Source organism: Lathyrus oleraceus, chromosome 3 (assembly GCF_024323335.1).
Source record: "Lathyrus oleraceus cultivar Zhongwan6 chromosome 3, CAAS_Psat_ZW6_1.0, whole genome shotgun sequence".
Classification (NCBI taxonomy): domain Eukaryota; kingdom Viridiplantae; phylum Streptophyta; class Magnoliopsida; order Fabales; family Fabaceae; genus Lathyrus; species Lathyrus oleraceus.
Window position 1 is genome coordinate 106,522,632 of NC_066581.1, and position 72,089 is coordinate 106,594,720.

Here is a 72,089-nt window from a genome sequence, read left to right on the forward strand (position 1 = left end):
TCATAAATTTCAGAATTCAAGTCACCTCTTCCATTGCAATTTGAAGTCTCATACACATTCATTTTCAAACAAGTGTTTTGATCTTTGAACTTTCATTCCGAATTTTTCTGCATAGTTCACATATAGCAGTCCAGAAAATTCATCTCATATTCATACACACTTGAGCATTAATAATCGTTATAAATTGCATGTTTGGAAGAGAAGATCAGTCATAGTGATTGATACATTGTCATATACTTTCTTTTATCAATATTTTCCAGAATTGATTGTAAACACCTTACTATCCAGGATTCTTGGAAGCAAGAGCGTTGAGTTTGAGAGGATTGCTCTTGGTGAATCACAAGAGGTTGTTCTTGGTGATTGTGTTTGTCTTGTACAAGTCATAACAGATAGTGAAATCTCTTTCATGTTCAAAGGGGACTGGAGTACTTTCGATTTCTGAGAGGAACCATGATATCTCTTTATGTTCTTTATCTTTTCCGCATTTACCGCATTCTCACTTAGTAATCTCCAAGAAAAGATTATTAAAACAAGACAAAACCGGAAAAAAATTTATAGTACCTAATTCACCCCCCCTCTTAGGTGCACACCCAACTTACATTTGGCATCAAAGCGGGTTATTGGTAACTTGCTCCTCAGATCCAGAAGATGGTCTCCGCAAGCGCAAACCCGGTTTTCAAAGACGGCGGTAGTAGCAACAAACCACCTCTATTCTCTGGAGAATATTTTGACTTCTGGAAAATCCGCATGAAAACACATTTAGAAGCACACGGAAATGGTATATGGGAAACCGTTGAAAATGGTCCGCATAATCCTATTAGTGTGGTCAGTGGTGTTGCACTCTGAAGGTTAAAAGTTTATATGATGAAGACGATAAGAAAAGAATACTTAATGAAAAGAAAGTTATCAATATTCTTCAAAATGCATTAAGTATGGATAAGTTCTTTTGTATATCTCAATGTAAATCGGCAAGAGAAATATGGGACATTTTGGTGAAGACTCACGAAGGAACCGTTGAAGTTTAAAGATCCAGATTAAACACATTGAGTCAAGAATATGAAATGTTCAGAATGCAGCCGCGAGAATCCATTGTTGCATTGCAGAAAAGATTTGTTCACTTGACGAATCATTTAATTTCTCTCAGGAAGACCTTTATAAATGATGATCTCAACCTTAAAGTGCTAAGATCCTTGACTAGAGAATGGCAACCAAAAGTAACGGCCATATCGGAGAAGAAAAGTCTTTCTACAATGACGTCCGCATCATTATTCGGAAAACTCCAAGAACATGAACTCGGACTTGGAAGACTTGAAAAGCATGAAATTCAAGAGAAGAAATCTAAAGGAATTGCTTTGAAGGTATATTCAAAGGAAGATAAAGATAATGGCGCACCGAAGGAAGATGAAAATTTCATGCTCCTTGTGAAAAGGCTTGGTAAGTTCTTTGGTAAAGATGACAAATCCTTTTATGCAAAAAGAAATAAACATTTTAGGAAAAGGGAGGCTTCCACATCTACGTAAGATGTCACATGTTATGAATATGGAAAGCAAGGTCATATAAAGCTGGATTGTCCGAAACTCTCCAAGAAAGGTGGCTTTAAAGGAAATAAGGACTTCAAGAATAAAAAGGCGTATGTTACATGGGAAGATAATGAGATAAGTTCTTCATCCGGATCGGAAAGCGACGAATGTGCAAATTTATCATTAATGGCTTCGCACCATTCCGACGATGAAGAATATGAGGTTAATAGCGATTTTTCTCTTTTTGATATTAATGCACAAGGTGTTATAAATGAATTTCTTAAAGAATGCAAAATTCTGTATCAAACAATATCATCTCAAAAGAAAATAACTTCATCTCTAGAATAAAAAGTCGTGACAATTGAAAAAGATGTCGATGATGAAAAACAAAAGATAGTGAAAAACATAATTTTGTATGTAAAAATTATAAATAACTTTCTTTCCAAATTATCCAATTAAAAATGGTTCTTGAAAGGTATGAGAAAGGAAAAATTGGGTTGGAAGGTGTCCTTAGCCAACAGAGATATTCCAATGACCAAAATGGACTTGGTTATTCAAAGTTTTCCAAACCAAGTTCTAGTAAAACTATCTTTGTTAAAGCTAATGACCAACCAACTAAAGAGAAAGTGAACAAGCCAAAAGATGTCCATTCCTATCCTAAAAGAAAAAGATTTTCTAAAAAGAAATCTTATGTTCCTATATATAGAAGCAATTTTGAACCTACTTGTTTTTATTACAGAATAATTGGCCATACACCTAATGCATGCTATGTTAGAAATTTTAGCGTAGCAAGTGGGCATTACGTGTGGGTAAAGAAAGACACTAATTATGAAGGACCCAAATCAATTTGGGTACCTAACAAAACGTAATTTTGTTTTGTAGGTATGCTTGAAAACCACATTAAACCTTTGGTATCTTGATAGTGGTTGTTCCAAGCATATTATGGGAGACATTAACAAATTTTCAAATCTAGCATTGAAGGATAAAGGTTATGTCACATATGGTGACAACAACAAAGGGAGAATTCTTGGTATAGGAAAAGTTAGAGCACCACCTTTCACATCCATTGAAGATGTCCTTTATGTCGAAGTACTAAAGCACAACCTTTTAAGTATTAGCTAACTTTGTGACAAGGACTTCAAAATCAAGTTCAACAAGGATGAATGCTTGATTGAAAATGAAGTCTCTCGTGAGGTAAAACTCAAAGGTACGAGAATTAATAATATATTTATGATTTCCCTTGATGATGTATCTTTGAAGGTAAAATGTCTTATGGCAAACAATAATGAGTCATGGCTTTGGCATAAAAGATTCGCATATATTCATATGGAACATTTGAATAAACTTATAAAACATGATCTTGTTATTGGATTGCCTAAGATAAAATTCGTCAAAGATAGACTATGTGATGCATGTCAAAAGGGAAAACAAACCAAATCAACTTCACATCAAAGAATGTGGTGTCCACTACAAGGCCACTACAATTGTTGCATATGGACTTATCTGGTCCATCAAGAATAAGAAGCTTTGGAGGTAATGTATATACTTTAGTTATTGTTGATGATTTATCTAGATACACTTGGACTTTATTCTTAGTGCAGAAAAGTGACGCATTCAAGGCATTCAAGAAATATGCAAAGCAAATTCAAAATGAGAAATCTCTAATATTGCCTCCATAAAAAGCGAACATGGTGGAGAATTCCAAAATGCCTCCTTTGAAGAATTTTGCGAAGAACATGGAATATTTCGTAATTTCTAGGAACCAAGGACTCCTAAACAAAATGGAGTGGTGGAGAGAAAGAATTGGTCACTTGTGGAACTTGCAAAAACAATGCTTAGCGACTCAAATCTTCCAAAGTATTTTTGGGCGGATGCGATAAGCACGACATGCTATGTAAGTAATAGAATTATTATTAGACATATATTGAAAAATACCCCTTATGAACTCTTAAAAGGAAGGAAACTAAACATATCTCACTTTCATATATTTGGATGCAAATGCTTTGTCCTCAACAATAGCAAAGATAATCTAGGTAAGTTCGACGAGAAGTCCGACGAAGGTATATTTCTTGGATATTATCTTACTAGTAAAGCTTATAGAATATATAATAAAAGAACTTTAACAATTGAAGAATCTATGCATGTTACCTTTGATGAAACTAACCCCTCAAAGGAGGATATTATTTTGTGTGATGATAATGATGATAATGTAGATGCTCCTCATGAAGATACTTTCAACAACATCAATGATAATCAAATGGGACATCATGAAGAACCAATTCAACAAGAGTCAAATGCTAATGATCTACCTAAAGAATGGAGAACTCATAGAGATCATCCAATTGATAAAGTCATTGGTGATATTAGTTAAGGCGTTGCAACAAGATTAAATCTCAAAGATGCATGCTTGAATATGGCGTTTGTTTCACAAATTGAACCTTCCAAAGTTGATGAAGCTTTAGGTGACGACCAATGGATGATTGTTATGCAAGAAGAGTTAAACCAATTCGAAAGGAATCAAGTTTGGGAACTTGTCCCTAGGCCAGGTGATAAACAAATCATAGGTACCAGATGAGTGTTTAAGAACAAGCTTGACGAGAATGGTATAATTGTTCGAAACAAAGCAAGATTGGTGGCCCAAGGATACAATCAAGAGGAAGGCATTGGTTTTGAAGAAACATTCACTCCGGTTGCAAGGTTAGAAGCTATCCTTTTATTACTTGCTTATGCATGTTCATTAAATTTTTCAATTATTCCAAATGGATGTCAAGAGCACATTCTTGAATGGCTACATCAATGAAGAAGTCTATGTAAAACAACCCTCGTTTTGAAGACTTCAAGAATCCTTCACATATCTTCAAGTTGAGGAAAGCTCTTTATGGCCTAAAGCAAGCACCAAGAGCATGGTATGATCGTCTCAACAAATTTCTTTGTGAAAAGGTATTTGAAAAAGGTAAAGTTAACAAGACCTTGTTTATTAAGAAAATAAAGGTAACACTTAATTGGTTCAAGTCTACGTTGACGACATCATATTCGGCTCAATAAACAATGAAATGTGTGAAGAATTTTCATCAATGATGCAAGTACAATTCAAAATGTCCATGATGGGTAAGATGAACTATTTTCTAAGACTCCAAATTAAGAAACTAAGGATGGCATCTTCCTTAATCAGTCCAAGTACTACAAAGAATTATTGAAGAGATTCAATATGGATAACTACAAGGCTATGTCTACTCCAATGGGATCCGAAACTTATGTTGATCAAGATGAATCAGGTGTCTCAATTGATATCACAAAGTATCGAGGTATGATTGGCTCATTGTTATATTTAAAGGCAAGTCGTCCTGACATAATGTTCAGTGTTTGTCTATGTGCTCGCTTTCAAGCAAATCCAAAGGAATCACATCTTATCATCGTTAAAAGGATCATGAAGTATCTCAAAGGGACAACAAATGTTGGACTATGGTATCCTAAAGGTAGTATTTACAATTTAGTTGGTCATTCTGACATTGATTATGTAGGAAGTAAAACTGATAGAAAGAGCACTAGTGGTACATGTCACATTCTTGGAAATGCATTGGTATCATGGGCTTGCAAGAAACAAGCATGTGTTGCTCTCAGCATAGCCGAAGTGGAATACATAGAATTAGGTAGATGTTGTGCTCAAATACTTTGGCTTAAGAAACAACTTCGTGACTATGGACTCGATCTTGGTGCATTCCTCTATGTTGCGATAACACAAGTGCGATAAATATTATAAAGAATCCAGTCATGCACTCAAGAACCAAACATATTAACATTCGACATCATTTTCTTTGTGATCACGTAATTCAAGGAGATGTCGAAGTCACATTTGTGGATACTCATAATCAAATCGCCGACATTTTCACAAACCGTTGGCATGAGAACCGTTCTAAAAAATTCAAAGAGAATTGGGAATCTTGGATGAAAAAGACGTATGATTACCGGTACACGTATCTATATGCTTAATTTTATCTTATGCTATTATTTGTAATACTATGAGAATATATGAAATTTTATGATCATATGATGCTTAAACTTGCTATCTATGTGTTGTATGCCCTTACATGTGTTTTTGTGTGTTTAACTTCATGTGCCATAACTTCTGTTTTTTGTTTTTGGAAAAAAATTTAAGCGGAAATCGATTACCCTAATACAAGAAATGGATTTCCTGAAATAATTTTTAATTCTTTTCGCTTATGGAATTACTGTTTGTCAAGCAGAAATCGATTCCCCATCCTAGAGAAATTGATTTCCTGCATGATTTTTCTCTTTATTTATATTCGTTCAACTTCCTTTTATTTTTTTAAAAATTGCTTAAAATTTATTTTACACTTTAGTCAATATTCTTCTATCTCTCTCATCTTCAATCCTTCCACCTACCTTCCTTGGAAATCCTCTTTTCCTTTATTACCCACTCATATTCCTTCACTTACCAACACAATCCTCTTAAAAAAACCATTATCTCTACTTTTAATACTCTCTCATCTAAAACCTAAACAGCTTATTCAGAATCACTTTTCCATAAGCTCTCCCAAAAGCACTACGAAAATCCATACAAACCTCAACCTGCCCTTAGCTCCATCCATGGCTCCTCCAAAAGCTTCCAAAGGAAAAGGAAAGATTAGTGAAGGTTCAAATGCTCCGGACTCCGACTCAGAGCAATTTCAACCATCCTTGAAGCAGAGAAGGATGATATTAAGTTTCAGACAATGTAATGTACTCCTTCCGAAGTATGGTAATATTGACACTTTTCCCTCTTTTAGCTTTCAATTTCCTGCAATACTACAATATCAAGAGGTTGTTGATTTCATATCGGACTTGGGGTTGTTTTATCAAGATTTGGTTAGGGAATTTTATGCTCACTTTACTATTCTTATGGGTTGTGCTTTTAGTACTACTGTTAGAGGTACTGAGATTGTTATGTCCTTGGAAGATGTTGGTGCTTGTCTTGGTGTACCCTCTGAAGTCGAAAGGATTTCGCATGGATTTACTCCCGACACTGAGGGTTGGGAAAATTTCAACAACTTATGGTTTTACTTCAGTTTGAGCAGGATCTCTGAACAAGAATTCTGTGCTCGTCATGCTCGCTCAAATTCAACAAAATTGTTTTTATCAAGCAAGAATCTGTCAGTAAGTGACCGCATGCTTCACTATTTCCTTGCTTATGTGCTTGTTCCCAAAGGAAACAATTATGCAAAAATTGGAAATACGAAAATGCAACTCATGTTCGCTATTAAGAGAAATATGAAGATTAATTGGGCTTATATGATACTTCGACATATGGAATATTCAAGAAGTTTGACAAGTGGTTTTCCGTATGCAAGAGCAATTACAAAAATTTTAATATCTTGTGGGATTGAGTTGTGTCGGGAACCCTAAAAAAATGGGAAGGACAAGTATGATATCTAGCAATACTTGTTTGAAAAATATGGGAATTTTCAAGGATGTTGATGGTCTCTACAAACACACAGACGCGGAAAATGTCTATGCACTGCCTCCCGCTCCCGTAGATGGATACACACTTGAGCTCATTTATAACAAGCTTCATGAGATGGACATTCTTCATTCTTCAGAGCTTCGAGCCATGCATTCCGATATAAATTTCCTCAAACAAAAACATCACCATCATCATGAGGATGTCGAAGAGGAAGAGGAAGACGGGGATGAAGAAAATGACGAGATGGAAGATAGTGACTAGAGCTTTCTTTGTTTCTTTGTGTTTCTTAGTATTTTGTCTCTAAATGTTATAAATTTCCATTGTTGCTTTGTCTCCTTGTATGGTTTCATTTTATGTTGTAGTCTTCCTTGTTGAACAATGTTTGTCTTAAGCATATTTCCTTTGTTGGTTAATATTTTGCTATGTCCATGCCTATTTTCTTATCTTTTATAACCTTTTCCCATCCTTTTTGTTAATGACAAAGGGGGAGAAGATACTATGATTTCTTTGTATGCTTTTCTCTAATAATGTTTGCAGCAAGCTTTAAAAATTATAACTCTCATGGATGCATGGATCAAGGGGGAGTTATCTTTGTTAGGGGGAGCATTGGGCATAAAACTTAAATTGTTTGTCATCATCAAAAAGGAGGAGAATGTGAAGTCAAGACATTCCATCCAATATGTTTTGATAAAGACAAAGTGCAATTCAAATAATCATGTCAAAAGTATGGAAAAAGATTCAAGTGCATTTAATCAAATCAAGTTTCAAACAATGTGTGAAAGTTATCATCAAAGGATTGAAGACTCTTTGAAGACTAGCATCGATCTTAAGTTTTTAAGGTACAGGCATGCAATATATCTTGATAACTTAGTGCTCAAAATTAATCCAAACATACATTTCATGCATGGTTCGATGTCTCACTTGCCCTTGCTGTTTCACTAATTTTTCTAAGCATTTTTTATAAAAACAACTTAGGAAATCGACTACCCCATTTCTGGAAATCGATTTCCATTTGGAAAAAATCATTTTTTAGTTTAGGAAATTGATTCCCCATTTCCAGGAAATCAATTTCCACTTGCCAGAATTGTTTTTTTAACTCAGGAAATCGATTACCCCCTTTTGGGAAATCGATTTCCAACACGAAATTTTGAATTTTTTAATGAAACAATGCCCTGATTCAGACATGTCTTTTGGGCTAAACACTTCCAAAGTTCATCCATTAACCATTGCATCTTTTCATTAAATTACACTCTTTCATAGAGGTGTCTATGTGATATATATATATATATATATATATATATATATATATATATATATATATATAATATATATATATATATATATATATATATATATATATATATATATATATATATATATATATATATATATATATATATATATATATATATTCATAAATTTCAGAATTCAAGTCACCTCTTCCATTGCAATTTGAAATCTCATACACATTCATTTTCAAACAAGTGTTTTGATCTTTGAACTTTCATTCAGAATTTTTCTTCATTGTTCACATATAGCAGTCCAGAAAATTCATCTCATATTCATAAACACTTGAGCACTAATAATCATTATAAATTACGTGTTTGGAAGAGAAGATTAGTCATAGTGATTGATACATTGTCATATACTTTCTTTTATCAATATTTTCCAGAATTGATTGTAAACACCTTACTGTCCAGGATTGTTGGAAGCAAGAGAGTTGAGTTTGAGAGGATTGTTATCATATCAACTTGGTGAATTACAAGAGGTTGCTCTTGATGATTGTGTTTGTCTTGTACAAGTCATAACGGATAGTGAAATCTCTTTCATGTTGAAATGGGACTAGAGTACTCTCGATCTGTGAGGGGAACCAAGATATCTTTCTGTGTTCTTTATCTTTTCCGCATTTACCGCATTCTCACTTAGTAATCTCCAAGAAAAGATTATTAAAACAAGAGAAAATCGGAAAAAGTTTTATAGTACCTAATTTACCCCCTCTTAGGTGCACACTCAACTTACACCACATTCATCTTCCCATCTGCTACCTGCTCTCGAAGATAATGGAACATCCCTCTAAGGGGCCATTAAGGAATTCACATTTTAAATCCATCTGATACATCTTCCAGATGTTCATGTTTGCTAGACCAACAACCAACCTGATTGTTTCGAACCTAGCAACAGGTGCAAAAACTTCATCGAAGTTGATTCCTTCTTTCTGAAGAAATCCTTTCGCCACAAGTCTCGCCTTGTGTTGAATCACTTCTTCTCTGGGATTCAACTTCACCTTGTATACCCACTTCACATCAATTGCTTTCTTGTCTTGGGTCAATTCGACAAGTGACTAAGTGTTGTTGACTTCGATTGACTTCAGCTCTTCATCCATTGCTTTCATCCACTTCGAATCTTTCAATGCCTCAACTGCATTAACAGGTTCGACATCTGCGTAGAAAATATAATATACCAGCTCACCTTCTTCATTAACCATATCATTTGATGTAATCACACATTCTTGCAACCTTGCCGACATGTGTCTTGTTCTTTGAGGTCTGCTTGGGCCTGCTTCACCTATGACTTCTTCCTATCGAACTTCTCTTTCGAGTTCACTAGCTGGTTCATCATAAAATATTCTCACTAAATCTTTCTTGACATTATCAGTCCAATCCCACTCCTTAAGCTCATTTATGATCACGTCCCTGCTTATCACCACTTGCTTATTCACTGGGTCGAACAACTTGTATCCTCCAGTCGAATGATATCCTATCAGGATCATCTGACTCAAATTGTCATCAAGTTTTCTTCTCAACTGATCTGGCACATGTCTATGTGCTATAGATCCAAACACCCTCAGATGACTCAAGCTAGGCTTGACACCAGACCAACATTCTTCTGGCGTGATTCCTTCTAGCTTCTTCTTGGATATCTTTTCAGGATATATGTCACAGTCGACACAACTTCTCCCCATAATTCTTTGGGTAGATGCTTTCCTTTCAACATACTTCTAACCATATTCATAATGGTTCTATGTTCCTTTCTGCGACTCCATTCTGTTGTGGAGTGTAAGGTGGAACCACCTCATGCATAATCCCTTCTTTCATATATAATGCATCGAAGTCTTTCGACACATATTCTCCACCACCATTAGTCCTCAAAATCTTGATCTTTCAAACACTCTATCTTTCGATAGATTTAAACTTGGCAAATACCTCAATCACTTGACTTTTCTTCTTGATCAGGTAAGACCATAGTTTTCGTCTGAAATCATCTATGAATGTAACAAAGTATTTGTTACCTCCAATCGAATTCACCTGGAGAAGACCACATACACCTGAGTATATGACTTCAAGAATTGCCTTCGACCTACTTCCTGCATTCTTACTGAAGATGTTCTTATGTTGCTTCGCCTGCACGCATTCTTCACACACTTCCTTTGGAATGTCGATTTTTGGTAATCCTGAAACCATATTTCTTCTCTTCAGATCTCTGATGTCTTTGAAATTGAGATGACCAAGTCTATAATGCCATATTCATTCATCTCTGCTGGCTAATGTTGCAAGGCACTTATGCTCCATCATATTTAGTTCAATCTTGAAGGTTCTATTCTGAGACATTGGAGCCTTCAAGGTCAACCTTCCATTTGAGTCGAGAACTATCATCATCTTGTCTTCGATCGACACTCTGTAGTTCTTTTCGACTAACTGCCCTATGCTGAGCAAATTACTCTTCATGTCTGGTATGTACAACACATTTGAAATTACTGACCTCTTGCCATCTTTCCTCATAATCAGAACATCACCAACACCTTCAACTGCTAAAGTGTTGTCATTTGCAAATTTCACCATGTTCTTCATTGAGAGCTTTATGTTGACAAACCAATCTTTCCCTTCAGAGATGTGTGATGAGCATCCCGAGTCCAAGTACCACTGGTCCTTGAATCTCTCTTCATCTCTTGTTGTAACAATCAACAACGTCTCTTCTTCTTCTTCTTCATGTTTTGTCATCTTTGCATAAGTTTCTTGATTCTTCTGCTTTTCTGGACAATCACTAGAATAATGACCATACTTCTGACAACTGTAGCATTGAATGTGACTCTTGTCTGGCTTTTGATCACCACCTCTTCCTCTACCTACAACATCACCTCTTTGGTTGCCTTGGTTCCAGGGTTTTCTCTTATTCAACCAGTTTCCTTCTTGCTGATTTTGACCAGTCGAATTGTTGTAGCCTCCTCTGCCTTTGTTGTCATTCCAACATCCTTTTCCTTTTCTTTCTTTTGTTGATTGAGCCTGCAAAGCCATATCACTCTTCAACTTTCCTGCAACTCTTTTAGGCATTCTTTGTTCATCAGATTCAAGCATCCCTTGAAGCTCTTCCTTTGTCATTTTTGACAAATCTTTCGACTCTTCTATGGATACTGTAATACCCCAAAATTTACCCTTCATTTTTCTTGGAAGCATGGGGTTGTGTCTTACATTTCATTAGCATCATACTAGGTCATACTCACTGCATACTGCATTAGTGACTTGGAAATCAAGGTTTGATCGACCATTCCTTAACCAGAGGGAGCCCACAAAAAGCAAGACTGAGAATTGAACTTCATTCTCCAAGTATACAAGTCTCAAGGGTCTCAAGGTGGTCCAGGTATCTCATTGTGGTCTACAGTTCATTAGTGGAGGATTCAGAGCTCTCAGAGTAAGCATCTGGATTTAATCAGAAATTGGGTTTCGTGGCTACCTGCAACAGGAAATGTTTAGTTAGAAGTGAAGGATCTAATCCATGTCATGATTGGAGAGGCATCTTGGTCTAGGAAGACTCACATTTCTCTCAGAAAGATCCATTGGCAATCAGTTCCTGATCACTTTGCCCTAAAACTAGGGTTTGGTATAAAATCGGTTTATTTCTGATTCCTTGGGTGAAACTATTTTCCATGGCCCTCCATATGTCCACAAGGGTCTACATACAAAAAATCAGCTCTTTATTTGAGCCAGAGGTGCTTCAATTGATCAATGGAATCGGGAATCAGACAGTTTGGGAAAAGTCAACTGTGGGGCCAGAAAAGTCAACTCCTGACATTTTGAAAGTGGAATCTCAAAATTCATGCCTAAGGGAGCCTACATGTGAAATTTGATTAAGGTTGGATCATGGATTCATCATTTAATCAGGAGTTGGAAAAGTTACTAAATTTGGAAATAGTTGACTTTCCATTTAAGGCAAGTTTTCATGGTTTTTGCACCCACTTTAAGCCCATTTTCCATCAAGATGCAAGCTCAATTTGAAACTTTCTCCAACATGGAAGTTGTTCCTCTTGTTCCAAGCTTTCTAGGGATATAAAGTTTGCTCCATTTGGATTAAAATTGAGAAAGTTATGGGCCAGTTTTCTTGCACTTCAAGGCATCTTTTGAAAATACTTTATCCATGACAATTGTACCTTTCCATGTCCTCTTTCAAACCTTTTTGGAATCATCCCATTTGGATCATTGGTTTGGGAGATGCACTCATCTAAAGTTGGCATCATGGACTGAATTTTTAGGCAGCATTTAGGCCAAACTGGCCCAGCCATTTTGCAGTTATGGAACCTGAACTTTAAGGCCATTTTTCACCTTCTTCCATTCACCATTTCAACTTGTGTTCAACATGAAAAATGTTAAGCTCCATGCCCTCTTCCTACTGTTTGCATTGCCTTGTCATTTAGTCATGTATTTATCAAGATACATAGTCCTAAAGTCACCCTCTTGAACTTATTTTCAATCCATGCCCTGCTGCAGCCAGACTATAAAATCGACCAGCTACATGCTTTTCCTCATTTGGTCATGCACTTTTATATCCACTCACTTAAGTTTTTCCATGATTAGAGTTTCCTTTCACACCTCACTTTTTGCACTTTTTGCACATGACTCAAAACCAAGCATTGCAAGCCCATTTTGAACACTTTAATCCAGCATATATAAGAGCTTCTAAACCCTAATCTGAAATGGGAGAGGCTGCTACTATTTTCGAGCAAGGGCAAGGCTGGTTTTTATTTTCATTTTTCCATTTCTCAAGTTTGCAGCACCATTGAAACAACACCTTCTTTCTTCCATTCCTCCAACACCAAGAGGCAGTGGACCTTGCATCCACTGGGTACCTTTACTTCTCCATTTTCATGACCATATATCCATGCTTATCCTTATGCTTACTTTGTTCATTACTTCTTTTTCATGCCATTACCATGCCATACCATGCTTGTTTCATGTAGTTTCCTATGTTAACAATATGTTATGCATGCTTATGAACCCTTCAACATGAGACATTGCCATTAAGCTTGAGTTTGTGTTGTGAAATTTTTGTTGTATCCGTGTTCATGAGGGTCCCTTGTTGTTCACTTTTCTTCATGCTAAGGCCATTATTTTCATCGAAACAAAGCACCATGATGTTCTACTCATTGCATACTTGAACTTTACTTTTTATATCATCCCATTTGGTGAACCATAGCATGAGAAATCTTGGCTGGAATATGGAAGAAGTTACATGCGTTTTTCACGCGTTTTAGTGCATGGCCCTAGGGTTTTTATGCTACATGAATAATACAATGCCGTGTCTCTCCCACAACCGCTGGATCACACGCGTTGCTTCTAATCTCGACCGTCCGTCCCTTTTTTGTCCGTTTATGACTTACTCCAGCGTGACCGGTTGATGGCGTGTGACATAACTTATTAAAATGTACATTTATTTTTTGTGTCACGCTGGGATAAACCATCCTGGACCGGGCCTTTCTACCATCTGCTATCCGCCCCCCACACTCAAGGCCCACCAATAATCCATTCATTTTATTTTCTTTTCTTAATTATTATTTTTATTTTCTGTTTTGTTTTTTAATTAATAAAAATATTTTATTTATTCATAAAAATACCAAAAATTGTTTTTTTACATTTCTTAATGTTTCATTTAATTTATTTTAATTTTAATTTTCATACTTATTTAATGTTAATATTTTATTTCAATTATTTATTCTAAATGGTTCATTTTGACACACACTTTTTTATTAACTTTATTTTCATAGCTTAAATTTATTTTTAACTTATGATTTTTGGATGAGGGTTGACCAATGTCTCATGGTCAACTTGACCTTTTATTGGAATTTTATTTCCCATTTTCAATTTATTTTGGATTTATTTTTGACCTAGTTGGTAACCGACTACTTCCATGGAATCTGATTGTTGAGAGCGGGTTATTACTGGATGACCATGGAATCTGATTGTTTCAAATATGCTCGGAAGTGCCATAAATGCCAGATTTATGCTGATAAGGTGCATGTGCCGCCAAATCCTCTGAATGCGATGTCTTCGTCGTGGCCGTTTGCTATGTGGGGCATTGATATGATTGGAAAGATTGAGCCGACTACTTCCAATGGGCATCGCTTCAACCTTGTTGCCATCGACTATTTCACCAAGTGGGTCGAAGCAACGTCATTTGCGAAGGTCACCAGACATGTGGTTGCCCGATTCATCAAGAAAGAAATCATTTGTCGTTATGGGATTCCCGAAAGAATCATTACTGATAATGGTTCTAATCTCAATAACAAAATGATGAAGGAGTTGTGCCTAAACTTCAACATTCAACATCACAATTCTTCCCCTTATCGTCCTAAGATGAACGGTGATGTTGAGGCAGCAAATAAGAACATAAAGAAGATTGTGCAGAAGATGGTTGTTACTTATAGAGATTGGCATGAGATGCTACCCTTCGCCTTGCATGGGTACCGTACCTCAGTACATACATCGACCGGGGCAACCCCTTACTCCCTTTTGTATGGTATGGAAGAAGTCCTACCTGTTGAAGTGGAGATTCATTCTCTAAGAGTCCTGTTGGATGTCATGTTAGACGAAGCTGAATGGATTCGAACAAGGTTCAATGAGTTGAGTCTTATCGAAGAGAAGCGAATGACAGCCATTTGTCATGGGCAGTTGTATCAGAGTCGGATGAAGAGAGCCTTTGATCAGAAAGTGCGTCCTCGATGTTTCCAAGTCGGAGATTTGGTGTTGAAAAGGATCCTTCCTCCTCAGACAGATCACAGGGGCAAGTGGACTCCTAACTATGATGGACCATACATTGTCACCAAGATTTTTGATGGTGGGGCCTTAATGCTTACAACTATGGATGGCGAAGACTTCACTTCCCCTGTAAAATCAGACGCAGTTAAAAAATACTTCGCATAAAATAGACCCGCTGGGCGATAAAAAGAATAGTCCAGGCAAAAATGGGCATCCCGGCGAACCAAGAAAATGAAAAGGTTCGGGCAAAAGTTAGGGATTTAAAAAATGAAAAGATTGTACACCCGGTAAGTTGAAAACCTGAAAAGGCAACTTAGGCAAAAATGGGTATCCCGGTGGATTGAAAACCCGAAAGGGCAATCCAGGCAAAAATTAGGGATTAAGCGAATGACTGCGTTCTGAGTAGTTCTGAATCTCATCTCATGTCGATAACTGGAAACTTTTGAAAGATAGGAAACGGTCCAATCACCTTTTTCAGAAAGCTGATCGTCTGAAGGATATTGAAGACGAGCGAGTCATAGCAGGATTGGAACTCGATAGAAATCCATTTCACATTGCCATTAGATTAATTTCTGTTTTTTATCTTTTGTGCGATTACCTCTTTCCAGGGATTGCTTCCTGATGTAAATGCTTATTCAGAGGCCATCCAATCAATAAAATCATGTTATTCAGTATATCGTTGTGTTGATTTTCATTTTACTATTTTGTTTGCAAAAATGACATCCGAATTTTTGATAAACATTGCATCATGAAACATAAGAGTTTTATAGGTACATGCTCAATAAAAATTTAAAATTGCTGTAAAATTTTGAGTGTTTTGGATCGTCTATTCAGAACAGGTACACTCGAGGCATTTCCATAAGATTCCCCGACAGATGATCGCGGATGTTTTCCTCAACAGTTGGTACTTTGGTATCTTATCCCTGCAGAGCTGGTCCGAGTGTTGGATTCTTCAATCCCCAGCGGGTTCTCACTACTGTACTTCCCCAAGCGGTTGTTTCAAATTATACACTCCCCAGTAGAGTTGATAGTGCCAGACTGTATATCCCCAGCGGAGTTGACAGTGCCAGACTGTATCTTCCCAGCAGAAGCGGCTGCTCCTCAGAGCTCGATGCCAGATCGATGATCTCGAAGCTAGATCCGTGATCTCTTTTCTTGAAGCAGAATCTCGGTACCATATCGGTGTTTGCTTCCCCTGCAAAGTCGTCTCTCTCGCAGGTTGTGGTTGCCAGAACCACTGTCGCTTTCCTCAGCAGCATACTTTCAGTGCCATTCTCTCCCCAGTCAGAGTCTCAGTATTTTGTTATTGCCAGCACACCGCATGGCCGGTCATTTCCCCACAGAGTTCATTGTGCTGTGTATCTCCAACAGCATTGCCTTGGTCAAGAAGATTATGATCATTTCCTCAGCAGAATTCCTTGCCTCGGCTTGGCATTCTCCTCAGCATTTCGCATCCCTGCATGTAGAATCATATTGCATTGCATCCTCCCAAATCGCGTAGCATTTCTATTTTCATGGAGCATTACGCCATTGACAAAATTCAAATATACGCATGTAAAGCATAGGACATTCTCGGTATCCCAAGTGATAAACCAGAAGTTGTTTCTAGTGCTCAGACTGAAGGTTGTTCATGACTTATTATCCCCAGCATGGGTTGTTGGCCCACGTGCGGCCTCAATTATCATTTTCCTTATTTCTGCCGATACTGACAGGCATGAAAGTTTTTCCGGTGTTCAGACCGAAGTGGCATTCAGGCCAATTTTCCGATGTTCAGATCGAAGAAGTTTCAGACGTTCAGGTCGATGTAACTTGTGGCATTCAGGACAATTTTCCGGTATTCAGACCGAAGTGGCATTCAGGCCAATTTGCCGATATTCAGATTGAAGAAGTTTCCGACGTTCAGGTCGATGCAACTTGTGGCATTCAGGCCAATTTTCCGGTATTCAGACCGAAGTGGCATTCAGGCCAATTTGCCGATATTCAGATCGAAGAAGTTTCTGACGTTCAGGTCGACGCAACTTATGGCATTCAGGCCAATTTTCTGGTATTCAGACCGAAGTGGCACTCAGGCCAGTTTCCCGGTGTTCAGACCGATGTTTGATAATCTCGTATCTTCCGATGCTCAGATCGAAGTCATTTCCAGTATTCAGACTGATGAGCGGCATTCAGACCATGGTTACTTTCTGTGTTACCATTTATTTTGGTATTCAAGCTAACTTTCTTTTTCGGTGTTCAGACCGACTCTCACCGTACCAGACGGATTCTTTTTTCAAGACTACCTCTTTGCCGATTCTGACATGCATTATTACTTCATTCTTCACTTCAGTGTAAATTTTTGGGTTTTTATCGTATTCATTCCCTTGATACCTCGAAAGTGAGAAAGCCGTTGTTATCTTCCTTTCGGGTCTCCAGTTGATTGAATAGGGGCAGCTGTAATACCCCAAAATTTACCCTTCATTTTTCTTAGAAGCATGGGATTGTGTCTTACATTTCATTAGCATCATACTAGGTCATACTCACTGCATACTGCATTAGTGACTTGGAAATCAAGGTTTGATCGACCATTCCTTAACCAGAGGGAGACCACACAAAGCAAGACTGGGAATTGAACTTCATTCTCCAAGTATACAAGTCTCAAGGGTCTCAAGGTGGTCCAGGTATCTCATTGTGGTCTACAGTTCATCAGTGGAGGATTCAGAGCTCTCAGAGTAAGCATCTGGATTTAATCAGAAATTAGGGTTTCGTGGCTACCTGCAATAGGAAATGTTTGGTTGGAAGTGAAGGAGCTTATCCATGTCATGATTGGAGAGCATCTTGGTCTAGGAAGACTCACATTTCTCTCAGAAAGATCCATTGGCAATCAGTGCAATCAGTTCCTGATCACTTTGCCCTAAAACTAGGGTTTGATATAAAATCGGTTTATTTCTGATTCCTTGGGTCAAACTCTTTTCCGTGGCCCTCCATATGTCCACAAGGGTCTACATACAAAAAAACAGCTCTTTATTTGAGCCAGAGGTGCTTCAATTGATCAATGGAATCGGGAATCAGACAGTTTGGGAAAAGTCAACTGTGGGGCCAGAAAAGTCAACTCCTGACATTTTGAAAGTGGAATCTCAAAATTCATGCCTAAGGGAGCCTACATGTGAAATTTGATCAAGGTTTGATCATGGATTCATCATTTAATCAGGAGTTGGAAAAGTTACTAAATTTGGAAATAGTTGACTTTCCATTTAAGGCAAGTTTTCATGGATGTTGCACCCACTTTAAGCCTATTTTCCATCAAGATGCAAGCTCCATTTGAAACTCTCTCCAACATGGAAGTTGTTTCTCTTGTTCCAAGATTTCTAGGGATATAAAGTTTGCTCCATTTGGATTAAAATTGAGAAATTTATGCTTGGTCAAAGTGAGACATTATTTTAGGACACTTAGAAAATTTTCTAAGTCCAAAATCTTCAAGATTTGTCAAGACTTATGGGCCAATTTTCTTGCACTTCAAGTCATCTTTTGAAAATACTTTCTTCATGACAATTGTACCTTGCCATGTCCTCTTTCACACCTTTTTGGAATCATCCCATTTGAATCATTGGTTTGGGAGATGCACTCATCTAAAGTTGGCATCATGGACTGAATTTTTAGGCAGCATTTAGGCCAAACTGGCCCAGCCATTTTGCAGTTATGGAACCTGAACTTTAAGGCCATTTTTCACCTTCTTCCATTCACCATTTCAAATTGTGTTCAACATGAAAAATGTTAAGCTCCATACCCTCTTCCTACTATTTACATTGCCTTGTCATTTGGTCATGTATTCATCAAGATACATAGTCCTAAAGTCACCCTCTTGAACTTATTTTCAAGCCATGCCCTGCTGCAGCCAGACTACAAAATCGACCAGCCACATGCTTTTCCTCATTTGGTCATGCACTTTTATATCCACTCACTTAAGTTTTGCCACAATTAGAGTTTCCTTTCACACCTCACTTTTTGCACTTTTTGCACATGACTCAAAACCAAGCATTGCAAGCCTATTTTGAACACTTTAATCCAGCATATATAAGAGCTTCTAAACCCTAATCTGAAATGGGAGAGGCTGCTACTATATTCGAGCAAGGGCAAGGCTGGTTTTCATTTTCATTTTTCCATTTCTCAAGTTTGCAGCACCATTGAAACAACACCTTCTTTCTTCCATTCCTCCAACACCAAGAGGCAGTGGACCTTGCATCCACTAGGTACCTTTACTTCTCCATTTTCATGACCATATATCCATGCTTATCCTTATGCTTACTTTGTTCATTACTTTTTTTTCATGCCATTACCATGCCATACCATGCTTGTTTCATGTAGTTTCCTATGTTAACAATATGCTATGCATGCTTGTGAACCCTTCAACATGAGACATTGCCATTAAGCTTGAGTTTGTGTTGTGAAATTTTTGTTGTTCACTTTTCTTCATGCTAAGGCCATTATTTTCATCGAAACAAAGCACCATGATGTTCTACTCATTGCATACTTGAACTTTGCTTTTTATATCATCCCATTAGGTGAACCATAACATGAGAAATCTTGGCTGGAAGATGGAAGAAGTAACTTGCGTTTTTCACGCGTTTTAGTGCATGGCCCTAGGTTTTTATGCTACATGAATAATACAATGCCGTGTCTCTCCCACAACCGCTGGATCACACGTGTTGCTTCTAATCTCGACCGTCCGTCCCTTTTTTGTTCGTTTGTGACTTACTCCAGCGTGACCGATTGATGGCGTGTGACATAACTTATTAAAATGTACATTTATTTTTTGTGTCACGCTGGGATAAACCATCCTGGACCAGGCCTTTCTACCATCTGCTATCCGCCCCCCACACTCAAGGCCCACCAATAATCCATTCATTTTATTTTCTTTTCTTAATTATTATTTTTATTTTCTGTTTTGTTTTTTAATTAATAAAAATATTTTATTTATTCATAAAAATACCAAAAAATATTTTTCACATTTCTTAATGTTTCATTTAATTTATTTTTATTTTTATTTTCATACTTATTTAATGTTAATATTTTATTTCAATTATTTATTCTAAATGGTTCATTTTGACACACACTTTTTTATTAATTTTTGTTTCATAGCTTAAATTTATTTTTAACTTCTGATTTTTGGGATGAGGGTTGACCAATGTCTCATGGTCAACTTGACCTTTTATTGGAATTTTATTTCCCATTTTCAATTTATTTTGGATTTATTTTTGACCTAGTTTGTTTGGTTGACGTTTCATTTGACTTCTGTTTTATTTCAATTAATTTATACACTAATTTTCATGATTTTTGAAATCTTTTTGGGGGATGATGATGTCCTGCCCCCACCTTAGTTAGTTTAATTTTTCATAATTTTCTTGATTAATTTTCTATTTATTTGATATTTTTTAAGTTGACTTTTCTATGATTGATGTTTGAGTTATGGGATTGCTTAGGGCAATTGAAGAGATCTTTTGATCCTCCCTTGTTCATCTCATATGCCATGTATTGGAGGCCTTTCATCTTGATTTTATTTGATCCTTGCATCATTTCCCGATTAAATTATTCATTGATCCTTTGTGTGCATAGTTTCATCTGTCCGATTCATTTGATATTTTTTATACTTGTTTCTTTCATCCATGCTTCTATTGTTTGATTGCTTAACATGTTTATACTTCTCATGCATTGTCTAATGCTTCATTATTTCATTCTTTGATTATTTTATTTGATCATATACCTGTTTATTTATCTGAATTGATTGTTGATTGTGGCCTACTTGTATGATGTATGAGGCATATAATATTGTTGTTTGATTGCCATGAACAACCCCCATTCATAACAAATGTACCCCTCTCCCATGAATTGTATAATGTTTATTCTTTCATTCTTTATTCATCTGTTAATACAAGAACTAAAATGAACATCCGATAATCATTTCAAAACAAGATCAAAACCTCGATTCAATGTCGAGTAATCATTTTCAAAATTTAACAGAATCAGCACTTATTCATCCATCATTTTGTAAGTCGATTGCCTCAGGCATCACCATTTCTCTTGTAAGTCGATTGCTTCATGCATCTCCATCTACCACCTGTAAGTCGATTGCTTCGTGCATCTCCGTCTACCCTTATCCGTGACTCCTATCCTTGCTCCATCCGTCGACTCTTGTTCCGTTTAGGTAGCACCCATTAGGTAGAACCCTTTGTATGATAACATAGGTAGAAATCCCCTTATTCTTTGTATGATAACATAGGTAGAATTCCCTTATTCTTTGCATGCTAACATTAGGTATATATTCCCATTTGTAAATCCTAACACATAGGTCCACATTGCATGACAACTCTAGGGCAGAGCTTCCCCATTTTTAGACCTTCCGTGCGTCTCCGATCCTGTGGCATGTCAGTCCGTTCTATTGCAAAGAGGTAACTGCCTAAGACTTGATTCAGCGAGCTGCGACACCTACTTCTAGGACGTGAACACATTTCCCACCTTCCTTTGACACAACTGGTGTCCTCCTTTGTAAGTCCATGTTCAAATGGCAATCCTTAACCCCTAGCCAGTCGAACTACGACAACTCTGATTCTCATGTTCAGATGAGATACGTAGGCACGAGATTTGATGTCTTGCCGAGTTTTTTGACTGACGACTAACAACTAATCTTTGTTTGCTTTCGCCCTCGTTGCGATTCTTTTCTCTCGCCCTTGTTGCGATCGAGACCTTCCCTTTCTCTTGCCCTAGTTACAATCGAGACCCTTGTTCCGGTAGTTAGCTGAACTACGTTTTGCTCTGATTCTCATTCCAGATGAGATACGTAGGCATAAGACGCGATGTCTTAACGAGCACACTTCTCTTTCACCCATAGGTAGCCGAGCTACGAAGACTTTGATTCTCATACTCAGATGAGATACGTATGCAATGGATGCGACATCCGTGCGAGTCATTTTCTTTGACCCTCTTTTAGTAAATAGTACATTAGATAAACACACACCCTTTAGACAAGAACAACAAGAGTGGATCCCGTAGAGTACTACGGATGCGTATGGGTGCTAATACCTTCCCTTCGCATAATCGACTCCCGAACCCAAAATTTGGTTGCGAGACCTTGTCTTTTCCTTTCTTTTCTTCAGGTTTTCTTCGAGCGTTTCCTTTCCCTCCTTTGGGATAAATAACGCACGGTGGCGACTCTTCTGTCAGTTTCTTTTTCTCGCCGGTTGTTTTTTCGCAGGTTGCGACATCTACTACCACATGGTCAAACTTTGGAGCCAAGGACCTCAAGATCTTTTCAACAACAGATCTTGATGTCAATACTTCTCCACATACATTCATTTGATTCGCCAGTTTCATAACCTTGGTGAACAAATCAGTTATGCTTTCACTATCTTCCATCTGAAGCAATTCATACGTTCTTTTGTGAGTTTGTAACTTCACCTCTTTCACCTTCTCCGCGCCTCCAAACGATTTCTTAAGAATTTCCCATGCTTCTTTCGTTGACTCTGCATCACTAACCTTTTCAAAGTTATATGCATCAACATATTGATGGATTATAAAGAAAGCTTTATAATCTTTCTTCTTCAATTCTTTATGTGCAGCCTTTTCTTGATCTGTCGCGTCTTCTGCAAGTGTTGCTACTCCTTCCTTCACAAGATCCCAAAGATCTTGATAACATAACACAATATTTATCTGCTTGCACCAATTCTCATAATTGTGGTTCTTGAGAATCAGAAGATTTGCTGGAAAATGTCTGTTTGGATGATTCGTTGCCATGGTGATTTTCTTCCCACGAATCGATTAAACCGGAGCTCCTGATACCAGATGTTGGAAATCCACCACAATCTATGAAAAATTTCAATCAATCTTGATGAACAAGATTGTTATCACCCACGCCATAACAATGAAAAGAGAAGAACAATGGAGAAATAAAGTAAATAACGATGAAGGAGATTCTGCAGAGTTTACCTCTGCCCACAAACTGTGGAAAACTTCTTATTCACTTTGCAACTGCAAAATACTGTGAATTACAATGTTATGAATATTTTGTTCACTTCATTACAAGAATAAGGATTACTCCCTCTATTTATAGATTTAGGTTAACTTGGACTTCAAGCCAAAACTCAAAATTATAAAAGCCCAAAATAGCTAACACTACTAAAATAGACATAAGTCGAAATCCTGTGTGAAGCAACATGTTTCGACACTTCGACACACTAACACAACTCAACATATTAGGTGGTTCGACAATTCCTTACTTCTGTCGAATAACCTGCTTCAACACAAGGAATTACAATTCAACAATTAGAGGGAAATCTAAGAATGCGAAGAGTATTGACCAATTTATGGAGGATTGTGAATAACGTGAGTAAGCCAATGAGAAGTAGAAATAAGGTGAAGAATATAGGGATCCTGAAGTTGTGAAGAGGAACCATATGGTCGTCGATTTTAGGGTTTATTGAAAGAGAACTCATTCGCCACCAGAAACGTGTGGAAACCGGCCTAAGAAGGTTACTGGTCGCTCGATTTATTTCACGTTTGACAGTAGTTCGGCAGATCTGAAGCCGATAGAAAAAACCAACTCACGATATTCATAAAAACGAACAATAATCAAAGTTAAATATTGAACTTCAAAACGAACGAGTAACATATAAGACGAAAAAGATATGAAAGAAAAGCAAATAATAATCAGAATAACGTTTACTCTCTTACCAGCTTTAACACGAGTGAATTTATATCCATAAATCAATGAGGAAATGATGAAATTCAATGGCGGAAGTAATATACAAGGATTCCTCGTGTCAGGACTGAGTTCTTCCGTTTGGCTATGAATGGTTAACAAATTTAAAGATCGAAAGTTAACAAATTTTTATTTATTTATTATTAATTGATGGTGTTTGTTGATGTATCACATTAGTTGCCTTAGCTATTTTATTTTATCCCCATAAAAAGTAAATTTAAATAACCAAATATATAATATATAAAAGTTTTAGAAATATATGAAAATTTATTTTAGTCAAACACATTCAACTTTAAAAATAAACTAAAAATACACAGGTAACAGCTAGTACTTGTTTATAATGCAAAATTGCCAACAAAATAGTAAGAAATTGCAATCTTCCTGGTTACCAACATGTGTTAGTGCTGACCCCTCACAATCAAATTCACCTTTTATGTCAAATTCTTATATCAAAATTTAAAACAGAATAAATTTTTATCAAAATAATCAAACATACACTTCATATAAAAACAGAGTCAACATAAGATGAAAATATAAATTTATATTCCTTTCTAGAAGATAGTTTAATACATCATTACATCCATGTTCATAAATTCATATCCAAAACATCTATTAAGATATGATACTAAAACAAGGAAATGAAACATCTAAAACAGAGAATTTCACTTTAGTTTTTTCACAAAAAAAATAAAAATTCTCCTAGTTGATTCATAATCATGATAGTTCTTCTTCTTATTTCTAATCGCTGGAATTGAAAGCATTTTGACTTGAAGATGTTCCAAGGTTAAGATCTAGCATATTGTTTTTTGAGTTACTTCCACCACCACCATTTGAAAGTTTCTGTTTGAGTTGAGACAAAAGTTGTTGATTCTCTTGATTCAGAAGTTGAGCTTTCTTCCTTAGCCTTTCATTTTCTTTCATTATGTGACAGTTTTGGTAGTACAATTCTGTGTTCAATCTTTCCATCACTATGAAAAATCAAACAATTTCTCACAACCTGTAAAAAAAAACATCAATATATAAGCATGATTGAAAAAAGCAAAAGAAGAGACAAAATGAAGAGACAAAAAGAAGAGGCACAAGGAAGGAAAAAAAAAACAAATATATATTCATGTGAAATAACATTAAAAATGGTTACTTTAACTTGTCTCTAGATTGAAGGAAAGGATAAAGTTGAAACATTAAAGAGACAAACTTCCTAGGAAGATCTTGTGTTTGTCTAATGTAACAAGCATTGTTCTTGTTCTTGTTCTCGTTCTCACACATTTAAAACATAGTATAAAAATAAATAGGTTGTTACCTTGGAGAAGTTAAGGAATTGAAAAGAATGAGAATGAATGAAAATGAAGGAATGAGGGAGAGGATTTATAGAAGAAGAAATAGAAGAAAAAAAAGGAAAAAGAGAGGTTTTATTTTTAATCTTCTGAATCTGACACAAGTATCATGCATGTGTAAGCATGGAAGACGGCTTGTTATAAGAACCTAAAAGATTTTCATGTTTTGGGTTTCATTATGATCATGATTATGGTTATGGCGTCATGTGAATCATTGTTTTCATTTTTGTTTCACCCTTTTCTTGTGTTGTGTTGTAGAAGGGTAGAATGGGAATAAGAATAAAATTAAATTTTGGTCACAGAAGAGGGACAATAATGGGTCTTACTTATAGGTTTTGTAAAAAATGATTGTGGGCTAGGCCATCCCAAGATTTGCAATCATGATTTGGATTGGCTCTTAAAACCTCTCTTCTCTTCCCATCAATTACATTTTTTTTTTCTTTTTTCTTTTTCTTTTTTTATAAAAATTCAATATCATCCACTCGAATAAAAAATATTAAAATAAATTATAAAATAAATTATAATTTTTTTTTTTGGAGAAGATACATTTTTTTATGATTTATATCGATACAGGTGTCACAATTCTGATACTTAAAAATAACTATAATTTATTTGTTAACATAAAAATGGTGAATAAAATATTGACACTTATCGAAACAGACATTTTTCAAAATTTTGTTTTTGAGTAGATATCTATGTCATCCCATTTAAATTTATAACAATTTGTTTTTGTTTTTATTTATTATTAAGATTAATTTTCTTCTATTTATAGATTTTGATTTTATTTATTATAAATATTGTTTTTCTTCTATTTTTAGTTATTCATGATTCTAACTTTCATTTTGCAATATTCATGTGTTGGGCAGTGTTGGCAATAATCATTCTCATTGCCGTAAAACTATAATTCCCTTTGTTGAAAAAACGCGGTTTTCATTTTGGTTAATACCAAAATTTGAGTAATATATAATATATTAAAAAAATATAGAATGTGAAATCATTAAAAGGTACTACAAAAAGGGTGTGTAATGAAATGTAATTATAAAAAAGCAAGGTTCTTTAAGTTGAAGTTCCTTCTGAGAATCTATTTTTACTTTTAGTGGAATTTCAATCAAATCGGTTATATAAATCACACATCTTTTCTTACCATAAATTGTGTGAGATAATGAGCATTTTGAAACCATTGATGGTATTTTGTTTTACGTTATTATAATGAATCATAGTAATTATAGGCAAAGGTAGTATCATCATAATTATTATAGCTTTTATTTTCTTACCATAAATTCATGGTTTTTTTTTTTTTTTTGTAATAGTAGTTGTTGGGGCTAGTCTCATGGATTATGATGAGTGGCATAACGTGAAACATCATATTTGACACATGGAATTTTTGATGTTCCTAGTTTTCTTCAAAGAGTCAAATACTGTATTCAAATATGTGGTCATGGGGTTATTTACCCTTGAGGTAGCTTCTTCATTTCTCTCATGTTTTAGCTTTGGAATTAAATTTTTCATTCAAACTATGATAATTAATTTTACAACAAAAAATTGTTATTAAAATATTGGGTAGACATCCCTCCCCTAAAAGTATGATTAAAATGTTTTGGAATATTGTTTTAAAAGACAAACATTTTAATTTTTAAAAGTTTAAAATTACTTTCATAATATATAAAAAAATTATTTTAAAATTAATTTTTATGATCAAATAAATTTTTTACAATATATTTTCGTAAAACACTCCGATACTTTATTATTCTTATCTTATATTAATTGTACTATTCTGGAATCAGAAATGTGGAGAATCGAGGAAGCTGAAATGGAGAAGAACTCCTGACGCGACGAATTTGAGGGTGTATCTACAACGTTAACACTCTGATGCTCAAGTTAGTATGTGAATGATGAAGATTATTTAAGTTGTGTTTAAAACTTGTTACTTGAAATGGCGTCATCCACATATACAGAGGAGAAGAATAACTAACTCGTTAAATTTCCATCATAGAATGCAGAAGACCGTTGGATGTGTCGGAGGGTTGGATCTCCTACTTCTGAACTACTGAAGGTTAAGTGCTCAGGAGAATATTCCAGAAGCTTTAGCAAATACTTGAGTTGGATCTAAGATGTTATGCATTGTGGTGATCGGCTTGGAAAGGGACATGCCTAGCTCAGAGAAGTCCGATCAATTCTTTTCTTGTGGTGGTCGAATCTCTAAAGAAGTGGCCGGATCTCAGAGGATATGGCCAGTCAGTACAATTGCCCTCTCCCCTCCCCCCCCCCCCCCCCCCCCCCCCCCCCCCCCCCCAAGTCTCACGTTTAAGGAGTGGGCGCGAGGGTTTGAAGGATTCTCAAACATTGGTTACTGGCCATATTTTATTTGCTTCGACTGCTTTTTAATTTCATATGTCTTTGGATGAGTGATTGTGATCTTTCTAGGAAACTAAAATACTCAAGTATTATGTGCGATAGAAGTGACTGTTGATAGGACACCTTTTGTTTTGCAAGGCCAAATCATAAATGCAGGAAGAACTAAAGTCACTTCTTTATTCTAGGTTTTTTTCCCCTCGTTTCTGAAGCATTTGTCTCTTCTTCTCCTCTTAAGTATCTCATTCTTTTTCTTGAATTTGCTATCGTGATACGCGAAGAGACCCCAAAAAAATATGAAAAAGAATTCGGTGAACCCATCTTCTTTGTGGGAAGGTTTCCTATTTTCCTCAATCGTCTCAATCTTTACCAAAGATGGGAACTTAGATGGGCCTCTTTCCGACTTTGGTGAATCGTCGCTTTGGGGGCTTAACATTCCTAGTGACGAAGGTAGAAGTTGTAATGAGTATGGTAACTGTATCATTCCTCTATATGAGATTTTTTTTTATCTATAGGGGCCAGTTTACCTTTTACCGCTTTTGAAGTGGATGCTCTCAAATATTTGATGGTGCTCCATCTCAACTTCATCCTACCAGTTGTGTGTATGTTAAAGCCTATCAGCACCAATGTAAGTATCTGAAGGGAAAACCCTTAGTTGTTTATTCTTTCATCTCTTTCACTATGATAGAAACAATATGGCCCGACCAAGAGGGAGGGGTTTGGTTCTCTTGGTACCTACGGTACAAAATTTTGAAGCTTTCCCTGAACCACCCTCTTTCATAGACTGGTTCTTTTTGGTCACCCCCTTCACCCCGAGGCTCACGTAACTGTTTGTGCGGTTGAGATGGGGTGGAAGGTAAATGTAAGTCGTTGTATCCCCATTGTTGATTACTGAAACATTTTTTTTGGAGAATGACTCTTATGTTTATAGAGAAAATGAATTCACTATTAAGGATTCTTTTCAGAATAAAAAGTTGTTAGAGTTTGTCAATCGTTTGGGTTATGATGGGGGTGTGGTCCCCTTAGACGAGTCTGAGAAGAAGCGTTGGAAGCGTCTGATAGATGTTTCCTTGTTGATTGAGTCTCGTTCTCGTGAAGGTCGTCGAGTTTCCTTTGGTAAGTTCGGGATTCTCTTTATTCTTCACTTATTAACTTTTCATCGTTGTGTTTGCCTTGGAATGACGATTATATTTTTGTGCAGGTGTAATGGATGATGAAGTAAGGGTTCAGGTCTTAAAGTGGGAGATACAACTACCTAGCCATGTTGCAAATCTTCTTCCTCTTTCATGGCTTTCTTAAGACATGGTTCTTTGGGATCACATGTAAATACCATTTCTCGCCCTTACTCTTCTCATGATCGCCACAAATCACCCTTTGATGATGATTGGGAATTTTTCACTAGTATCTCTGGGCAGTCCTTACGAAAAGAGTTGTAAGCTTTAGCTCGTTCTACTAAGCAGACTTCTGTTGCTTTGTCCCTGGCTGGATCTGGCTGTTGGGAATATCTTTGGTATGATCGGGCGCGTGAGGAAAGGATCCAACTGAAGAGGAATGTGATAAGTTTGGCATCCTAATGGGATACTTATTTAAGGGAACTGCAGAAAGTTCATGTTTATCTACAAGAGGTGTGTTAATATTTAGCTTTGTTCAACCTTTCTGGTGTTGTTGGTAGTCAAGTGGTGCATTTGTTGAGGACGTTGGAAGAAAGGACCCTAGTTCTTGAATCTGCTCAGGGAGAGTTGGATCTCTTGCACGGAAAACATGTTTCCTTGGCTCGACAACTGAAAGAATATGCCTTTGTGAACCTTGGAGAAATTGTGGAGTATTTTTGAAAATGCTCTACAACAAATGGAGCATTTTCATCACCCGCTGACTATTTCGAGAGAGCAAATCTGCCCATATCAATTTGTTCAAGATGGTCGAATTGTCTCTATCCTTGAATAGGGCTCTTGTACCTCGCCCCCATTTTTTGTATATATTGTAACTTCGTTGTTACTAGAGGTCTCTATGGCCCTTGTTTAAAGTGCCTTTGTTCTGCTTAAGACGTAAATTTACTTCGTGATGTTATGGTCTATTCATACGCATGTGATTTATAAAAAACTTTATGCCACAAAAATTTCCAGAGAAAAAATATCAAATCGTACCTAAACTCGCTTGGTGCCGGATATTTTATTTCAGGGTCGTCGTTGTTAAGTGTTGATCTATCCACCGGAGTATATACTTCGGATTTTGTACCTCGGCAATTAAGTCTTTTATGGAGCCGGTGTGTGGCTGTTTCGCTCAGAAGCGTGTTGCGTTAAGGCATGCATGTTGTCTCGATGAGGTGTTGGGGTAATAGCGCAAGGCTGTACTCGAAATATGCTTGTACGAAGAAAGAATTAGTATAATTTGGTATGTCTATATGTAGGATTGAAACTCGTGAATCTTGGGCTCTGCTCTAAATGATTATGCTCTTAGTGTACCTATAAGTATTTCATGCCAAACCATATAGACATGACTATGCATTAGTTAGGTTTAGATGGATAAGGCATATATGTGGTTAATTGTGGTGGTTTTTCAAATTATACTTATAGAAAAGGGGCATGATGTTGTCATGATTTAATCCGTGTTCCATGTTGCAGAGGATGTTACCCAACCAAAGATAGAGGATACCCGTCCATGCCCCGAGGTAATAACTTGGATCGAAGTGGACGGGTCTCCAGGCTTCACCATGCTAACCTTTGGATTGGCTAGATCCAAAGGAGTTGTGTCATCTACGTGTGAAAGCGTGTATTTCTTTAACATGTGATATTTTAATGTTGTATTTGGGCGTGCAAAGCATCTCTAATAACACCTATGGGGAAATTAGTTACCGTAGTCAGATAAGAAAAAGATCTTTGACAGATCCCCTGGATCTAAAGGAACACATGGCATTATGGAGGAATTGATTGTTGTAGTCGGACGCTCAAAGCATGTATGACAACACCCCTGAATTCTGAAGGTGCATGAGGCCCTGTGGGGAATTGATTATTATATCTGGGCGCTCGAAGCGTATCCGACAGCACCCTTGAATTTTGAAGCATGCGAAGTGTTAGGGGTTTTGACTATTGTAGTAGGACAAGCAAAACATCTCTGATAGCACCCCTGAATCCTTATGGTCGACATCAAATGTGTTGGTTGTTCCCCGAGTTTTGGGGTTACTGTCAATAATCACAAAGGAACAAAAAGCTCAAACTGTTAGTAACTGTATTATAATGGGGAATTATACGCCTAAGATACATCGAAGTTTATAAATGTATGTTTTTATATAGGAATATGATGAAAGAATAAATCGAAACATAACCAAGCGAGTATCCCTCTACTTATTCCTTGTGATGGGATTTTCTTTGCTTAGCCATGTTTTGGAGTACAAATGTCAAGTTTCGGAATTGATGTATGAGGGAGCTCATGTTGATCTCTATGGCTGTACTTTCTCCTTGATTCCATTAGAGTGTATTATGTATCTTTTTAGCTACCTCAAGATCGGAGAGCAAGACTGTTGGCTCTCCATGGAGGTTATGGTACTTGAGTTTGAGGTGCACGGTTGAGGCCACAACATCAAATGCTATAGTGAAGGGCCTACTCAATATGAAATTGGAAAGGCTTCTACAAGGGATGACTAGGAATTAGGTTTTGATGGAAATGATGTATCTTCCCTCTCCCAAATATACCAGTAGTTCTATATAACCCCAAGGGCGAGTGGTCATCCCATTAAATTCCTATAAATCCAAATTGTTTTATGATATCAAGCTTCCTCGGTCCATATCCATCTTCTCGAATAATGACGAGTAAAGAATTTCACACGAGCTTCCTCTATCTATCAAGATCTGCAAGACGCCAAATTGTCCCATAGTAACTGTGACTACCAAAGAGAACCATTCATTAGGAATCCCTCCGACCTTCTCAGAGTCTCGGAACCCTAGCATGGCCCGGTTAGGGATGCCATATTGAGAGCTACCACCCTTGTAAATAGCCATAATCTCATCTACCTTTCTCTTAACTATGCCTTTGGAAGGGGGATCTCTAGTGATGGCAACAATATATGAATGTTTTCCCTTGCTAGTATCTCCCTTTTCATTGGGGGGTCATATTCTTTGGCTTTCGCGAGGGTTTTATTCCATGGGGATTCTTCCCGGTCCCGTTTACCACCTTGGATGTATTTAGTTAGCCGACCTCTCTTGATCAGAGACTCGATCATATCTTTGAGTTGAATGCAATCGTCAGTGTTATGGCCATGCCCATATAGAAGTGAAAGTACTTTGATCTATCAGTTTGGGTGAATTCTCGTATGACCTTAGTGGGTTGGATTCTTGCTTTCCTAAACTCGGTATTTGCATAGTCTTTGTAGATTCTTCCTGGGGAATTGTTTAGAGGATTGTATCTATCATACCAGTTGTATATCCCTTTATCAACATTCTCTCTTCGCCTACGGGATCATTTCTTGATGGGCGCTCAAAATGAATATCGATAGATTAGGCCAGATTATCGAAATGAGTGTTCAATTTCTCATATAATGTTATATATGCTTGAGCTAGATTTAAAATCTCTTGAGTTGTCTTAACATTCTTCTTCCATAGTTGGGTGTAGAAAGGATGGTCACGAAAGAGGCCATTCTCAAATATCCATCACTTGAGAGATTCTTCGGTTCCATCAACTTCAATCGCGACCTGAGTGAATCGGTCTATGTATGATCACATTCTCTCTTTCGTTCCTTGCATGGTACAGCTAATGGAGGCTATAATAACATGTTGTCTTTTCCGCACGATAAAATGTGCGATAAGTCGATCACAAAAATCCGTCCACAATTAAATAAAACCATTAAGAAGGTCGTTGAATCACAATCGTGCTGGTCCGACCAGCGTCAACACCAATAACTTGCATATGGAGGCATCATCGGTGCAATAATAATTGAGTCGGTCGTTGACAAGTTGTACGTCCTCGTCGGGATCCCTTTTTTTGGTGTATTCCTCCAATTTGGGAGGTTTTTGCATGGATTTGGGGATTTTGCTCTGCAAGATCCGAGAACATGGATGATGCTTAGGTTGCACTCGGTTTAGCCGACGTTCATTATGATCAGGGGAGATAACATAACTCATTCGGTCTCCTCCCTGACTCCTAAGGGGAGAATTACGCTTACTGCCTTTGGAGCATTCCTTTGATTTCTAGACCTTTCTTTCATCTTTTGTTGCGGACAACTCTAGCCGTTTGGAGCTACTTTTTCTCGAGTCAACTTCTTGCAGCGTAATTGCTCGGGGCTGAATATGTTAGAGGCTTTGCTATAAACAAAGGAACCTTTCTTCCACCGCCTTAGAATTTTGTTGTCGGACGATGTTGTAAATGCCGTTAATCAACTCACTCGCGCCTTGAGATATGCGGTTTTCCTCAAGAATGCTAAAACCTCGCGAGATCTTAGGTCGTTTGATAGGAATTTGAGTTGGAATTTAAAGTAGCGGTGTTTGGATAGTTCTCGTTCGTGGTGGAGGGAGAATCACGTTTGGTTGCTGAAGCGCATTGGTATTATGATTTGCTTCACCAATAGGGGGAGTAGTGTTCGGTCGACTGGTGGTTGCCGGTGTCACACCAGCGGCTGCCTAGGTGGCTTCACGTGCGGTGGCAGAATGAGTGGTTCTTGATCCGATCATTTCTATGAATTGATGTCGTTCATAAGTACTGAGAAATGAAGATATGGAAAATTAATGTATCTTTTTGGTGTTAATCTCGATTTTGTTAAATGCAACCGAATTTTCTTTAATTCGTCGAATCTTCTGGTTCAAAATCGAGGAGGGTCTCACACTAGAGGAGTGTACTTGGAGATAGGAAATCATAAGATGCGTTGGGATTAAGTGTCAATTCCTACAAACAGCGCATTGTTCCTTTTTGGAATAAAAAATGTGAAGAATCGTAGAAGCAACAACGAAGAGGAGCTTCCAACGCGACCGAACATAAGGTTACACCTTTTGGTGTCTGATTTGAAAAAGGGACATGCCTAACTCGGAGTAGTTTAATTTTTTTGTGTTGTGATTATGACGGTTAGATCTCTAAAAAAGTAGCCAAATTTTCGAAAATGTAATCAACTCGAAACACTAATAAACATTTTCCTTCCGATGTGGAGAGAGAGACAGCAAGGGAGACATGATACCTTTTTCTTTTTGTATATTTTGATTATATATATATATATATATATATATATATATATATATATATATATATATATATATATATATTATTTTTGTGTTTATTATTAGTTATAGTATATACTCTTTAACTTCAGTTTTTTTTGGTTAAGTTAATTAAAATTTATGTTTTTTGCATTTGTATTTACTTTTATTGTTTCTTTTTAGTGAAATGGAATTTTATAATTTTTTTATATAATAAAATCTTATACATTTGACTCAAACAATATGTTTTATTTTAAATAATGAATTTTTTAATATATCTATAAAAAATTTAATACAAAGGGTTCATAGTTTAAGTTAAGGGATGTTAAAGTAAAATATTGACGACTCGGATTTTTTAAAAGAAACACGATACTGAGATAAAATATATTTAATTTTATATGAAACTTAGTGAAAATATTGTAATAAAATTTTTAAAAGATAAATTTGAGTTCTTTTAGTGAAATAAAATAAATATTAATTAAGAAAGAAAAAAAAAACAATAATAGTGTAAGACCACCTTTAAGTTGAGTGTTTTACTGTTTAAGTTTTTTAAAAAAAGTTATGTATTTTAAAGTTTTTAGTTGTGATTTAAAGTTTTTAGTTGTGACTTAGATGTATTACATTACATTCGTCATTAACCATAATATTTTCATCTAAATTAGTGTCATTATTGAAATTAGTCTTTAGTAAGAAGATGTTTACCATTTGTTTATTACGTGTAAACTTAGTTATGAAGTTTGTAATCAAGTTTGGTCTTGGTTTGGAATTGTCTATGTTGCATGTCCTATCTCGGCGCACAATCACTTTGTTCTGGTTTTGTGAGTTGGGTGTTAGTTTGATCAGAATGAGAAGTTAACATTTCATCCTTTTTTTTTTGAAGCATTGTTTGTTGGGTGTTGTGGTTGATTTGAAATTCCATTTTATTCATGGAAGGTTTCTTAGTTTGTTGAATTGTAATTCGTTGTGTCGAAACAGGTTGCTCGATAGAATAAAGAAGTATTGAACCACCTAATGTGTTAAGTTGTGTTAGTGTGTCGAAGTGTCGAAGAATGTTGCTTCACACAGAATTTCGAGTTAGACATATTTTAGTAGTGTTAGCTATTTTGGGCTTTTATAGTTTTGAGCTTTGGCTTGAGGTCCATGTTAACCTAAATCTATAAATAGAGGAAGTAACCCTTATTTTTGTAATGAAGTGAATAGAGTATTCATAACATTGTATTCACAGTATTTTGCAGTTGCAAAATGAATATGTTTTCCATAGTTTGTGGGCAGAGGGAAACTCTGCAGAATTTAATTCCTCTTCTCCTTCATCGTTCTTTACACTCTTTCTTTCTCCATTGTTCTTCTTTTTTCATTGTTATTATGTGGGTAATAACAATCTTGTTCATCAAGATTGATTGAAATTCTCCATAGGCTTTGGAGGATTTCCAATATCTGGTATCAAGAACTCCGGTTTAATCGATTCGTGGGAAGAAAATCACCATGGCAATGAATCATCCAAACGAGCATTTTCCAGCAAATCTTTCGATTCTCAAGAACAACAATTATGAGAATTGGTGCAAGCAGATAAAGGTTGTGTTTTGTTATCAAGATCTTTTGGGATCTTGTGAAGAAAGGAGTAATAACACTTGCAGAAGCCACGACGGATCAAGAAAAGGCTGCACATAAAGAATTGAAGAAGAAAGATTATAAAGCTCTCTTTATAATCCATCAATGTGTTGATGTAGATAACTTTGAAAATGTTAATGATGCAGAGTCAGCGAAAGAAGCATGGGAAATTCTGGAGAAATCATTTGGAGGCACGAAGAAGGTGAAAGAGGTGAGGTTACAAACTCACAAAAGAACGTATGAATTGCTTCAGATGGAAGACAATGAAAGCATAATTGATTTCTTCATTAAGATTACGAAACTGGTGAATCAAATGAAGGCATGTGGAGAAGTGTTGACATCAAGATCTGTTACTGGAAAGATCTTAAGGTCATTGGCTCCAAAGTTCGACCACGTGGTAGTATCCATAGAAGAGTCAAAAGATTTGTCAAAATTGACAAAGGAAGAGCTTCAAGGGACACCTGAATCTCATGAACAAAGAATGGCTGAAAGAGCTGCAGGAAAGTCGAAGAGTGATATGGCTTTGCAGGCTCAATCAACAAAAGAAAGAAAAGGCAAAGGAAGCTGGAATGGCAACAAAGGCAGAGGAGGCTACAACAATTCGACAGGTCGAAATCAGCAAGAAGGAAACTGGTCAAATCAAAGAAAATCCTGGAACCAAGGCAACCAAAAAGGTGGTGTTGCAGGTAGAGGAAAAGGTGATGGTCAAAAGCCAGACAAGAGTCACATTCAGTGTTACAATTGTCAGAAGTATGGTCACTATTCTAGTGATTGTTCAGAAAAGAAGAAGAATCAAGAAACTTATGCAAAGCTGGCGAAACATGAAGAAGAAGAGACGTTGCTGATGGTTACAACAAGAGATGAAGAGAGATTCAAGGACCAGTGGTACTTGGACTCAGGATGCTCATCACACATGTCTGAAAGAAAAGATTGGTTTGTCAACATAAAACCCTCAATGAAGAACATGGTGAAATTTGCAAAGGATAACACTTTAGTAGCTGAAGGTGTTGGTGATGTTCTAATTATGAGGAAAGATGGCAAGAGGTCAGTAATTTCAAATGTGTTGTACATACCAGGGATGAAGAGTAATTTACTTAGCGTAGGGCAGTTAGTCGAAAAGAATTGCAAGGTGTCGATCAAAGACAAGATGGTGAGAGTTCTCGACTCAAATGGAAGATGTTCTAATTATGAGGAAAGATGGTAAGAGATCAGTAATTTCAAATGTGTTGTACATACCAAGCATGAAGAGTAATTTACTTAGCATAGGGCAGTTAGTCGAAAAGAACTACAAGGTGTCGATCGAATACAAGATGATGAGAGTTCTTGAATCAAATGGAAGGTTGATCTTGAAGGCTCCAATGTCTCATAATAGAACCTTCAAGATTGAGCTTAATGTGATGGAGCATAAGTGCCTTGCAACAACAGCCAGCATAGATGAATGAATATGGCATTATAGACTTGGCCATCTCAATTTCAAAGACATCAGAGATTTAAAGAGAAGAAATATGGTTTTAGGATTACCAGAAATCGACATTCCAAATGAAGTATGTGAAGAATGTGTACAAGCGAAGAAGCATAAGAACAACTTCAGTAAGGATGCAGGAAGCAGGTCGAAGACAATTCTTGAAGTCATATACTTTGATGTATGTGGTCCTCTCCAGGTGGATTAGATTGGAGGTAACAAATACTTTGTTACATTCATAGATGATTTCAGTCGAAAACTGTGGTCTTACTTGATCCAGAAGAAAAGTGAAGTGATCGAGGTATTTGCCAAGTTTAAATCTATGGTCGAAAGACAGAGCGGTCGAAAGATCAAGATTTTGAGAACTGATGGTGGTGAAGAATATGTGTCGAAAGACTTAGATGCATTATGTGTGAAAGAAGGGATTGTGCATGTGGTGGTGCCACCCTACACTCCACAGAGTGGAGTCGCAGAAAGGAAGAATATAACCATCATGAATATGGTTAGAATTATGTTGAAAGGCAAGCATCTATCCAAAGAATTATAGGGGGAAATTGTGTCAACTACGACATATATCCTGAACAGATATCCGACAAAGAAGCTAGAAGGAATCACGCCAGAAGAATGTTGGTTTGGTGTCAAGCCTAACTTGAGTCATTTGAAGGTGTTTGGATCTATACCACATAGCCATGTGCCAAATCAGTTGAGAAGAAAACTTGATGACAAGTCGAGTCAGATGATCCTGATAGGATATCATTCGAATGAATGATACAAGTTGTTCGACCTAGTGAATAAGCAAGTAGTGATCAACAGGGACATGATCATATATGAGCTTAAGGAGTGGGATTGGACTGAGAATGTCAAGAAAGATTCAGTGAGAATCTTTTATGATGAACCAGCTAGTGAAGTCGAAAGAGAAGTTCGACAGGAAGTAGTCAGAGGTGAAACAGGCCCAAGCAGACCTCAAAGAACAAGACACATGCCTGCTGTAATACCCCAAAATTTACCCTTCATTTTTCCTGGAAGCATACACTTTACACCTCATGCATGCATTCATTTTTAGGTCATTTTCATTTCATCATGGCAATCGGAATCGGATCCAAGAAGCTTGAACATCATCCAGGATACTTTGTGGGCTCTATTTAGATGATCAGTCAACACAAGGGAAATACTTGAGTTACTTCCAATAGGGGTCTATTCGTCAGTCAAAACGATAATCTGGAAGGAGCAAAGATTGTTCATGAGCTGTCATGCTCGCTAGGCGAAGCCCACGTGTTTTGAAAAAAAAAACGAAAAAAAAATAAAATAAAATAAAAATAAATAAATAAATAAAAGAAAAAATCTTGGACTTGGACCTCTCTCATTTGAGCCCACAGGTCCACAAAATCAGGTTATAAATTCAGAGTTTCATGAAACAAAAGGAAATTCTATTCCTATTACCCTGACTGGAAAAAGATAGTGAGAGAAGAGCTAACGGAGTTCAGAGCAGCCTCCAAACCCTGAAGGGAACTCAACTGCACAGAATCACCTCTGCCTCACATAAACTCTAAAGATTGTTTTGTAAACCTCACGGGTGCAACTCAATTTCAATCAAGCTCTCCAATCAGGTTTGCCCTTATTCCCATTACCTTTGAGCTTTGAATTTGAATACTCTGAATGTTTGAGGTATTATGGGTGAATTTGATACCCTTTTGATGCATGTCTTTTTTGTGAATTTTAATGGCATGATTCATATGGTTACATTTTGATTTGGGGGCAACCTTTGATTACCCTATTTTTTTTTGTCTCTAACTTGTTTGTTGAGTTTTTGTGAGGGCTCACATGACTTTTGCAGGGATAACTTGCGTGGTTTTCCACTTTATTTGTGGGATACCGCCTGGAGGTTTCATTTCGATTACCTGTACTGACTCACTTTCTTTGATGGTGTTTAGCTGGGAAGGATCCCTGGGTTTCCCATTCCTCTAATTGCTGTTACTTCAGATCTTTATCCGCGTGGTACTTTTACATTTTCCCGCATGTTACTGCTTTCCTAGCTGGAAGACCTCGATATGAGGCAATGTTTTTGTGTGTTTATTTTTTTTTACAGGTTCCTTCGTCAAGGACTGCCTTTTTGCATGAGCATCCCAAACCCTAACCCTTCATTGATTTTTCTTCTCCTAAACACACGTTTACTCCTTCTACTATAGGTGAGTAAGTCTCCAAAGGTCGAGCATCCGATAGATTGCGTAGTAACGTCGTTCGTCCAAAACCCAATCCATAACCCCGTAGTTAGCCGAACTACGGCTTGCTCTGATTCTCATTCCAGATGAGATACGTAGGCATAAGACACGATGTCTTAGCGAGCACACATCCCCCAAACCCATAGGTCAGCCGAGCTACGAAGACTCTGATTCTCATATTCAGATGAGATACGTATGCAGTGGATGCGACATCCGCGCGAGTCATTTTCATTTAACCCCCTTTTTTAGTAAACAACACAAGATAAACTCACACCCTTTAGACAAGAACCACAAAAGTGGATCCCGTAGAGTATTACGGATGCGTAGGGGTGCTAATACCTTCCCTTCGCATAACCGACTCCCGAACCCAAGATTTGGTTGCGAGACCTTGTCTTTTCCTTTCCTTTTTCCAGGTTTACTTTGAGCGTTTCCTTTCCCTCCTTTGGGATAAATAACGCACGGTGGCGACTCTTCTGTCATTTTCTTTCGCCGGTTGTTTTTCCGCACACTGTATTTTTCAGGTTGCGACACCTGCAAGATTGCAATAATGTGTGATTATATCAGATGATGTGGTAAAAGAAGAAGGTGAGATGGTACACTATGCTTTCTACACAGATGTCGAACATGTCAATGCAGCTGAGGCATTGAAAGATTCAAAATGGATGAAAGCAATGGACGAAGAGCTGAAGTCAATCGAAGTCAACAACACTTGGTCACTTGTCGAATTTCCCCAAGACAAGAAGGCAATCAATGTGAAATGGGTATACAAGGTGAGGTTGAATCCCATAGGAGAAGTGACTCGACACAAGGCGAGACTTGTGGAGAAAGGATTTATTCAGAAAGAAGGAATCGACTTCGATGAAGTTTTTGCACCTGTTGCTAGGATCGAAACAATCAGGTTGTTTGTTGATCTAACAAACATGAACAACTGGCAGATGTGTCAGATGGATGTGAAATGCGCATTCCTTAATGGCCCCTTAGAAGAAGAAGTTTATGTTGCACAACCAGTTGGATTTGTGAAACATGGAGAAGAAAGAAAAGTGTACAGGCTGCATAAAGCCTTGTACGGACTTAAGTAAGCTCCAAGAGCTTAGAACAAGAAGATAGATGGTTTTCTAATGGAGAAGGAATTTGTGAAGTGCAAATCTAAACATGGAGTATATGTAAGAAGAAGCAAGAGTGAATTGCTTATACTATGTCTCTATGTCGATGACCTATTGATAATAGGTAGCTGTAAGAAGGAGATCGAAGACTTCAAAGGTGATCTCAACAAGGAATTTGAAATGTCAGATCTGGGTGATGTTTCATATTTCATTGGTATCGAATTCTACAAGAGTGGTAGAGGTTTGATGATGCACCAAAGAAGGTATGCAGGCGAAATACTCAAGAGATTTGAGATGCAAGATTGCAACCCAACTTCGACTCCAGCCAAGCCCATATTACAACTGTCAAAAGATTTAGATGAAGATGATGTCGATCTAACCCAATATAGAAGGCTTATTGGGTCACTTCGATACGTTTTTCATATAAGGTCTGACTTAGCATACAATGTAGGTATGGTGAGTAGGTTCATGTAGAAGCCAAAGGTATCACATCTAGTAGCGGAAAATAGAATACTAAGGTATCTGAAAGGAACTCTCGACTATGGCATTTTGTTTCCTGTAGCTGATGAAGGAAAATAATGCAAATTAGTGGGATACACCGACTCAAGTTGGTGTAGTGATGTTGAGGATCGAAAATCCACAACTGGCTATGTGTTTATGCTAGGTGGTGCACCAGTTGCTTGGAGTTCGAGAAAAGAGCCAGTATTGGCATTATCATTGTACGAAGCAGAATACGTAGATGCTTCTCTTTGTGCATGTCAAGCAACTTGAATGGTGAATCTGGTCGAAGAGATAACAACGAAGAGTCATGGAGCAATTACCGTGAAGATCGACAACATGTCAGCTATTAATCTAGTGAAGAATCCGATATCACATGGTCGAAGTAAGACATTAAGGTGAGGTTCCATTATCTTCGAGAGCAGGTACCAGATGGGAAGATGAATGTGGAACACTACAGAACTGAGAATCAGATTGCAGACATCATGACAAAGGGAGTCCAAGTCGAAGTGTTCAGAAGATTAAGAGATATGATGAATGTAGATAGCTTAGGCACAATGAATTATGTGGTGTATTAAATTGTAATTCCTTGTGTCGAAGCAGGCTGTTTGACAGAATAAGGAAGTTTCGAACCAACTAGTGTGTTAAGTTGTGTTAGTGTGTCGAAGTGTCGAAGCATGATGCTTCACACAAGATTTCGACTTAGACCTATTTTAGTAGTGTTAGCTATTTTTGGCTTTTATAGTTTTGGGCTTTGACTTGAGGTCCAAGTTAACCTAAATCTATAAATAGAGGGAGTAATCCTTATTTTTGTAATGAAGTGAATAAAGTATTCATAACATTGTATTCACAGTATTTTGCAGTTGTAAAGTGAATAAGTTTTCCATAATTTGTGGGCAGAGAGAAACTCTACAGAATTTAATTCCTCTTCTCCTTCATCGTTCTTTACACTCTTTCTTTCTCTGTTGTTCTTATTTTTTCGTTGCTATTGTGTGGGTAATAACAATCTTGTTCATCAAGATTGATTGAAATTCTCCATAGGTTTTGGGGGAATATTCAATATAGATAACTTGGAGCTTCTCTCAAGTTAAGCTCTCTAAACCATTTTTGGGGGAGTGGGAATTAAATATGGGCTCTTGTTATTAGTTTTAGGAGTTTTATGAGCTTCTGTTTTTGGTTCATTTGTATTAAGGGTTGAATATCCCTTATGCTCTTTCTTACGGCATTTTAATTATAAAAAAAATATAAACATCCATAATATAAAATTGTATCATCTATTGTTAAATATTTATCTTCTCTATTGTTAGTTCTTTTAAGAACTTGATGGATCTAGTTTTTATTTTCCTATCTGGTTACTCATGACACCCTCTATCTCAAAACTCTTAAAACCAATTTAATCAAAATCCTAATTAAGTTTATTTTAAGAAAATATTGGCTGTTAGACTAAAAAAGGTTTTAGACAAAGTGATTTCAACGAATCAAACAACATTCTTACCAAGGAGGAAGATTTTAGACAGTGTAATAGTGATTAAAAAGATCATTGATCTTGCAAAGAGAAGAAACCATAAATGCCTGCTGATGAAAGTTGACTTTTAAAGAGCTTATGACTCGGTAAGTTGGAAATATCTCAAACACATAATGAACTGAATGGGATTTTGTCAGAGGTAAAGGATGTGGATCAAGGAATGTGCCTTCAACAACTCTATGTCAATCTTGGTCAACGATAGTCCTACTGCAGAATTCAATATTGGGTGGGGTTGCGTCAAAGAGATGTAAGAACAAGATTTGGTTTTGCATGTAGCCTTTAGTGTTGATGATAACAATGCATTGTTTCTTAGAGAACAATTTTGTACATTAATGGTTTTTATCTAGTGTGTGAAGCTAGCAGAAATATACTCGAACGCATTACACGCTCAAAGATACAATAGAGTCTCTATCGAACTTTATTTATTCCCAAAGGAAAGAAAAAACACCGATAAAACCCCAGGGAAGAGAAAAGGGGTAAGAAAGTCGGCTATGCAAGGGAAAGGTATTAGTACCCCTCACATCCGTTGTACTCAACAGGAACTTCTTTGATTGTTCTATGCTCCGATGGGTGCTCTATCTAAAGATTACTCGTAAAAGGATAAAGGAAAAAAAGAAAAGAATAGATAAAGTGCTCGGAGAGGATTATGACCCGCATGCCTACATATCCTTATAGTGCAATAAGGAATTAAGAGCTTCGTAGTTTATAAAACTATTGGTATGAGATGAAATAAGAGTGATAAAATTATGGTTTGAACCAAAGGATAATGTGATTTGAACCTATAATATAGGTATATATGAACTAAAGAGGAAAAATAGGTATATCGGCCAAAAAATAAAGGGTGTTGCCTATATCAAGCTCAAGGTAAGTAAACATGGTTCTTGGTTCAGAGGCAGGCATTAGTTATTGGCCCAAAAGTATATATAAAGCTCAAAGAAATAGTGTATTTGGCTCAAAAAGAGAGTATATCACATTGGTGAATGATTGGTAGAAGGTGTTGAATGGAGGTAGTGAATAGTGAATAATGGATGATGAATGGAAGGATGGAAATAGAATAATCAAGGTAGAGGGAATTGAAAGATTAGGTAAAAGTGGCAGAAGGATATAATTTGGAACCAAAAGATAATGGTGTATGGAATCCATAAAGGGAATGAAATTTGTACCACAGAGGATATATTGGCCGGAAAAAAAGAAGGAATGAAATGTGTGTCGACGAGACAAACAACTCTTGGTACAAATATGGACATTGGTTAATTGTCCTAAAAGGGTATTTATGGAATCCCAAAGAAATGTGATATTTAGTTCCAAAGAGAGAGAATATGTCACTGAGGTGAATGGTTTAAGAATTGAAGACATTGGGTAATGGATCATGAAAGGTATGGATGGTGATCTAAGGCTGAAGAAAGAATAATTATGCTCGCCAAGGATTCGCATTCTCGTGCCTACGTATTCTCACGTGTAAAGAGAAAGTCAGAGATCTGTAGTTCGTGGAACTAACACGGAACAAGGACATCAAGAGATTTGATAAGGAAAAAGAGATTTGATAAGAAGTGATGAAAAGTATAACTTGGCACCAAAAGATAATGCTATCATAATACCCATAAAGGTAAATGAACTTTGAATCAAATAGTAAATACGCATATTGGCCAAAAAGAAAGGAATAAACTTTTCGCCGATGAGACAAATAGCTATTGGTTCACAAGATGGACACTAGTTATTTTTCCAAGAAAGTATTCATGTAATCCAAAGGGATAAGGTATTTGGTTCCAAGGAGAGGACAATACAATACTGCTGAGGGATGGTAATAATAGATGCAGAAGACTTGGAAGTCATTGGATATGAATCACACTAAAGTCTATGAGTAAAGGTGAATAAGACGAGCAATTGGATCATTCGTCTCATACCCAAAGATATTCAGAATGAGTTAATGAATGCTCCACTCTCACTCCTTCTTTACTACTTAAGGCTTGTGGCATGTGATCCTTATTATAACTTACAAGTTGCTGAAGAAGACTCTCCTTGTTGCTCCTTATGATGAAGACTTGTCAATCATTTTATTTGAATTACACTAAAGTCTATGAACAAAGGCGAATACCTTGAGCAACTAGGTCATTCTTCCCGTACCTAAGGATACTCAAGACAAGTTAAGGAATTCTCCACTCTCATCATTGTTAATTACTTAACGCTCATGGAATGTAAATCTTATCATGATTAACAAGTCTTGGAGAAGGTTCTAATTGTTGCAATGTTGCTTGTGAAGGGAGACTTAACAATCATTTGATTTAAATTATGCTAAAGTCTATGAATAGAGGTGAATATGATGAGCAACTAGGTCATTTGTACTGTACCCAAGGATATTCAGAATGAGGATAGGAATTCTCCAATGTCACTCATTCTCTATTGCTTAAGGCTCATGGCACACAACATGGATCATGATTGACAAGTGTTGATACATTTGTTGTGCTTGAATAGTAGTCCACTCTATCTTCAATGAGAATGCCTTGTACTGAATTGAAGGCTTGAACTCTTGAATCTTGAGGTCTTGAGCTCTTGAGGTCTGTAGCGGTAAATTCATGACCATCAAGCTATGAATAAGCTTAACGTCAATAAAACCAAAGTCTCCACTGCGCTTTTATTGTTTCCAAAGGAAAAGGGAAAAGTACGAACAAAACCCAAAGATAAGAAGTTTTCAAATCAAAACTAATAAAATTCCCGAGATTACAAGTAAGGGGGTTGGTTACACAGAGGGAAGGTGTTAGCACCCAAAGTTCCCTAGGTACTCCTAGGGAGCCCTTTTTTATGTGTGCATGTGTTTTTGGTATAATTGATGTTTGATAAAATACAGAGTGTCGGGATGAGAAAAGAATTCATTGGTTATATTTTTATGTTTGACAATACCTTCGATCTTGTGCCTATGTACCAACATAAAAATGAGGGATCAAAACCTCGTAGTGCGTGGTAAAAATTTCAAATGAATTGGTGAGTTGATTTTAACTAGAGTTTAAGTAAAAAGGGCACAAAAGGCCAAAGGTTTGAATGGAGTTGTTAGTTCTTTTTGTCTTTTTGAAGTTTAAGTCAATATGGTTAAGTTTATTTACAAATTTGATTTAAAAAGAAGTTTGAAAATTCAATGGCATAAGGCCAACGTTTCTAATCATTAAACAATGTCTAAGTTGAAATCACAAACAAAGAAAGTTTTTGAAAAGAGGGAGAGATTTTGAAATTTAAGAAGCGAGAGGACATGAAAAGGCTATCCTAAGCACAAATTTAAAAGATAAGAGTTGAAAAGATCTGATCAATGGGATGCAATCCAACATACAAGAATGTCATATAGAAACCCATTTCCCTTTGGACTTTAATCATGTAATGATCAATAAACAATGAGCAATATCCAGACATCATGAAGATCAAGGCATCAAATAAAGATATCCACATCCAAGCAAGCATTCCAATAGCTAGCAATCTTCATTTTCTTTCAATGTAGGAGATGAAATATTCCTTGATCCACTTAGAATAAAACATCCGACATCATCATAACAAAAATAACATTTAAGCACAGAGACAGAGTAGCAGATGAACTAAAGAGATCCAATGTCTTGCATCAGATGAAAGTTATCAAGGATAGGTCAGTCTCAGATGTTGGCATTGGCCAAGTCCTTTAGCACAGGGAAAGTTGCCTAATTCTAAGTCCAAATGCTCAGATCAAATTCCAACAGTCCTCCAAATCTTTTTTAGGGTTTTTGTTGTTATTACGTGTTTTAAAGTCCTAAGACCACAAACAAAACCAAAATACACAAATAATATATACAATCACAAGATATGGCTCAAATGAGCAAAGTGAAAATGATTTGAAACATAAACAAGTTATATGAAATGTAAATGGAAATGGATGATAAATGACTAAAATTTAAATTGCATAAAATAAATGACTTGAAAGTAAAAGAATAATGAGTAAGAATTAGTCAAATGTTAGTCAAAAGTTAGTCAAGTGTTAGTGGTGATTTTTAATTGATTAAGTCATTCTTTGGAGAACACTCAACAATTCATTCACAAGTATGAATCCTTACACCAAGACATCTTCCATGAGAAGGCCTCTAACATAGATAATTTAACAAGTATGCCACTAGCTCCCACGAAAGGAAAAAAGGCCAAGTCTCCATACAATTCCATGAAGAATGAGAGACTTACAATCTCACTTACTAGAAAGTTATGCCTTGAGGGTCAAATTTAGCTCTATGTTAAGCAATCGTAATTGGACTTATGTAGAAGTCACAACTATCTAAGGTCGGGCAATAAAAATATAGGTGTTAATGCATGTTAGAGATTTAGTACAAATAACCAAACTCCTAAAACATGACACACGCTAAAAGAAAATGGGAAGGACCTATCTCAGTCACACTTGTATTGATTCATCTGACACAAGATCATTGATGAACCAATTAGCCTTTAAACATTAGAGGTTTCATTGGTCAAATAGGGGGATGGGAAAGAATAGGGATGAAGATAAAGAGGGAGGGGAAAATAGAAACACAAATTGATCATGAGAGGAATTTCATCAAATCAAAACCATCCATTCATTTTGGGAGATGAAATGTACATTTCATCAATCCTCTAAATCCAATGGTTTTGATCCAACAAAAGTCAAACCAATCATGACCAAGGTTCAAACAGAAAGTCAAACATCACAAGACCATAAAAATGACAAAATAATATTTTTAAACATTTAATCAATTAAAAATCAATTTAAAAATGAATTAAAATACATTTTTATTTGGTCAAACCCTAAAACTCCTTCTAAACACCAAATAATTGGCCAAGGGATTTATCCTAGGTCAAACAAAGTCAAAGGACCTTAGACAAAAAATTTCATGATTTTCAAAAAGTCAGAAGTATTTTTAAATAATTAAAAAATATGCACAAAAACATTTAATTCATGAAAAATACCAAAATTAATCCAAAAAAATAATTTTAATTCATAATATTAAAGAGAAAAATATTTATAGATTTTTGGTGAAAGTCCCATATTTTTTGGATTAAAAATGGATTTATTATGAATTAAACACAATAAGGTAATTAAATGAAAAATCAGAAAATGCAAAAAAATAAGGGCCATCCGATTCCCTCATTAATTGAGGTGGCAGATCTGATGGCCAAGCGTGCACTATCCACCGTAGACCATGGTCAATGCATCACACACATGGTAATCAAAAGAGACGATCAAGATTAGAACATGGGAACCATATAAGATGGTTTGGACCTTGCCAACGCACCACCGAAGCCCTAGCTCCGGTCATCTTCTCCGGTGGACCTCACCGAACTGGTCCACCCTCAACCAAATGGAAAATGAAAAGTGAGTAAATGTTTTTGAAAGAAAAATGCTCAGGAGCACGAATCTCACCTCCATTTCTTCCAATTCCAAGTATATTGAAAGATACATGGATTTGAAATTTGAGGTTCATGATCTGAGTTGCTTTGATTTGACCTCAAAGCAACTCAATCTTGTTGCCTACATTGATACGACTTCAGCCAACCAAAAATCAAAGAGAATGGTACAGAATTGAGAGAGAATCGAAAGCTCAAAGTTTTTGAAAAATCACCTTTGGGTAGCTTCAAATTGGCTTGATCTCGATCTGAATTTGTTTGATTTTTCCTCCTCTTGCTTGCAATGATCAATTGAGATGAAAAAAGGCTATGAATCCTTGGAGTTTGAACTTCAAAACAGAAGGTGAATTTCAAACTCGATTTCAAAGAAATCTTCAAGGAATTCTATGGTGTGAGGTTCTGAGATCTCTTGGAAAAGCTTGGGCAAGGTGCATGTGTTATTTCTGAAGCCAAGGACTTGTTTATATAGGCAATTGAATTAAGTTTTGCACCCTTTGAGTTTTTGACAAAATTAGAAACCATGGTTCATGGATGCATTGGCAATGACTTGGGCCTAAAGAATTATGCAATCCAACTTCAATTTGTGTATAATGAATACTGAGGTCATCACATGGAAGCATGCAAAGAGAAATGAGCATTTGAATCTAAAACTTGCAAAAAACAAACCCAATAAAGGATTCATGTGCAAGTCCCTCAAATCTTGTCCAAATAAAGTGATATTGGAATTTTTGGAAAGGTGGCATCTAGGGGAACAACTTTCATGTTGAACACTTTTCCATTTGAAGCTTGGATCATGATTAATTTTGAGGTGGAAGTTTGAGAAATCAAACATATTTGAAAATTTTCTAAGTACAAAGTCAAATATCCACTTCTTCCACCTTGAATAACTTTTGCTATGAGCTTCAAATGGAAAAAGTTCCTGCATAAATGTTGTAGCTATTTCAATCCTCCTCAATATGGTCAAAAATTTGACCTCATTTGGATTTGGAATGAAGGAGTTATGCATTTTAGAAGTTGAGAAAAAATGCTTGCTCAATGGTAATGGTCCAAAATGACCTATAATGTTTCCTCTTAGCACATGCTCTTGCAAATTTAATTTGACATTTATCAAAGAATAAAAGTTGGATATAACATCTTTCAATTGATCATGAAACTTGTATGTCCTTCATCTCATAAAAATTGAGCAAGTTATGGTCCTTGGAAGTTGACCTCCTAACTAGGGCACAAGCAAAATGACCTATAATCTTTCACCATTAAAAATGACTTTACAAGAAAAACTAGATCTTGATGCCAAAATGAAAGTTGTTTGGAATATCATAAAAAAGTAACTTTTCTCTTGTAATAATTTTCATATGACAAAAATTGTTGGAGATATGGTCTAGGGAACCCCAGTTTTGACTAGTTGACTTTCTCTAGTCAACCACCTTGAACCAACTTGAAAACTTAAAGTTCTCTTGATATTTGGGACTCATGGAGGATCATATAGGTGTAAGATGATATAATATGAAGTATACCTTGAAATACTTGACCAAATGTTGAAGAAACTTGTATAGGAAGTCACACAAGATACCCTTATGAATTAGGGTTTCCAATGCTAACAAGCTTCAAACTCTTGATGATTTCTTGATCAAAATGATAAATGAAGATAATGGGGATCCATATATGATGTCTAGAATAAATGTGAATCATATCTTAATTGATCTCCTTGCACTGAGGGTCTCAAACCCTAATTGTGATCTTGATGAGGCATTGGTGGATACACACACTACCTAAAAAATAAACAAAGATATACATAGACATATTTTTGGTATTTTGGTTAATAAATAAAGAAAAACAAAGTATGATACAATCAAATGTGCTTTGTGATCTCTCCCAATGCAAACCCAATGAATGAGGGGTAAGGAGGATGCCAAGGTGTGACCCCAAAGCCAATGCATATGATGAGATAACATGAGGGATCTTATGGTCAAATTTGGGTTCCTACAGCTGTCCCTATTTAAGGACATTCTAGCTGAGGTCGTGAAGGTTAAAATTTTTGTATCAACTAAGTAGAATGGACTTAAATAACAACATTTAGAAACAAATTTTGGTCCCTAAAAGACCTCATGATGCATATGATATGAATGTTAGAATAATATTTGTGGGGAATAAATTGCCACACAAGAAAAGAATCCGGAGAGACTGAAAGTCCACAGGAGCATAATACATCCCATAAGGAAAAAACTCACTAGGGAGATAGAGACTCTGGGGATAAGGGAAATTTGCAGGGGATAGGAATAGATCAAAATAAAACCGAAATATTCAAACCAAATAGGGGATGACGATTTCATTGAGGAAATACACACTCAAACTCAATTGGGGAAGAATGAACTTCAATACAGGAGTAAAAGAGATATATTATATATTACCGGTTACTTGGTAAGAAGATAATATACTCTGACAGAGGGACATTCGTTACCGGTTAAGGTAAACATATCAAGGATGACTTGCTGAGAAAAAAAAGAGGTGTATCCATTACCAGTTATTGGGTAAGAATAACCTACTGAGGAGAGAAATCAAATAGGATTTATAACTACCGATTACTGGGCAGAAGACTAAAAAGAGAGTATCCATCATTGGTTAAGGTGAACATATCAAGGATAAACTCGAAGGAAGAATATCTGTCATCGGTTAGGATGAACCTATCAAGGATAAGCCACCTAGGAAAGAGGAAGAATATTCGTTACCGGTTAGGGTAAACATATCAAGGATAGACTGCCAGGGAAAACTAGGAATTATATCTACCAGTTACTAGGCAGAATACCAATGAGAGAATATCAGTCACCGATTAGGATGAACATATCAAGGATAGACTCAGCAAGGGAAATTAGGAATTACAACTACCAGTTACTGGGTAGAATACCAAAGAGGGAATATCCGTTATCGATTAGGATGAACATATCGAGGATAGACTCAGCAGAGGAAAATAGGAATTACAACGACCGATTACTGGGTAGAATACCACAAAGAAGAGAAAACCCGTCACCGGTTAAAATGAACATATCAAGGATAGACTCTCTGGGGAATAAAATAGGGATTATAACTACCTTTTACTAGGTAGAAAACCAAAAAAGGAAGAATATCCGTCACCGGTCAAGATGAACATATCAAGGATAAACTTACCAGGGAGACGTGAAAACAAATCCACTAGGGAAAACAAGGAAGTATATTACATTTTACCGGGTATTGGGAAAAAGTAAAGTACTCAACATCAAGACGAATATTACCAGTTACTGGGTAATAGACTTTCGGAGACCAAAAGATCCATCTAGGTAAAAACTAGAAAGAAACAGTCAAACAAAGACTTAACCCAATGAGGATATAACTCAAGGGGAGTGGTTCCATAACACTCATTCACGAGGGAATAACTCCATGGGGAATGAGAAAGGTTAAAATCTTTCTGCTTAAGGGGTTGACATTCTACAATTGAAGGAGGATAGCCACACCAAATCTGCATGGGGAAATAATATCACCAAAGCAGGGGATCAGGAGAATAATCAATGCGATAAAATGCATAATGAAATATCTGATGTTGTGTTTTATGCATGAACATGTATGTATATGATATGATTATGCTGACAAAACAACACAAAGGATGCAAATAACAAAGATTTGAATCATCACCATAATACTCGGCTAATCTCAACAAGATAGAAACACCAACTAGAGAAAATGTTGGGGCTGAAAATAAATCATCTAGCTCTGCATAAATCAACTATAGCTGGGAAAAGATATGGAGAACATGCTTTCAATCAATCACGGCAAACTCTGAGGGGAGAGAGCACTGCTGAAGGATGCCCAACCAATCATGCCTAGGATAGAGAAGGATCTACTGAGGATCCACACAAATCAACATTGCGGGGGATTTTAGGTTAACACCATATCAAATAGGAGACAACCTTTCAGGGGACAAAAACCAAATACTACTCAGAAACAAACAATGTCGGGAAAAAGAGGACTTCTATCAGAAGATGAACTCTGCCGGGGAAGACAAGAGATAAAACTCTACACGGGGAATCGAGCAAAATGCTGGGATGCTGTGAATTTCCGGAGCAAACCAAGGAACCATCACAATAATCATCAAATTCTTCTTAGAAATTATGAAATAAACCAATTCCAAGGCAAAGATAACCGAATCTGACTCACACAGGGGAGAAATTACCGTGGTTCCACAAACGAATGCAAATGGGGATCTAGAAACCAAATAAAGGTTCTGGACATCCAGGGTTCAATCACCAATCTCAAACTGGGGAATATGAAACTTGAGCACCTCAGCTGGGGGACACAGATTTGCAAAGGGGACCGACCGTTAGCTCAACTGGAGATAAGACCTACCAACACTACCGGGGATGATGAAATATTCGAGGAGAAACTCATCGACCAAGCTTAGGATAAATGGAAAATTGTTGGGGAGGAAAAAGTTACCAAATCAACTGCTTGGGGAAAACCAACAAAGCTTCACACTTCAAGACTTACCTGTTCTCAGATTGCTGTTGACATTCCTTGCTGAAATCGGTTATTCTTAAAGTGACTGCTTTTATTATTTCAAGAAGAATAGTTATTCATTGATTTATTTCAAAATTATCATCATAAAAATTCAATTTTATTTAACAGAAGTAAATAAGAATATAAATAATTGAATGAAAGCTCAACTTTATTTAATAGAATGGTGGTCCACGAATGGCGGGACTCCATGGATCTTTACAAAGTTTAAAAGTTGTAATTTACATGGAAAAAGGGCTACATTGAATACAATGATCACTACTCTCCCTACCAACTTTTGAAATCCACTGTGCTATTATCTTTGGTTGAGAATGATGAACCAGAACCAAATGCCCTGCTCAAAACTGTTCAAAGACCGGGACCAACATGATGCTGTTACTTTCCATAATCCCTAATTTTTGCCTAGATTGCCCCAAGGTGGGGTACTCAATCTACCGGGATAATTTTTCTATTTTATGTCTCTAACTTTTTCCTGGATTTCCCTTTAGGGTTTTCAATCCACTGAGACGCTCATTTTTCCCTAAGCCGCCCTTTTGAGTTTTCACCTTAGCAAGCTTTTCTTTTCCTTTTTTAGTCGAAGTATTTCTTGACTGCATCAGCATTCATAAGACGCGTGAACTCTTCACCATCCATAGTTGTAAAAATCAATGCACCGCCTGAGAAGTCTCTCTTAAAAATATATAGGCCTTCATAATTAGGAGCCCATTTGCCCCTAGCATCAGGTTTGAAAGATAGAATCTTCTTGAGTACGAGGTCACCTTCTCTGAACACACGAGGTTTGACCTTCTTATCGAAAGCTTTCTTCATTCTCTGCTGATATAACTAACCATGACACATGGCAGTTAATCTCTTCTCTTTAATCAAATTCAACTGATCATATCTGGTATGGCACCATTCAGCTTCTATCAACTTTGCTTCCATCAATACACGCAATGATAGGATCTCCACCTCTACGGGGAGCACAACTTCTATGCCATAAACAAGAGAGAAATGGGTTTCCCTTGTTGAAGTGCGGATGGATGTACGGTACCCATGCAAAGCAAACAGGAGCATCTCATGCCAATCTTTGTACGTCACAACCATCTTTTGGATAATCTTTTTGATGTTCTTATTCGCGGCTTCAACAACCTTATTCATCTTAGGTTTGTAGGGAGAAGAATTATGATGTGCAATCTTGAAGTCTTTGCAAAGAGCTTCCACCATATTATTGTTCAAGTTTGAACCATTATCAGTAATGATCTTACTTGGCACACCATAAAGGCATACAATTTGATTCTTAATAAACCTTAAAACAACTTGGTTGGTCACATTTGCGTACGATGCCGCTTCAACCCACTTTGTGAAGTAATAAATAGCCACCAAAATGAAATGATGTCCGTTCGAAGATTTGGGTTCAATCATGCCAATCATATCAATTCCCCACATGGAGAAGGGCTATGGGGAGGAAATGACGTTCAACAATATCGGAGGAACACGAATCTTATCTGCATAAGTTTGACACTTGTGGCATTTCTTCACAAACTTGCAACAGTCAGATTCCATTGTCAACCAATAGTAACCTGCTCTCAACATATTCTTTTCCATAACATGTCCATTGGAATGGGTACCAAAGGAACCTTCACGGACTTCAGTCATCAACAGGCATGCTTCGTGTCTATCCACGCATTTGAGCAAAACCATATCGAAATTTCTCTTATAAAGAACATCACCATTTAGGTAGGAGTTGCCAGATAATCTTCTCAAAGTCTTCTTATCTTTCAAAGATGCCCAGGCGGGTAACTCTGACTTTGAAGGAAACATTTGATATCAAAATACCAAGGCTTTTCATCTTTGAATTCTTCAACAACAAATACATGAGCTGGCCTATCATGACACATCACATCCAAGTTAGGAACTTCATTCCAAAATTTCACCACAATCATGGAAGCCAATGTTGCAAGAGCATCTGCCATCTGGTTTTTATCTCGAGGGATATGATGAAACTCAACCTTTGTAAAGAAAGTTGATATCCTCTTGGCATAGTCTCTATATGGTATCAAACCGGGTTGATTTGTCTCCCATTCACCTTTGATCTGATTCACAACCAAAGCTGAATCTCCATAGACGTCAAGATATTTAATTTTGAGATCAATGGCCTATTCAAGCCCCATAATGCAAGCTTCATACTCAGCCATATTGTTTGTACACTTGAAGGTCAATCTAGTTGTCAAAGGAAAATGAGTGCCTTGAGGAGTAATAATCACTTCCCCAATGCCATTATCATACGAATTAACAGCTCCATCAAATACCATGCCCCAACAGGAACCAGGTTCTGGCCCTTCTTCAAGCAATGATTCATCACAATCTTTCATCTTCAAGTACAAAATCTCTTCATCAGGAAAGTCATATTGTACTGACTGATAATCTTCAATCGGTTGGTGAGCCAAATGGTCAGCTAAGACACTATATTTAACAGCTTTCTGAGATCAGTATTCAATATCATACTCGGATAACAACATCTGCCAACGAGCAATCCTCCCAGTTAAAGCATGCTTCTCAAAAATGTACTTGATTGGATCCATTTTGGATATTAACCAAGTAGTATGATTCAACATATATTGGCGCAGATGCTTAGTAGCCTAAGCCAATGCGCAACATGTCTTCTCACGATTAGAATACCGAGTCTCGCAGTCGGCAAACTTCTTACTGAGGTAGTAAATTGCATATTCTTTCTTTCCAGATTCATCTTGCTAACCAAGAACATAACCCATACTATCATCAAGCACAGTCAAATACATGATTAACAGTCTTCCTTCAACGGGCGGAGAGAGAATCAGAGGCTCAAGCAGATATTCCTTGATACTATCAAAAGCTTTCTAGCAATCTTCGGTCCAATCACAAGACTGATCTTTCCGAAGAAGCTTGAATATTGGTGCATATGTGGCAGTCATATGCGATATAAACCTTGAGATATAGTTCAAGCGGTCGAGAAAACCTCAGACTTGCTTCTCAATTTTAGGTGCAGACATCATTTGTATTTCTTTGACCTTGGCAGGATCAACTTCGATACCCTTCTCACTAACAATAAAGCCCAACAACTTAACAGAACAAACACCAAAAGTACACTTATTGGGATTCAAGCGAAGTTCATACTTCCTCAAATGTTGGAATAACTTCAACAAATTCTCAACATGTTCTTCTTCATCACTTGATTTAGCAATCATATCATCAACATAAACTTCAATCTCTTTATGCATCATATCATGAAAAAGAGTGACCATAGCTCTCTGGTATGTTGCACCAACATTCTTTAAACCGAAAGTCATCACTCTATAACATAATATTCCCCAGGGTGTAATGAATGTGGTCTTCTCCATATCTTCAGGTTCCATCTTGATTTGGTTATAACCAAAAAATCCGCCCATAAATGAAAAGACTTTGAATTTAGCTGTATTGTCTACCAACATATCAATATGTGGTAGAGGGAAATCATCTTTCGGACTAGCTTTATCAAATCTATATAATCAACACACATCCAGACTTTTCCATCCTTCTTCAAAATAGGCACAATATTGGCCATCCACTGCGGATATTCGAAGGTAACAAGAAAACCATCATCAATCTGTTTCTGCACTTCCTCCTTGATCTTCACTGTCATATCAGGATGAGTCCTTCTAAACTTCTGCTTGACCCGAGGGTATTCTGGCTTCAACGGTAGTTTATGCTCCACAATCTCAGAATCCAAACCAGGCATATCTTGATAGGACCAAGCAAACACATCAGAATACTCTCGAAGAAGATCAATCAACCCCTTCTTAGCTTTTGGACACAATTGAGACCCAAACTTGACTTCCTTCACATCATCTTCAGAACCCAAGTTGACTAGTTCAATTTGCTATTCAAACGGTCGAATATATTTTTCCTCGTGCTCAAGTAAATGGGATAACTCATAAGATACTTCGTCATCATCATCCTCTTCCTCGGCTTCAAACACAGGGAAATCAAAGTTTGGAGAGGGGGTAGGATCATTATACTCAATGGGTTTGAGAATCAACCTGCATAATGATTTGATATTTTGATTTTAGAGAAATAGAGTGCAAACAAATATTATGCAGATGGAATATTATTAATTATTTATGTTTTTTTTGTAATTACCATATTCAGAAAAAGCAAAAAGTAAAAAAAAAACATGATAGATGTGGATGAATAAAATTGTATTTCATTGATGATAATAAAGAAAATGCCCAACAATGTTCACTTCTCCCTTAGGTATAGGAGAAGGATTTTTCTTAAAATAATATGGAAACAAATTACTTAGAACGGTGAATAACAGTAGGAACATCAACAACAACCCAATTGTTGCAAGTCTGGCCATGCGTCACAAAGTTGGCGCAAGCTTCATCGTCATCACCACTGTCTTTAATAATGGCAGCTGAGTGTTGATCATTCCCATGAATGAACCCTATACTACAAAATACTGGTTTCATAACCTTGACATTGGCGTTGAATAACCTCGGTTGAAACCCTAGTCCTTCTCTATTTTTGTTTTCGGCGACTTACATAACAAGGCCCCACTTATCAATACTGCCAGCCTGAATAGCCTCTTATGCATCTTTCAAAGAAGACATGGGTGCCCCAGTTTTCTTCATTTAATCAGCAATAGATAAGGCTTGGAACATCGTTCCAACCTCCTCTTTAACATCAACATAAGTGAAAGATGACAAATTGCTCACCAATAATGCCTTCTCTCCACCAACAACGACAAGCTTTCCGTTCTTCACAAATTTCAGCTTCTGGTGTAGAGTAGACGTCACAGCTCCAACTTCATGAATCCATGGCCTTCCCAACAAGAAGCTATAGGCCGGATGGATATCCATTACTTGGAAAGTAATTTGGAAATCACTCGGACATATCTTAATCGGAAGGTCCACTTCTCCAATGACAGTTTTACGAGAACCATCGAATGCTTTGACAACTACGCCACTGTAGCTCATCGGGGCGCCATGGTAGGAGAGTCTTGACAGAGTTGACTTTGGCAATACATTCAATGATGAACCCGTGTCAACCAACACATTGGACAAAGCATCCTTCTTGGAATTCATTGAAATGTGCAGCGCCAAGTTGTGGTTCCTGCCTTCCTCAAGAAGTTCTTCATCACAAAAACTCAAATTTTTACAAGAAGTGATGTTGGCAACAAAATGGTCAAACTGATCCACAGTAACATCATGCTCAACATAGGTCTGTTCCAACACTTTCTATAAAGCTTCTCTATGTGCTTCAGAATTTATTAACAATGATATCACATAGATCTTTGATGGTGTTTGGAGCAGTTGCTCCACAATGTTAAATTCACTTCTTTTAATTAATCTTAATAGCTCATCATCACCGTTAGTCTTCAATTTGTTGGATTCACCAGACTAAAAAATTGGAGCGCTTACCGGATTCACTACTAGAATCTCTACCTTTTTCCCTACAGAAACATCTTCTACCACCTTAGGGAAAACTGGATTGAACACATGACCACTACAGGTCACCTTTGCTATATCTGCAATATTCACCATTGAATTTGTACTAGGTAGAGGGACCTCTTGACCATTTTAAATCATAGTGGCATTATATTGGTATGACACATCTTTATCGGATGCATAAGGGACAGGGCCCGCTAATCATATAACCAACGACGATACCGATCTATTGACATTGTTTCTGCTGCTAATATCAAACTGAATGACTACCGGCTCAGGGGTCTTAAACACCGGTACAATGATATTTACATCATCTCTCATATCCCTCGATTGCTGAATCTGGATTAAATTCTCATCCATCAACTTCTAGATATCTCTCTTGACAATCATACACCCACGGGGGTTCACGCTGCAAATGACACAACCATCATGGTCATGTTCATAGTCACTGATTAAACATAGAGTTCTATGCATTTCCACTAGAGATCTTCAGATACGTCATACATCAAAAACTCTAAAATTCCCTAGACAACCGTCCACCATGTTGACAGAAGCGTTACCATGAGCAGACAATGGATTGGCTTTCACATTAGGCGCTCTGTCCTCAAAGGAAACCATATCATTCTTCACAAGCTTTTGAACTTCGTACTTCAACAGATAACAGTTCTCTATATCATGACCAGGGGCTCCCTGGTGAAAAGCACATTGAAGATCAGGCTTGAACCATCATGGTAGTGGCTCAAGAATTTGTGGAGGGTTTCTTGGCTGGATTAGATTCTTGAGGACCAATGATAGGTATAATTCTGCATAAGTCATAGGAATAGGGTCGAAGGAGACCTTCTTCCTCTCAAAGTTTTGTTGACGGTTATTATTGTTGTTGTTGTTGGTTCTTTGTTGCGGTTGTTGTTGATGTTGTTGTTGCTGAATTGGAACTGGTTGATTGTTAGAATTGTTGGAAAAAACCGGAATTACTGAAGAAACTTGGTGTTGATGTTGACGGGGTTGAGAACCTTTTCTTACATGAGGCCTCCTCTGCCTCCCCACTGATACTGAATTAGTTTCTCCCTCCTTCCTCTTAGATAAACTCCCACCATACTTCTTGCTAGCTGACGCCTCTTCTTTAGACAAACGTCCTTCACAAACTCCTTCTTCTAGCCTTATCCCCATGTTTACCGTCTTGGTAAAATCATTGGGGCACTTGCAATCATACGTTCATAATAAAATGAACTCAACGTTTTTAAGAAGATCTTCGTCCTTTCCTTATCTTCAATAGGTGGACTTATCTGAGCAGCCACTTGTCTCCATCTCTGGGCATATTCTTTGAATGTCTCCTTATCTTTCTGAGACATTGACCTCAACTGATCTCTATCAGGCGCCATATCCACATTATACTTATACTTCTTGACAAAGGCTTCACCCAAGTCATTGAAAGTACAAATGCTTGCACTATTCAGACCCATGTACCACTTTCAGGAAGCTCTAGTTAAACTGTCTTGGAAATAGTGAATCAATAGCCGATCATTATTAGTTTGAGTAGACTTTTTCCTGGTATATATAACAAGATAGCTTAGCGGGAAAGTATTCCCTTTGTACTTTTGAAAGTACGGGACCTTGAATTTCACCAGGATCTTGACATTAGGGACCAAGCAGAGTTCAAAAGCACTCTTCCCAAACAAAATTTCCCGTCTTAGAATCTTCAAGTCTTTGCGCAACTCAAGGAATTGATCTTTCATTTCATCCATCTTTTCATAGACATCTAGACCTTCAGACGACTCAGAATGGTAGATAATGTCTTCAATACGAGGAAGAGTGTGAAGAACAGGAGGTGGCACTGACATGACCAGGCTAGATGCCGGCAGAGAAACAAAGGTGGGTGCATACCTTTTTGGCATAAAATTTGATGGCATTCCCCAAGGGAATCCAGCAGGCATAGCAGGAATGGGTTGACTGGCAGCAGCAACAGGAACAATTGAAGAAGCAATCTCAGAGATGACGGTCCTCTGAGGAGAAGGAGTTGCAGGAGATGGTGATGACTGATTCTGGGAAGCAATGACAGCCATTAGCGCCGTAAGTTTGGAGATCTCATCCTTCAGCTCTCGGTTCTCTTGCTCTAGATGCTCCATTCTCCTGGGTTGATTAACACGAGTATTATAGCGGTGAGTCAGCTTAGGTGATGCACAGAAGAAGAACTGATAAGACATCTAATGGAAGAAAACATGTTATGAAAATGATAGATGTAATGCAATGATTTAATTGTTTTTAATTTCAAGGAACATATGAAGTCCTATTTGCAAATATATATATTCAAATAATAATAATAATAATAATAACAATTTGATTGATCACAAAATCTCGTTTTATTCATAAAATTTGGAAGGATTACACTGAGTACAATTTCATAAACCAAAGTATAAATACAAGAGAAAAGGAAACTATCATCCAAAGGATCCCTATCAACTGCATCAGATGATCTGGCTACGGGTGCATACTTCCTTCGGATGCGTCGAATCTCGGACTCAAAGGATGTCTTCATCTGAGCTTTCTCAAGAACTAGCTGATCAAAAATCTTCTTCCAAGCACCGGAATATTGAGGCATGCTAGAGGAAGATGAACCCTTTGGCTCTCTCTGTCTCTTCACTGCTCAGTTTTCAATAATCTTGATAAGTGCATCCTTGTCTTTAGACTCAAGCTATAACTCTTCAGGCTTTCGGCTCAAAGAATGGAACCTCTCTTCCCACACGTCCTTCTCTTGCTTCATCTTAGCGAGTGCGTCTTCCAACTCCTCTACATCTTGGTTAGGGAGAGTTGATAGCTCAGCCATAACCATAGATATAGGTCTTTCAGAAGCATACATCATCTTGAGCTCCAAAGCTCTCTTCTTCACCCAAATAGTGTAAGCTTCCAAAGCTACACAATTGTGTGGACCAAGCTCGAATCTTCCTTTCCTATGAACATTATGCCAAGCATGTATCATCCTTTTCTTTAAATGTTGGGGATCTTTACCCTCCTGATAAAATAGACCTTCTAATTGAGTCTTATTAGGTTTATCTCTCAAGGGGAACCCAAGTTGTCGACGAGCCAAAGCAGGGTTATAGTTGATTCCTCCTTGTGTACCAATGAGAGGCACATTAGAGAACTCACCACAACTGTCAATAATATCCAAGCTACTTAGTGCATAATCATACCAAGCAATATCATCATTAGTGAGAGACATAAGTCTCTGAGACCACTATAGACATTGCTTGTTCTCCAAAAATGCAGGCGTCTGAGGCAAGTGCAAAATAAACCACTTGTACAGAAGAGGAACACATCACACAATAGTCCCACCACCTTTAGAATTCCTCAAATGCAAAGAGAAATACATGTCACCCAACAGAGTCAGAATAGGATTCCCAATCAAGAAGATTCTAATGGAGTTAACATCAATAAAACCAGAGATGAGCAAAACAAAAATGACTTCAAAAGCATCCATACTACCGGCTTGAAAAAAGACAGTAGCTCTACCAATGAGAAACTCAGAAGTCAATCCAAGAATACCTCCTTTCTTCACCAGATGAGCATCAATCTTAGATTTCTTCAGATGAAGAGCTTTAACTATGACATGAGATATGAGAATCTCTTCCAATCCACTGAAAGGTACCTTGTCAGATACAAGTATTCTCAATATATGGGCATACTCCTCTAATGTAGGCATAAGCTGATAATCAGGAAAAGTGAAGCACCGGTAGAGAGGATCATAGAACTGAACTAAAACACTCAGAAGTCCTTCAACCACATTTGAAACCGCAAGAGCTTCCCATGACGTTGCTTTAAGTACAAGGGATCTAATACAAAGGATGACAACTTCCTTAGCTCTTTCAAATCAGGACATCTTAAACTATACTTCTTTGTATTCCTTTGTCCACAATCCATGGTCTGAAAATATTTGCAAATAAGTCCTTAGTTTCCTTGAAATTTATTTTTCTGTGATGAATGTTATGACGCGCGTGAATACATGAATGCAACAATCACACACAAGGAAAAACAAATAAAGGTCAAGGGACGGATCAAGTCATCATCAAGATCAATCATCCATTTTAGTGGATTATGGTTTTCACCTTATCAACACCCAAGTTCCATTGATATTGACAAGACTTGATCAGATCAACCAAGAATCAAAGGGTTTCTTGTGAGTCACGAGCATAGAGCTAGGTTAAGAACCAGCCCAAAAGAGTGTACTAAGGATAAAAACCTGTAGATCATGTTCTACAAAAGTTCCCAGAGTCTTAATCCCATCTATCAGATATTATAGGTTAGGATGACTGACTCATCAACCCATAATAATCTCAAGAGAAACTCGTTTGAGTGTCGTATCACGTGACAACTATTATCAATTCTACACCTGAACAACCTCCACACTATGTCCTAAATAGGCCAAGTTGGGTTAAATATTCTACAGTCCTTAGCTTCTCGGACCCCAAATCAGAGAAAGTAATGCCTATCCACAAATGACTTATGTGGCATCAGTAACTCCAAAGAGGTTTCCACTGAGTAGATGGGTCTCAATGCAACTTCTTAAGGACTACTCCACACAAGTTGAACATGACTATACCGTCCTCCTATCTCAATTGCACTCAAGTTCGGGTTAGAACGTATCTCACCACTCAGAGATCACCAAGCACAACAAACAAATTATATCATACAAATAATATATACAAACATCAAATCCACAAATATATACACATAAAAAAGTAGGCTAAACCCACGGAGGACTACTCCCCAGCAGAGTCGCCACTTAATTTTCGTAGCGGTAAATTCATGACCATCAAGCTATAGATAAGATAAACGACAATAAAACCAGAGTCGCCACCACGCTTTTATTATTTCCAAAGGAAAAGGGAAAAGTACGAACACAACCCAAAGATAAGAAGTTTTCAAATCAAAACTAATAAAATGCCAGAGATTACAGGTAAGGGGGTTGGTTACACAGAGGGAAGGTGTTAGCATCCAAAATGTCATAGGTATTCCTAGGGGGCCCTTTTTTATGTGTGCACATGTTTTTGATATAAACGATGTTTGATAAAATACAGAGTGTGGGGAAGAGAAAAGAATTCATTGATTAGATTTTTGTGTTTGACAAGACCTTCGGTCTTGTGCCTACGTACCAACATAAAAATGAGGGATCAAAACTTCGTAGTTTGTGGTAAAAAATTTAAATGAACTGGTGAGTTGATTTTAACAAGAGTTTAAGTAAAAAGGGAACAAAAGGCCAAAGGTTTGAATGAGGTTGTTAGTTATTTTTATCTTTTTGAAGTTTAAGTTAATATGGTCAAGTTTATTTACAAATTTGATTTAAAAAGAAGTTTGAAAATTCAATGGCATAAGGCTAAGGTTTCTAATCATTAAAAAAAATTTAAGTTGAAATCAGAAACAAATAATGTTTTTGAAAAAAGGGAGAGATTTGGAAATTTAAGAAGTGGGAGGAGATGAAGAGGCTATCCTAAGCATAAATTTAAAAGTTAAAAGTTGAAAAGATCTGACCAATGGGATGCAATCCAACAGACAAGAATGTCATATAGAAACCCATTTTCCTTTGGACTTTAATCAAGCAATGATCAATAAACAATGAGCAATATCCAGATATCATGAAGATCAAGGCATCAAATAAAGATAACCACATCCAAGCAGGAATTCCAGTAGCTAGCAGTCTTTATTATCTTCCAATGTAGCAGATGAAATATTCCTTGATCCACTCAGAACAAAACATCAGACATCATCATAACAAAAAAAACATTTAAGCACAGAGACAAAGTAGCAGATGAACCAAAGAGATCCAATGTCTTGCATCAGATGAAAGTTATCAAGGATAGCTCAGCCTCAGATGTTGGCATTGGCCAAGTCCTTTAGCACATGAAAAGTTGCCTAATTTTAAGTCCAAAAGCTCAGATCAAATTCCAGTAGTCCTCCAAATGTTTTTTTAGGGTTTTTGTTGTTATTAGGTGTTTTAAGGTCCTAAGACCATAAACAAAATCAAAATACACAAACAATATATACAATTAAAAGATATGGCTCAAATGAGCAAAGTGAAAATAACTTGAAATATAAACAAGTTATATGAAATGTAAATGTCAATGGATGATAAATGACTGAAATTTAAATTGCATAAAATAAATGACTTGAAAGTAAAAGCATAATGAGTAAGAATTATTCAAATGTTAGTCAAAAGTTAGTCAAGTATTAGTGGTGATTTTTAATTGATTAAGTCATTCTTTGGAGAACACTCAATCATTCATTCACAAGTATGAATCCTTAAACCAAGACATCTTCCACGAGAAGGGATGCAACTTGGATAATTCAACAAGTATGCCACTAGCTCCCATGAAAGGAAAAAAAGTTCAAGTCTCCACACAATTCCATGAAGAATGGGAGAGTTACAATCTCAGTTACTAGGATGCTGTGTCTTGAGGGTCAAATTTAGCTCTATGTTAAGCAACCGTAATTGGACTTATGTAGAAGTCACAACTATCTGAGGCAGGGCAATAAAAATATAGGTGTTAATGCATGTTAGAGATTTGATACAAAGAACAAAACTCCTAAAATATACCACACACTAAAAGAAAATGGGAAGGACCTAGCTCATTCACACTTGTATTGATTCATCTGGCACAAGGTCATTGATGAATCAATTAGCCTTTAGACATTAGAGATTTCATTGGTCAAATGGGGGGATGGGAAATAATAGGGATGAAGATGAAGAGGGAGGGGGAGATAGAAACACAAATTGATCATGAGAGGAATTTCATCAAATCAAAACCATCCATTCATTTTAGGAGATAAAATGTACATTTCATCAATCCCCTAAATCCAATGGTTTTGATCCAACAAAAGTCAAATCAACCATGACCAAGGCCCAAACAGAAAGTCAAACATCACAAGACCATAAAATGGCTCAACAATATTTTTAAACATTTAATCAATTAAAAATCAATTTAAAAATGAATTAAAATACATTTTTATTTGGTCAAAACCTAAAATCCCTTCAAAACACCAAATAAATGGCCAAGGGATTTATCCTAGGTCAAACAAGGTCAAAAGACATTAGACAAAAAATTTCATGATTTTTAAAAAGTCAGAAGTATTTTTAAACAATTAAAAAATATGCATAAAAACATTTAATTCATGAAAAATACCAAAATTAATCCAAAAAATAATTTTAATTCAGAATATGGAAGAGGAAAATATTTAAAGAATTTTGGTGAAAGTACCATATTTTTTGGATTAAAAATGGATTTATTATGAATTAAACAAAATAAGGTAATTAATTAAAAAATCAGAAAATGCAAAAAAACAATAGCCATCAAATCTCTCTCATTAATTGAGGTGACAGATCTGATGGCCAAGCGGACGCTATCCACGATAGACCATGGTCAATGCATCACACGCGTGGCAATCAAAAGAGACAGTCAAGATTAGAACATGGGAACCAGATCAAATGGCTTGGACCTTATCAACGCACCACCGGAGCCCTAGCTCCGGTCATCTTTTCCGGTGGACCTCACCGGACTGGTTCACCCTCAACCAAATGGAAAATGAAAAGTGAGTAAATGTTGTTGAAGGAAAAATTCTCAGGAGCACAAATCTCACCTCCATTTCTTCCAATTCCAAGTATATTGAAAGATACATGGATTTAAAATTTGAGGTTCATGATCTGAGTTACTTTGATTTGACCTCAAAGCAACTCAATCTTGTTGCCTACATTGGTACGACTTCAGCCAACTAAAAATCAAAGAGAATGGTGAAGAATTGAGAGAGAATCGAAGGCTCAAAGTTTCTGAAAAATCACCTTCGGGTAGCTTCAAATTGGATTAATCTCGATCTGAATTTGCTAGATTCTTCCTCCTCTTGCTTGGAATGATTAATTGAGATGAAAAAAGGCTATGAATCCTTGGAGTTTGAACTTCAAAACAGAAGATGAAATTCAAACTCAATTTCAAAGAAATCTTCAAGGAATTCTATGGTGTGAGGTTCTGAGATCTCTTGGCAAAGCTTGGGAAATGTGCGTGTGTTATTTCTGAAGCCAAGGACTTGTTTATATAGGCAATTGAATTCAATTTTGCACCCTTTAAATTTTTGACAAAATTAGAAACCATGGTTCATGGATGCATTGGCAATGACTTGGCCCTAAAGAATGATGAAATCCAACTTCAATTCGTGTATAATGAATACTGAGGTCATCACATGGAAGCATGCAAAGAGAAATGAGCATTTGAATCCAAAACTTGTAAAAAACAAACCCAACAAAGGAGTCATGTGCAACTCCCGAAAATCTTGTCCAAATGAAGTGATCTTGGACTTTTTTGAAAAGGTGGCATCAAAGGGAACAACTTTCATGTTGAACACTTTTCCATTTGAAGCTTGGATCATGATGAATTTAGAGGTGAAAGTTTGAGAAATCAAACATATTTGAAAATTTTCTAAGTACGAAGTCAAATATCCACTTCTTCCACCTTGAATGACTTTTACTATGAGCTTCAAATGGAAAACGTTCCTTCATAAACGTTGTAGCTCTTTCAATTCTTCTCAATGTGGTCAAAAGTTTGACCTCATTTGGATTTGGAATGAAGGAGTTATGCATTTTAGAAGTTTAGGAAAATTGCTTGCTCAATGGTAATGGTCCAAAATGACCTATAATGTTTCCTCTTAGCACATGCTCTTGCAAATTGAATTTGACATTTCTCAAAGAATAAAAGTTGGATAGGATATATTTAAATTGATCATGAAACTTGGATGTCCTTCATCTCATAAAAATTGAGCAAGGTATGGTCCTTGAAAGTTGATATCCTAACTAGGGCACATGCAAAATGACTTATAATCTTTCACCATAAAAAATGACTTTACAAGCAAAACTAGCTCTTGATGTCAACGTGAAAGTTGTTTGGAATATCATAAAAGAGTAACTTTTCTCTTGTAATAATTTTCATATGACAAAAATTGTAGGAGATAGGGTCTAGGGAACCCTAGTTTTGACCAGTTGAATTTCTCTGGTCAACCACCTTGGACCAACTTGCAAACTTAAAGTTCTCTTGATCTTTGGGACTCACGGAGGATCATATATGTGTAAGATGATGTAATATGAAGTATCCCTTGAAATATTTGACCAAATTTTGAAGAAACTTGCTAAGGAAGTCACACAAGATACCCAGATGAATTAGGGTTTCAAAGGCAAACAAGCTTCAAAATCTTGATGATTTCTTGATCAAAATGATAAATGAAGATAATGGGGATACATATATGATGTCTATAACCAATGTGAATCATCTCTTGATTGATCTCCTTGCACTGAGGGTCTCAAACCCTAATTGTGAGCTTGATGAGGCATTGGTGGATATACACACTACCTACAAAAGAAACAAAGCTATACATAGACATATTTTTGGTATTTTGGTTAATAAACAAAGAAAAAAAAAGTATGCTACAATAAAATGTGCTTGGTGAACTCTCCCAATGCAAACCCAATGAATGAGGGGTAAGGAGGATGCCAAGGTGTGATCCCAAGCCAATGCATATGATGAGATAACATGAGGGATCTTAGGGTCAAAATTGGGGTCTTACAAGGTCCAGTACAACTTGAACACACTGGACTTGCCTTGTTAAGTGGTTAAAGGTCTTTTGATAACTTGAACATGCTTGCCTTGTTAAGTGATTAAGGGTCTTTTGATCACTCTGAACGATCGACCATCAAGGGGTCTGAAGAGATGTGCATCTCTTGGTCCTTTGTTTTTCAATTTTTATTATGAAAAATGTTTTTTGCATCAACGACTTGATGTTGGATCAAGTGTTGCAAGTTTGATTATAAAAAAAAGTTTGGATGTGACGACGAAGATGCCTGACTTTGCATTCAATTTGGATTTGATTTGGGAAAAAGACTCGACGTTAGATCGAGCGTTTGTTTTTTGTTCATTTTTTATTCTGAAAAAGGTCGATTTTAATCTTTGGTTATCAATCAACTAATACAATAGTAATAAAAGAAAGCGGTAAACTTATTACACATTTACGGGAATGATGATACAATTTGTTGGATGAGAATACAATACAATAATTAACAATACAAGCTCAAAAGACAATTGTAAATAAAAAGTTTCATTGTAAGAAGACCCTACAGAAAGCCAAGGCACTCAAAATAAAAATCCGAAATTTGAACTACATAATTTAGTGCTATGTTAAGCAATCGTACAATGATTCATGTAGGAATCATTATATCTGAGGTCGGTGAATAAAACTCTATGCGTTTATGCAATTTCTGAAGTTAAATTAATTTTTTAACTTCAAAATTGTATCGCATTTGTGAAAAACTGATGACATAAATAAATCAAAATTTCTATTTATAACAATTTTAAAATAAACAATTTAATTAAATAAATACTAATTAGCAATAATAATAATAATTAGCAATAATAATTAATCAATAATGATAATTAACATTAATTATAATAATACATAAAGATAATAATAATCAATAAGAATAATAATAATCAACCATAATAATCAATAACAATAATAGTATTCAATAGCGTTTATGCAATTTCTGAAGTTAAATTAATTTTTTAACTTCAAAATTGTATCGCATTTGCGAAAAACTGATGACATAAATAAATCAAAATTTCTATTTATAACAATTTTAAAATAAACAATTTAATTAAATAAATACTAATTAACAACAATAATAATAATTAGCAATAATAATTAATCAATAATGATAATTAACATTAATTATAATAATACATAAAGATAATAATAATCAATAAGAATAATAATAATCAACCATAATAATCAATAACAATAATAGTATTCAAAGTAAAAACAAAAACAAAACTCTCTTCCTCATCTCCCACAAGGCTAAAGAAACAGAGAAAAGTTTCTCTACTCTTTCACAATCTCCACCCCTGCTTCAAACAAACATCATCATTTCAAATCTCTAAATTAAAATATTAAACCGTGTTTTTGTTTTACATCGTTTCTCTTCTTTTTTCTTCAAAAAGTCATTTGGGTGTTTGGCTTGGTGATGATGATGATGAAGGTTTTAAGATCTATTTGTGAGAGTTGTGTGGTCGGAGGGAGATTTGCAGGTGGTTGTTTGGTGGAGTAGGGAGTATAATTAATGATGGTTAATGTTGATGATGTTGGGTGATGTTGTTTAAAGATGGATTATAGTCTGCAGTTGGAGGTTTGTAGTTTTGAGGGAGTGTGTGGATGATGTGGTTTTTGTTATGGAGGTGGCAAAGATGTTGTGACGTTGGAGCGCAAGGGTTTCATCGGTGGTGAGTTGTTGTTGAAGGGTGATGCTCAGGCGGAGGGAGTTGGAGAAAGGGTAGTGGGTGGAAGTGTTTGAAGATGACGACGTAGAAGTCTGTGGTTGTGCGACTTGTGTGTTGCAGGAGGGAGCATGTGATGTTGAAGTGGGTGGTGGTTGTGGAAGGAGAGCAAAGTTAGTTAGTTTTGTATGATGAAAGTTTTTGAGGTTGTGTTGTTGTTGAAGATTATGGTAGAAAATGAAAGATGATGATGGTTATGTTGGTGTTCGAAAAGAACAAAAAAAGGTGGTTTAATGGTGATTTATGGATGTTGTTATGCTGGGGTTTGAAAGTTGAAGAGATGAGGATGGTTCTTTCATGTATACTTAACGTGTTGTTACCAAAATGGAAGAAGAACATCATCCTAAAAAGGAGGGAGAGAAGTAGTTTTATCTTTTTACATGGTGGATTAAAAGGAGCAAGAGAGTGAAAAGCATATTTGGTTATGCGAGAGTTGTGAGGTTGATGTGTGAGAGAGGAGTGAAGGAGATGAAAGTTGAAAAACAAGGAGATGAAGCTGAGTGAACAAAACTCTCCTTTTGTGTTTCCTTTTTTTTCAACTTTGTTGTTGGAGAAAGTGAGAAAGAGAGTACCTTATGAAAGTTGCATCTGAAACCAAAAAAAATGAGAAGGGAGCAACGTGGATGGTGATGAAAGAAAGAAAAATAACTTAAAGCTAATTCCATATGTCACCTTTCCAATGGTTCAAATTGATTAATTTTGCAAATAATAGAAAGATAAGTGTCACAAGATGATTGGTCTTCTAAATTTTAAAAAAAAATTAACTCTTTTATCTTTAAAAATAAACAAACACAAATTAAAATTGAAACAAAATACAAATAATTCTTATTAAATATTCCGATTATTTTGGTAAAAGAACAAAAATAATAGAATAAAAATTGAATAAAAATCGAACGCAAAAATTTCCGAAAAAATAAACTAAGCGCATTAAAATGATTAACGCGAAATAAACATTTCAGAAACATACATGTTTTGATCTGATTTTGAAATAAAAAATGACCGGTTAAAGGGCCCAGACTGATTGTAATGCGACCGAAAAAGTAGTCGAAAAATTAAGACGACCACGCCAGATTAAACTACGCGAACCGTAGATTAAGAATACTGACATTTGTGAGCCCGATCTTTAAATTTTTTGCCTGCTAATTCGATGCACATTTAAAAAATTGATTCAACCGACTTGTCTGTAGATCCGAAAAATTATTTTGAGCGATATTTCACGCATTATGCCGAATGAAATGCATGTTGTGACAAGTATAAAATGCAAACGTCTTGTGAATGCATTAAATTAATGAATGAATAACCGTGAATAGACAATCAAATGCAAATGAATAACTCTTGAACCATTTGCTTATGATTCTCAATCACAATTAAAACTCTACAAAAATTCAGATGACGCCAATACTCTTGACTGTTACCATTTGGACCTCTGAAACATGATGCAATGGAATTAAACAATGCATTGAGGTTGAGAAACCAAGTCTTTTGAATTCTTAATCAACAGATGAATGAATGAATGAATGTCATCAAGACCAGATTAAATGCCAGAACTCCTGACTTTTTATCTAAACCCTGATAAATGGTTTTAACTGATGAAATGCATGACAAAATGGACCAATTATGCTATGCTGATGTGAGTGAAAAACTTAGGATAAAATTCAGGGTATGACAACCACCCCTATTTAAACATCTTTAATTGGAGGATATGAAGAACTCCTGTCTTCAAATCATCATGGTGAAAGATAATTCAAATACCAAACAAACCCAAAATTTTCCCTTTTATGCAGATGAATGATATGCTTATGGTTATCAATGAACGCACAGGGACTAAGAAATACTATGGATTTCTTAATCATCAGATGGTAATGAGAATAGCAACAAGTTTTATGAAATTCTCTTGATTTCCTAATCGTCGGGTGATTTGAATGAATGCAATGATGGTTTGAGAAGTACTATTGACTTCTTAAAAACTGAATGCAAATGAATTAAGAATTTCTCTTGATTTCTTAATCATCAGATGACAAATGATATGTATGCTAATAAGTACACTTAACTCCTTAGAATTGAAGGGATTAATAAATACTCTTGATTTCTTGATCACCAAATGATTGAATGAAATGTATATGAGTTAAGAAATACTCTCGATTTCTTAATCATGAGAATGTTAAGAAGTACCCTCGACTTCTTAAAAATGAGTGAAGATGAATTAAGAAATACTCTTGATTTCTGAATCATATGAATATAAATGATGGTTAAGAAATACTCTTGATTTCTTAATCGTATGAATGTTAAGAAGTACTCTTGACTCCTGAATGAATGCAGATGAATTAAGAAATAATCCTGATTTCTTAATGATATGAATGAAATAAGAAATACTTTTGATTTCTTAAACATGAATGTAAATTAAATAAGAAATGCCTTTGATTTATTATATGCTATGCAAATGAAATAAAAATACTTTTGATTTCTTAATCATGAATGTAAATGAACTAAGGAATTCCCTTGATTTCTTATATGCTATGTAAATGATTGGGAATTTAGAGAATAAAGTTCAAATGCTTTTGAATAACGGTAGACTATGGCGATGGATTTGTTACAAAGTAACCTGCTTGACTGTTCTTCATACGTTCTTCATTGAAGGCAGACTCTCCTGGGGGGAAAATTATCATATTTAACTTTTCTTGGCTAAGACTAACGCACTCAATTGCTCTTGGTTGAAGATAAAAATCTGTGCAAATATAGTATCCAACTAACTGATTTTGGTTGAAACTATTGCATTCAACTGCTCTTGGTTGAAGACAAATCTGTGCAAATATAGTATTCAACTGATTTTGGATGAAACTATTGCATTCAACTGCTTTTGGTTGAAGAAAAACTGCAAAATAGAGTAGTATCCAAATGCTCTTGGCTGAAACTATTGCATTCAACTGGTCTTGGTTGAAGCAAAATTGTGCAAAATAAAATAGTATCCAACTAGTCATGGCTAAAACTAATATGTGATATATGAATGTATCCAATTGCTCTTGGTTGAAGACAAAACTGTGCAAAGTAAAATAGTATCCAACTGCTCTTGGCTGAAACTATTGCATTCAACTGCTCTTGGTTGAAGCAAAATTGTGCAAAATGAAATAGTATCCAACTGCTCTTAGCTAAAACTATTGCATTCACTGCTCTTGGTTGAAGTAAAATTGTGCAAAATAAAATAGTATCTAACTGCTCTTGGATGAAACTATTGCATTCAACGACTCTTAGTTGAAGGAAAACTGTTGGGAAATAAACAAAAGACCTTTTTAGGGAATAACTGCATATTCAGCTGCTCTTGGCTGATAGTAGATGCTCTGAGGAATGAGAAGATCCCGAAGA

At 36.4% G+C, this 72,089-nt stretch overlaps 1 protein-coding gene and 1 long non-coding RNA gene across 2 annotated transcripts; one reads left to right on the top strand and one right to left on the bottom strand.

The window, feature by feature from the left end:
* The first annotated feature begins 4,728 nt into the window (after positions 1-4,728).
* Positions 4,729-5,271, top strand: LOC127129927 (secreted RxLR effector protein 161-like). The gene has a single exon (XM_051059029.1). The coding sequence runs from the start codon at positions 4,729-4,731 to the stop codon at positions 5,269-5,271; it is 543 nt and encodes a 180-aa protein (XP_050914986.1).
* Positions 5,272-24,254: 18,983 nt separating this feature from the next.
* Positions 24,255-25,426, bottom strand: LOC127128965 (uncharacterized). The gene is made up of 2 exons (XR_007806099.1): positions 25,034-25,426; positions 24,255-24,730 (listed from the first exon to the last, which is right to left on the bottom strand). It is a non-coding gene; the product is annotated as an uncharacterized LOC127128965 (long non-coding RNA).
* Between the last annotated feature and the right edge of the window lie 46,663 nt (positions 25,427-72,089).

Excerpts from the sequence above, each read along its gene's own strand:
- LOC127129927 (XM_051059029.1), top strand. The coding sequence starts at position 4,729 with ATGGATAACTACAAGGCTATGTCTACTCCAATGGGATCCGAAACTTAT.